The 72,089-nt window shown below is 40.4% G+C and overlaps 1 protein-coding gene and 1 pseudogene across 1 annotated transcript; both read right to left on the bottom strand.

The window, feature by feature from the left end:
• Positions 1-37,402: 37,402 nt before the first annotated feature.
• LOC107822322 (putative transcription elongation factor SPT5 homolog 1) lies at positions 37,403-41,804 on the bottom strand (annotated as a pseudogene).
• Positions 41,805-45,300: 3,496 nt separating this feature from the next.
• LOC107759904 (putative transcription elongation factor SPT5 homolog 1) lies at positions 45,301-59,119 on the bottom strand. The gene is made up of 22 exons (XM_075232976.1): positions 58,522-59,119; positions 52,311-52,549; positions 52,056-52,202; positions 51,776-51,934; positions 51,613-51,696; positions 51,258-51,328; positions 50,818-51,172; positions 50,548-50,703; positions 50,358-50,455; positions 50,217-50,265; positions 49,994-50,146; positions 49,758-49,901; positions 49,548-49,644; positions 49,201-49,359; positions 48,900-48,948; positions 48,732-48,826; positions 48,568-48,637; positions 48,044-48,098; positions 47,844-47,961; positions 47,600-47,743; positions 46,471-46,571; positions 45,301-45,661 (listed from the first exon to the last, which is right to left on the bottom strand). The coding sequence occupies exons 1-22, from the start codon at positions 58,841-58,843 to the stop codon at positions 45,416-45,418; spliced, it is 3,111 nt and encodes a 1,036-aa protein (XP_075089077.1). The 5' UTR covers positions 58,844-59,119; the 3' UTR covers positions 45,301-45,415.
• Positions 59,120-72,089: the final 12,970 nt, after the last annotated feature.

The following is a 72,089-nucleotide window of genomic DNA, read 5'->3' as shown; positions in this document are numbered from 1 at the left end:
AGAAACAATTAATTAAACTTCAATTTGTATCTAACTAACATTAAACTAACAACATTTACCTAAACAATAAAACAAACATGAAATAAACATGAAAAAAAAACTAATTAAATTTCCATTTAAAATCTGAAAATTAATTCAACAAAACACATGAACAAACTAAAAAATTATTTCAACGACGAACAAACAAAACAAGAATTGACATTTAACGATTTTGGATCCGGAAAATGTCAAACAAAAATATGGACAAAAATAAAACCCAAAATCTACTAACCGGATCGACACGAAATATATACGGACTGTTTCGACAAACCTCGACCAAACAACCATGTCATTCCGGATTTTGACGAAGCATTCATGTACAAAGAATGAAGCAACAACAGAAGCAGCACCTCGACCAAACAACTCATCATGTAAAGCTCGACGAAGGATCTCGATTCGACGATAAACCCTCAAACTTTGCCGAAACGAAGAGGAAAGGAGCAACAGCAGAAGCTACTGCCGCGACGAGCAGCAGCAGCAGTAGGGGAAGCCATGGACGACGCAACATCAAGGTGACGATGAAGCTCGTCCATGGCTGGACATAACAGAAGGAGCAGAAACGGGCAGTAGTGCGCACAACGGAGGTTTGACGAAGAAGATGAAGCAACAGAGAAACCATGGACGACGTCGACGGAGAAGATGAAGACGTGAAGATGGAGGGGAAGCCATGGTTGGGGTGTAAGGGGGCAGCCATGGCTGGAAGCTTGTGTTATCTTTGGGGAAGATGAAGAAAAGAAGAAGAAGAATGATAGGGGGGCGGATGGTTTAGGTATTTTTTTTAGGGTTTTCTTTTTTTTTGTTTTGTGTTGTTTGTAAGATAATAGGGGTGTTGGGTTATGGACTGGGTCATAGGGAAGGTTGGGCCATTTTTTGGGCCTGTGGCTTGAAATCGAAGAAGAGGCCCAATTCCGACTTTCTTTATATTTTCGCTCTCTTTTCTTCTTTTATTTCTCTAAAACTAAATTATAAAAATACTTAAACTATTATTAAGAACTAAATTAAGTTATAAAAGCGCAAATTAATTCCAAATAACAATTAACGCACAATTAAGTAATAATTAAGCATAAAATTGTATATTTGGACATTAAATGCTAAAAATGCAAACGATGCCTATTTTTGTAAATTTTTATTTTTTTGTAAAACAAATTTAATTACTAACAAATTGTAGAATTAAATCCTACATGCAAAATGTGACATATTTTTGTATTTTTTATTAATTTAGCAAATAAACATGCACAGACAAATACAAATAATTACACAAAAATACCACAAAATTGCACACAAAGAAAATCATTTTATTTTTTGAAATTTTTGGGAGTAATTCTCATATAGGGCAAAAATCACGTGCTTACAGCTGCCCCTCTTTGCCCGAAGACACGAAGGGTTTTCGTGCAAAGATAAAAGCGAGCGATTTTTGCCCATCCGAGTACTCCGTATGAAGCATTTTTTGAAAAAGATTTGACCGAACCTTTGCTTCAAAGGTTTCCTACATATCCTGGGCTAAACAGGAATCAGGTCAATGTAGTTCGGGAAGTTTTGGTAGCTGGGACTACCGTGGGACTGCAATGTTACTGTTGTTGCATGCTATTACTACTGCTTACCGATCTCCTTGTTACACCGTGCTTAAAAGAAAACAAGAAGCTAGGCTATACTGCAATTTTTCTTGTTGCCTTGATTTCTTGTCTGCTTGCATTTTTTCTGGTGTTTTTCTTCTTTTTGACACATGCACTTGAGTTTGTGCTGTGACCTCTTGTTGCAACCTTCTGCTTCCCAGTGCCGGGGAATTTTGTTGTTTCCTGCTGGGGATTCCTATTGTAACCCTCTGTTTTATTGTCCTCTGACTTGATCTTGAAATGTATGCCTCTGTTCTATGGGCGGGCTCCCAACTTCAATACTTGAAATTAAAGACTGAATGTATTCCTCTGTTATATGGGCGGGCTCCCAACTTCAACACTTGAAAATTAAAGACTGAAATGTATGCCTCTGTTATCTGGGCGGGCTCCCAACTTCAACGCTTGAAATATAAAGACTGAAATGTATGCCTCTGTTATCTGGGCGGGCTCCCAACTTTTTTTTTTTGAAATGAAAAGACTGACTGTATTCCTCTGTTATATGGGCGGGCTCCCAACTTCAACCAACAAATCACCATTCTGTTCTTCAGGGGGGCTCCTGACTTCAACCAATAATGTCAAAAATAAAACGCCATTCTGTTTTTTCAGGGGGGCTCCTGATTACTTAAAATTTGAATTGTATTCCCTTATTCTCTAGGTGGGCTCCTGATTGCTGATACTTCAACTGCTCTTCCTTGTTCTCCAGGTGGACGCCTGAATGATAATACTCCAACTGCTCTTCCTTGTTTTCCAGGTGGACGCCTGATTGCTGGGGATAATACTACAGGGGAAGCCTCCTTTATTCCCCTCCTTCAAATTCAATTTTTTTTTTCAACACAGCTGGGGATAAAAGTGTTATCTTCTCGGGATAACGTTGTTGAGGATAACGCTGCTGGGGAATTTTATCCTTTCAAATCGATACTTCATTCTTCTGGAAGTTGCTGGGGATGATAATGGCTCTTTGCTTTTCTAAGCACAAGTGTCATCCCTTTGTTCTGTCTTTTGGGGATAACTTCCTCCATTGAAACTTATTATGTTGGGGGCAACATTGGTTCTAAGACCATTTCCCTTGAGATTGGTGTTATCTTTATTCTTCCCCGAATGGGTACCTGACTTCCAGAAAATTTTCTAAATGAAAGGAAAATTTTCTGCCCCAGTTTGACAGTCTCCCTTATGGCATGCATTTCTGTCATCAATGCCATTTCCTTTACCTGTTTCAAATCAAACAAAATTTGTTAGTTTAAAACGTGGTGGTTGGTTGTGATACTCCTACTGGGGATGGCTTTTCCCCTTTTCCTTCCCTGCTCTGCGTTCCAAAACTTGTTGGGATGATATTATTTGCTGGGGATAATCCCTTTCTGTTGGGGATATCCCTCTTGACACTCGTCAATCCTTTTGTCAATTCCCTTTTGCTGGGGATATTTTTCTTGACACTGGCCTCGCGCTTGTTCCTTGCTGACTATACCACTTGGATGTACTAGTCAGATCTCCTCTTGCATGATTGGAGAGCTGATGGCCTATTTTGAAGTCATTTCCCACTGGTACTGACCAAACAGACTCTACTGGGGAATTTTCTATGAAAGGAGAAAGATAAAAAGGAACAGAATAAAAGACAAAGGAAAAGATGACTCTTTAACAAAAGAAATTATAAATAAAAACCTATCAAACGAAAACACCGACTCTAATGGTCATGACATGCACATGTGGCCTATCCTCTGCCGTCAATCGTCTTTCAAGACCTTCAATTGGCAATTCCCCATCTGATTCCCAATCTTATTCGACTTGTAGTGCCCGAAGGGTTTTCACTATCAAGCCTCTCTCATTTTGATTTTTCTCTCAGCTTTCATCGCCTTATGGTGTCCGTGAAGATTTTCACCTATAAGACTCTCTCATTTGTATCACTTTCCCGCTGGGGATTTGGAGTGTTGCCGGTATGACTCTCTCTGCTGGAGATTAGAGTCCTTTCTGTTGTGGAACAGAGTGTTATGTTCGCCAGTAAGACTCTCATTTGTCTGACTTGGCATCTTTTGCAGACTGATCAGAAGGTCTTTCTTTGGACCGTAATGTGGGTTTTTTGGATAGGCTTAGAAAGAAAGGGTATTAAAGGCTCAAAACAAAATAAATTGGAGGTTTAAAATTACAACATTCGGAACCAATTTTGCTTACCACAAGCGCAACCCTTGCCCCAGTTTCTTGTTTGGGGATTATTTATTTATAATTTTTTTTAATTTTTATTACAACATGCACACTGTAACCATTGCGGCCATTATGCACCCTATGACCGAGCCGTGAAGCGCCTACGTATCCTCTTTGAGGAATCAGGTCAAACGTAGTTCCCAATTCCTCTTTTTTCTTCTGACTTTCTTTTTTTTATCATTTTTCTTTCCTTTTCCTTTTTTTCGTTTTTTTTCTTTAATTTTTTTTTTTTTTTTTTTTGATTTTTTCTTTACCTTCCAGGCTCGTATTTCCTAGTCGTTGCTATTGATTCCGAACGAGGGGTATGAACGAAGGATAAAGTGTTTAGGTAGCAGAACAAAATGTCTTCGTCATTCCAGTCTTTAAAACATGCCAAGTGCAAACAACACGATTGAACATAGATTTATAGTCTCTTCCGATGGTGCTGGACTTGACAATTATGTTAAACACTTACTTTTTCATTTGTCATTTCTAAAGCACTGTTGGGCGACACTCTCACTCTCATGAACGACCCTCGTGCCAATTTGGCGAATCTTGCATTTAACGATTTTCTTTATGTTTTACTTGCCCCAGTTCCACATGACTCGGGCTTCAAATAATCTCAAACCGTTCTTATTTCCTTTAAATGCTTTGATCACCTTCCCAGGGTTTTATGATTAACTTTTAAGATTAGGCCCAAACTGGGTGCGCATGTCATGTCCCTAGAATCGGCATTGAACAAAAATGATAAAAGGACTAAACAAAAAGATGACTGGAAATAACAAAAGACCGGCTTTGTATTAGAATACCGGCGAGATGGTTTGAATAATAAAACAAACAAAACAACCAGAATAAAATCCTAACACAGCCTCGACAAAACTTAAACAAACTGATATGACAAAATTGGAAAGATAGGAAGGTTTGACACAAGAAAATATTCGGATTATAACCCTAAGAATAATCCGGACAACAAAAATGACAACAAAATAAGCCACCACCAGCTTCTCTTTTGCTAACCAAGGAACGGAGCGTCTTCCCATTTTATCAAACTTGGCATCGTAGCCACTGAGCTTCGCATCAGTATTGCCTAGACCATTACCAACTTCAATATCATCAACCTTAGTCAACAAGTCCCCAATAGGATTCAAGTGCTTCTGTTATCAGGCCTAATCCCAGCAGAGTGTGTATCATGAGGTGCAAGTAAAGGATTCTGGGTGTCATTGTCTGGCTTACCACAAACCAACCACCTTAACTTTATTTGGGAAACAAATAGGTTAGAATGGACTCCGTCGGTCCTCATTAACATCTTTTTTTCGTTTTTTTTTCTTCTTTTTTTCGATCTTTCATTTTTTTTATTTTTTTTTCTTTCTTTTTTCATTTTCCTTTTTTCAATTTTTTTTTCCTGTCTTTTTTTCATTTTTCTTTTTTTTCATTTTTTTTTGTTGTGGTCGAATCTTATGGAGATTGCCTACGTATCATGACCCCGCATGAATCAGACCTTGCGTAGTTCGGACCAATAAAAGATAAACAATACTAAACATTTTTTTTTCAATTTAAAACAAACTGGGTTTCAAAGGTTTGAAGATGACCTTCAAACTCGAAAATCAAACAACCCACCTATTCTAATTAAAAGATTTACAAACTCCAAAACAAATGGCAATCTTCCTTTCTCCGTTTGACAAATGCAACCAAGTGGTTATTTTTTGCAAATGTGGCCTTTTCCCAATTTTGAGGCCGGAGAGGATTATTTTATGACACTTTGCAAACTTGTCCATTCTTTTACGAAAATAGCCCTTTGACAACTGAAAGATACTCTGAGGCTATTTCGGCAAGAACGGTTTAAGACGTGGCCGAAGCTGGCTTGGCTTATTTTGACCAAAATATTCAAACGGTATTCACCTTACCGTTGACTCTTTGTTTTTTTTTGTTTTTTCAAATTACAATAAAAACCTGGTGTTGCAAACACGACCCTTTAGCGCCTCGGGGACGAAGATCTTTTAAGGCTGTGTGGGTCAATTGGACCAAAAATCCTAAACATGACCCAAAAGGTGGTTGTTTATGCAAAGTCAGCCTTCCAACGTTCCTTTCGGGAACATTCGGCTATGTCTTGTCAAAACAACGTCACCCGACCTCTTTATGACAAAATTAAAATTTGACATATATTTTTTTGGCTATTTTTAGCAAAAGGGAAGGCTGGACACCACCCGACTTATTTATGACAAAATTAAAATTTTGATACGTTTTTATTATTTATTGGTTTTTAGCTATTTCAGCAAAAAAGGGGGGTTGGACCCGATGAGGGTTGCCTACGTATCTCACATCCGGTGAGAATCAAACCATGCGTAGTTCGGGCAAATTAACCGAACTATTTTAAAACATGACTCTTTTCCATTTTTATTTTTTGGCATTTCATAAGCGAATACAAACTATTTTTAGCAACGAGACTCTTTTTTTCTTTTTCTTTTCAACAAATAAAACAGCCTATTTTTCCAAGATAAAAATAACAGACTCTTTTTTTTCTTTTTCATTTTCCACAGACAATAAAACAACCTGTTTTCCAAACTAAAAATAAAAGACTCTTTTTCCTTTCCTTTTTCAACAAATAATGAAACAACTTATGTTTTTCAAACTAAAATAAAAACTTTTTTTTATCCTTTTCTTTTTCAACAACCAACTTTCCAAAAATAAAAGACTTTTTTTTTCTATTTCTCTTTGCTTTTTTTTTTTTAGTAAAACAAAATAAAACATTTTTTTCTCAAAATTTCGGCAGAGTTTCGCCAGTAATTGGTCATTGATTTTTTCTAAAATAATTAATTAACTCCCTAACTGATATATTCTTTTTCCTTTTTTTTTCTCTTTTTTTTCCTTCAATTTTCCAACATTCCCGAGATTCAGAAACCGGTCAACATGCAAGTTCGAAACAAATATATGTACAGAGCAAGTAGGATGCATCAGAATGGTCTTTTCATTTCAGGTTGCTAGTCCTAGACGGACCCAACCCCTGTGTTGAGTCCCCTAAGTCAAATGCAACGTGATGCAAATAAGCGTTCCTACTAGGGATCCGACATGAGGTTTCGTTATACTAGGTTTATAACCTGGGTATATGTTCTAGACTGTGTACCCGAGCGGACAACTCGAGTCGAGGAGGGGGCAACTTACCGGGAACCAAAAGGCCATCCGGCTTCGTAACTTGTCCGACCTCTTTCTTATTTCAGGGTATAACACTAACAGAACAAGGAGTCTCAACCAGTAAGCACATCCCCGGAGGTGAAGAGAGAAGGGTTCGGCACAGTTTATATATACAGTCAAATAATATCAAAGCAGTAAAAGCAGCATTTAGCACATTAGGCTCAAACATGTAAAAATCAGATAAAGCCAAATATTACAATTTATCTAAGCTCGAATCTCTAACCCCGAACCAGTGGTTCTGGGTTACCAAAAATTCATCACCAGCAGAGTCGCCAGAGCTGTCACACCTCCTTTTTCCGCCCCTGCGAGGGGTGCAAGGGAGTTTTTTCCAAATAAAGGACAATCGAAACAGGATTTATTTATTTACTTCAGAGTCGCCACTTGGGAGATTTAGGGTGTCCCAAGTCACCAATTTTAATCCCGAATCGAGGAAAAGAATGACTCTGTATTACAGTCCGCGAACCAGAAATCCGGATAAGGAATTCTGTTAACCCGGGAGAAGGTATTAGGCATTCCCGAATTCCGTAGTTTTAGCACGGTCGCTCAATTGTCATATTTGGCTCATTATCTGATTTTATACAAATATGAACTTATGTGCAAATTTTATCTTTTTACCGTTTTTATCATTATATATTTTTTTTTAAAAAAAAATATGAATATCGTTTAAAAAAATATGTCTTTGGATTGCATCACATAAAATGCACCCGCGATCCGGAACGTATTTTTATTCAATGTTTTGGGATTTGGATTTGGGTCGCATAAATGCGCACCCGTGTTTAAGAAGGTAACATTATTAAATACGCGCCTAAAGCGACTAGCGTATCATTATTTTGGGTAGGGCCGTGAAATTTGCTAAAACGGCTCCTCCCGAATTCTAAGCAATTAAATGTACATTTATTGAGGGCCCCGCAATCTATACATTTTATTAAGCGAGGCTCATCTCATTTATTTTAAATGGACAAATCTGAAAGCGACTACATTTTTCTATAAAAATTAGTCTCTAAAATAAATAAAGAAAATCCTAATTAATTCCTAGCCTTTTTATTATTTTAAGAAAACATGACATGCTAATTGCTAGATTAATACAAATATTGATGAAAAAGGAATTTTTACTCAAAAATTCGAAATTATGAATAAAATAAAAATTCGACAACTAATATTCAAAAGAATCAAATACAACTCAGCATTGTTATAAAAAAAATTATTAAGATTAATTATTCACAACCATTTGAAACTAAATTTAACCATAATTACTAAAGCTTATTAGAAAGTTTATTAGACTTAATTGTTCTTCTAATTTTGTTTGAACTCAAATCATGCCTTAATGCCTAATTTACGAAATTTAATTTAAATTCATGTCTTAGCTAAATTTAGCTAGTTATTCATGATTAAACTACTGTTGATAATCTTGAAACCTTCATAACTAGTGAATTAACCTATTTTGCCGAACTGATTCATTAAAGACTAACTTATGTTATTTTTTCTTATTTCAATTATTATTCAGTAATACATGAAATAGTTTAAATACAATCGATAAAAGGAAATAAAAATGAAATTAAAACTTCAAAATTTCATTCTTCATATGTATTCATGCTTCCACATTATTAGCTTTGCAATAGCTAGTATTACAGTCGTGTACCTGGTATTGGAAAAAGAAGATGAAGATGAGAATCAGCAGCAGTAATAACAATACAGCAACAACAGTCCAGCAGCAGTAACAACCCAGGAACAGAGTTTGCAAACCAGTGGAGCAGTAATCCAAAAAAAATAAAAGCTTCAAGCTTTGATGAAACAACAATTAATTCTGATTTCAAACAATGAAAGAAAGCAGAAGATTTTTTTTTATTTTTTATTTTTTATTTGAAAGTTTAAATATTTTTTCGGAATTTTCTCTTTCTTAAATGTTCAGCCCTTTTTTCTCTCTCTTATTCTCTTTCTGTCAGATTTTTTTCTCTCTGTATTCTCTCCGTGTTCTTTGTGTTCAAGACTTCCTATATATAATCCCAACCCATAAATCTTTTAATCAATTAAAATCAACCCATTTTCTCTACCAAACCCATTATCTTCTCACTCATCCCCATTACATTAAACAAATATATCATACCACCCCATTATATTTTGTCCCCCATGCCTAACATAAACAAATACGAGATTCCCCCAAACTAAAATTTGTCTTGTCCCCCCTTTATATTAAATAACTATATCACAACCCACCCCATTTCATTTTGTCCCTCATGCTTCACATAAAAAATTACAAAATGTACAATTCCTAAACTACCCCTCCGACCTTACTGAAATTACCAAACTACCCCTGAACGTACTGCAAATTACCAAACTACCCTATCAGCTATAACAAATCAATTAATCACACTCAACCAAAATATAGCCAATGTGACCAATTTCTACACAAATTCAAACAACAAATCTCATGAACATGATTTATTCAACATTTTAACAACAAATCACATGAACATGATTGGACAACAAAGAACAACTAAAAATTTGCTTGAACAATATTTTTAGCAACAAACCTATTTTCAGATTCAACAACAACAAACAAGTATATTCAAATTTCTAAATTCAATAATATTGAACTTAAAATCAACTCTAACAACATTACAACAACAATTCCTATATTAAACTTAAACAAGATTATGAAACAAATACAAGAAATAATCATAAATGATAAACAAGAAATCAAACTATACAAATTTCGGATTCAAGATCAACCAAACATAATATGAAAATGAATTAAATCTAAAAATAAAAACGACGGATTCAAATGATTAAAACCAACATACTTCCCTATTACAACTAAATTCTTTTAGGCAAATAACAAAACAAAACCTAAGAAGAAACAATTATGAATTTAAACTTGAACTTAACAATATTAACAATTTCTAGAAAATACATAAAATACATGAAACAAATTGAAGAAACAATTAATTAAACTTCAATTTGTATCTAACTAACATTAAACTAACAACATTTACCTAAACAATAAAACAAACATGAAATAAACATGAAAAAAAACTAATTAAATTTCCATTTAAAATCTGAAAATTAATTCAACAAAACACATGAACAAACTAAAAAATTATTTCAACGACGAACAAACAAAACAAGAATTGACATTTAACGATTTTGGATCCGGAAAATATCAAACAAAAATATGGACAAAAATAAAACCCAAAATCTACTAACCGGATCGACACGAAATATATACGGACTGTTTCGACAAACCTCGACCAAACAACCATGTCATTCCGGATTTTGACGAAGCATTCATGTACAAAGAATGAAGCAACAACAGAAGCAGCACCTCGACCAAACAACTCATCATGTAAAGCTCGACGAAGGATCTCGATTCGACGATAAACCCTCAAACTTTGCCGAAACGAAGAGGAAAGGAGCAACAGCAGAAGCTACTGCCGCGACGAGCAGTAGCAGCAGTAGGGGAAGCCATGGACGATGCAGCATCAAGGTGACGATGAAGCTCGTCCATGGCTGGACATAACAGAAGGAGCAGAAACGAGCAGTAGTGCGCACAACGGAGGTTTGACGAAGAAGATGAAGCAACGGAGAAACCATGGACGACGTCGACGGAGAAGATGAAGACGTGAAGATGGAGGGGAAGCCATGGTTGGGGTGTAAGGGGGCAGCCATGGCTGGATGCTTGTGTTATCTTTGGGGAAGATGAAGAAAAGAAGAAAAGAAGAAGAATGATAGGGGGGGCGGATGGTTTAGGTATTTTTTTTAGGGTTTTTTTTTGTATTGTTTGTAAGATAATAGGGGTGTTGGGTTATGGACTGGGTCGACCCAGTTTGAAACGGACTGGGTCATAGGGAAGGTTGGGCCATTTTTTGGGCCTGTGGCTTGAAATCGAAGAAGAGGCCCAATTCCGACTTTCTTTATATTTTCGCTCTCTTTTCTTCTTTTATTTCTCTAAAACTAAATTATAAAAATACTTAAACTATTATTAAGAACTAAATTAAGTTATAAAAGCGCAAATTAATTCCAAATAACAATTAACGCACAATTAAGTAATAATTAAGCATAAAATTGTATATTTGGACATTAAATGCTAAAAATGCAAACGATGCCTATTTTGTAAATTTTTATTTTTTTGTAAAACAAATTTAATTACTAACAAATTGTAGAATTAAATCCTACATGCAAAATGCGACATATTTTTGTATTTTTTATTAATTTAGCAAATAAACATGCACAGACAAATACAAATAATTACACAAAAATACCACAAAATTGCACACCAAGAAAATCATTTTATTTTTTGAATTTTTTGGGAGTAATTCTCATATAGGGCAAAAATCACGTGCTTACAAACATATTAATTGATATAAGTCGAGACGTTTTGTTTTTAATATTCAATGATGCATCTGAGTAGGTTGTAAGTCGATGAATCAATTTACAAGTGTATAATTCCCTAAATAACCCGACCTTCGTGCTCTATCGTTCCTCCTCACCCAACAACAATCACAAACAAAGGGGCAAGGGAGTGAACAAATAATGATAGGAAATCCCGGCAAGGGAATGCAATTAAGCAGCTAAATCCCGGCAAGGGAGCACAATTAAACAATCAAAGCCCAGCAAGGGAACAATATCAATAATCTCAGCATCCCGGCAAGGGAGATAATCAACAAAAGGGCAAATATCTCACGTTCTTTCACTTTTGCCTCTTATCTCACTTTACCACCTGAGCCAACGCTCCAAAGGGGTTCAATCATTTCATATACTTTCACGCTTTATAATATACTCGAGCCAATGCTCCAAGAATGTACAAATCATAATTCTTCCTCAAACTCTTCACATCATATAAAATTTATCAATTTAACAAGGAAGAGATATCACAAAATCCGAATAAACACAAATAAGACTCACGGTCATGCTAGACTCCGGTGTATAGATACTCGTCACCATGCCTATACACCGTACTCAACAATTAACAAATAGAAAACAACACTCTAATCCAATTACCTCAAGCCAAAGTTAGAACAAACACTTACCTCGGTCCAAAGAATAGCAATCAACCCTCAAATACCGCCTTTCCTTTATAATTCGACTCCGGAACAACGATATCTAGGCATAATTAATTCAATAATATCAATGAAGACTCGATAACAAAATCCCATAGCTTAGGTATGAAGTTCCTAGCATTCTTCCAAAAATACCAAAATTCGACCCCGGGCCCACACAAGGCTCGAGGCTCGGACCAAAACCCGATTACCCATAACCCCACGAGTTCAAATATATAATTTATTTTAAGACCCGACCCCAAATTGAGGTTGAATCACTCAAAATTCCCAAAACCCTAATTTCTACTCTAAATTACATGATTTAAGCTTAGGAACTCAATAGTTAATGATGGAAAATGAAGAAAATAAGTGGGAATTTACTAACCCAAGAAGTATTGGTGAAAGAGAGCTTCAATGGACGCCTAAGGACCTTGGAGAAGAAAGAGCTCGTGTGTTTTTATGAAAATCCCGTAACTACACTGTTCTGAAATTAAAATTTATAACTGGGAAAAACTGCTCTATGCGATCGCGGAGAAGGGATTGCGATCACATATGGTCAGGTCTGGTGTGCACTGCGATCGCGGAAGCAAGGTTGCGATCGCATAGGAGGAAAATATAGGGCTTCTCAGGCTAACACTATGCGATCGCGGGAGGATCTATGCGATCGCATAGAACAAACTGGACCCCTGAGAATTTACACTATGCGATCGCGGACTCAGCTATGCGATCGCATAGAACAAAGAACTGGGCAACAGCAGACAGCAGATTCTGCAACATCTCTAAGGCTAAAACCACTCCGAAACACTTCTGAAACACTCCCGAGCCCTTGGGGCTCCTAACCAAACACACACACTAACTCAATAACATCCTACGAACTTACTTGAGCGATCAAATCGCCGAAATAACATCAAAATCAATGAATCAAGCATCAAAATCATCATTTTTCTTCAAACTTCATAAACTTTCAAATTTAGAGTTTTAAGTCCGAAACACGTCAAACGACGTCCGATTTCAACCAAATTTCACAGAAAGAGCTTAAACCACATATAAGACCTGTACCGGGCGATGGAACCAAAATACGAGCCCGATACCAATGCTTTCTAATCCATTTTAAATTTAAATTTCTAAATAAATTTCAGAAAAACAATTTCTTTTAAAAATTCATTTCTCGGGCTCGGGACCTCAGATTTTGATTCCGGGCATACGCCCGAGTCCCATATTTTTCTACGGACCCTCCGGGACTGTCAAATCACGGGACCGGATCCATTTACCCAAAATGTTGACCAAAGTCAACTTTAACCATTTTAAAGCCACAATTTATCAAATTTCACATAATTTAACACATAAGCTTTTCCGGCTACGCGCACGGACTGCGCATGTAAATCGAGGCAACTAAAGGTGAGGTTTTCAAGGCCTCAAAAGCACGGAAAAAGGGAGAAAACCGGTGATGACCCTCTGGGTCGTCACATTCTCCACCTCTAAAACAATCATTCGTCCCCGAACGGACGTACGAAGGAAGTACCTGAGTCGGGGAAAAGGTGAGGATAATGGTCCCGCATATCGGACTCGGACTCCCAGGTCGATGCCTCAGGAGGCTGACCTCTCCACTGAACACGAACCGAAGGAACACTCTTCGATCTCAACTGGTGAACCTGCCAGTCTAGAATAGCTACCGGCTCCTCCTTATAAAACAAGTCCTTGTCCAACTGGACAGTGCTGAAATCTAACACGTGGGATGGATCGCCGTGATATCTTCGAAGCATGGACACATGAAACACTGGATGTACGACTGATAAGCTCGTTGGCAATGCAAGTCTATAAGCCACCTCTCCCACTCGATCAAGAATCTCAAATGGACCAATGAACTTAGGGCTAAGCTTGCCCTTCTTCCCAAATCTCATCACGCCCTTCATAGGCGACACTCGGAGCAATACCCGCTCACCAACCATGAAAGCCACATCTCGAACCTTTTGATCTGCATAGCTCCTTTGCCTGGACTGAGCTGTACGAGGTCTATCCTGAATGATCCTGACCTTGTCCAAAGCCTCCTGGACCAAATCTGTACCCAACAACCGAGCCTGTCCCGGCTCAAACTATCCAACCGGAGATCGACATCGCCTACCATACAAAGCCTCATAAGGAGCCATCTAGATACTCGACTGGTAGCTGTTGTTGTTGGCAAACTCTGCTAAAGGCAAGAACTGATCCCACGAACCTCCAAAGTCAATGACACAAGCTCGGAGCATATCCTCCAATATCTGAATAGTCCGCTCAGACTGTCCGTCCGTCTGAGGATGAAATGTTGTGCTCAACTCAACCTGGGTGCCTAACTCTCGTTGGACTGCTTTCCATAAACGCGAGGTAAACTGCGTATCTTGGTCCGAGATAATAGATACCGGCACACCATGAAGGCAAACAATCTCCCGGATATAGATCTCAGCTAACCTCTTAGATGAATAGGAGACTGCCACAAGAATGAAATGCGCCGACTTGGTCAGCCTATCAATAATGACCCAAACTGCATCGAACTTCCTCCGAGTCTGCGGGATCCCAACAACGAAATTCATGGTGATCCGCTCCCACTTCCACTCGAGAAGCTCAATCCTCTGAAATAAACCACCAGGCCTCTGATGCTCATACTTAACCTGCTGACAATTCAAACACCGAGCCACGTAGGCAACGATATCCTTCTTCATTCTACGCCACCAATAATGCTGGTCTAGGATAGTTCTTGACTACCTCAATCTTCTTTGGATCAACCTGAATACCCTCTGCTGATACAACATGACCCAGAAATGCAACTAAGCTCAACCAGAACTCGCACTTCGAGAACTTAGCATATAACTGACTATCCCTCAAGGTCTGAAGAACCACTCTAAGATGATGCTCGTGCTCCTCCCGGCTGCGGGAATATATCAAAATATCATCAATGAAGACTATCACGAACGAGTCCAAATAAGGCCTGAACACTCGATTCATCAAATCCATAAAGGTTGTTGGGGCATTGGTCAACCCAAATGACATAACCAAGAACTCATAATGCCCATACCGAGTGCGGAATGTTGTCTTAGGGACATCGGATACCCTAATCCTCAACTAATGGTAGCCAGATCTCAAGTCAATCTTTGAAAATACCTTGGCACCCTGAAGCTGATCGAACAAATCGTCAATCCTCGGCAGTGGATACTTATTCTTAATTGTAACCTTTTTCAATTGTCAGTAATCAATGCATATTCTTATTGAGCCATCCTTTTTCTTTACAAACAGAACCGGCGTACCCCAAGGCGATACACTGGGTTTAATGAAACCCTTATCAAGCAAGTCTTGCAACTGCTCTTTCAACTCTGGCGGGGCCATGCGATATGGCGGAATTGAAATGGGCTGAGTGCCCGGAGCCAAATCGATGCAAAAATCAATATCCCTATCGGGTGGCATCCCTGGCAAGTCTGATGGGAAAACCTCAGGAAACTCATAAACTACGGGCACAGATTCAATAGAGCGAATCTCAGCACTGGAATCACGAACATAAGCCAAGTAGGCCAAACACCCCTTCTCGACCATACGCCGAGCCTTCACATACGAAATAACACTGCGGGTAGAACGACCAGGAGTCCCTCTCCACTCTAAACGGGGCAAATCCGGTAAGGCTAAAGTCACAGTCTTGGCATGACAATCCAAGATCGCATGATACGGGGACAACCAATCCATCCCTAATATAACGTCGAAATCCACCATATCTAAGAGCAACAAATCAACACGGGTCTCAAGTCCCCTAAACACCACAACACAGGAACGATGAACCCGATCAACCACTATAGAATCACCCACTGGTGTAGATACATACACAGGAATACTGAAGGCCTCACTAGGCATAACCAGGTAGGGTGAAAAATAGGACGACACATATGAATACGTAGATCCAAGGTCAAATTGCACCGAAGCATCTCTATCACAGACCAAAATAGTACCTATAATAACAGCATCGGATGACTCAGCCTCTGGCCTGGCTGGCAAAGCATAACATCGGGGTTGGGCCCCACCTCCCTGAATCACATCCCTGGGACGATCGGCTGTTGGCTGACCCCTACCTCTGGCGGTCTGAGCTCCACCTCTATGACTTCTACCTCCACATCTACGTCCTCCACCCCCGCCTCTAGCTGGATGGGCAGGATGTGGAGCAACTGGTGCCTGAACCATAGGATGAGGACCCTGCTGCTGAGAACTACCCGAAGCTCGAGGGCAAAATCTAACAATGTGACTCAGGTCACCACAACTATAACAAGCCCTCGGCTGCGGAGACTGCTGAACCTGTCGACCTGAATGTCCTCCCCTGAAGCTCTGAAGTGGTGGTGCATTGACGGACTGCTGCTCAGAATAATATGGCTGAGAACCACTACCACCTGGAGTACCTTGAGAGACCTGGAGAGCTGACTGAAAGGGCCTAGGAGGATAGCCTCTACCATACGAATCTCTACCTCCAGACGAGGTACCACTGAATCTGCCTGAATGATGGGGCCTCTTATCCGACCCATGACCACCTCCCTGTGACGGAACCATCTCAACACTGCGGGCCACATTGGCTGCCTCCTGAAATGTGATCTCGCTCCCGGTCTCCTTGGCCATCTGAAGACGAATCGGCCGAATCAGACCATCAATAAGCCTCTTCACCCTCTCCCTCTCAGTAGGAAGTATGACAAGAGCATGGCGAGCTAAGTCGATGAACCTGGTCTCATACTGGGTAACAGTTATGGAACCCTGCTGGAGGCGCTCAAACTGCCTCCGATAGGCCTCTCTCTAAGTAACGAGGAGAAACTTCTCTAGAAACAACACTGTAAACTGCTCCCAAGTCAAAGATGGCGATCCGACTGGTCTCGCTAAGCAATAATCCCTCCACCAAGTCTTGGCGAATCCAGACAAGCGAAATGTAGCAAAATCAACCCCATTGGTCTCAACATTACCCATGTTTCTGAGAACCTCGTGGCAGCTGTATAAGAAATCCTGGGGATCCTCTGAAGAAGCACCGCTGAATGTGGTAGTGAATAGCTTGGTGAATCGATCCAATCTCCACAGAGCATCGGCGGACATAGCCGCACCATCGCCGGTCTGAGCCGCTGTACCCGGCTGAACTGCTACTGCTGGCTGAACCACCGGAACCTGAACCTGGGGAGCTACCTACTTCGGAGTACATGTAGCAGGAGTCTGAACTCCTCCCCCAGCCTGAGAAGTGGCTGGTGCTACTGGAAGCAAACCCGATCGAGAGACGCTCTCTATGAAGACTACCAATCGGACCAAAGCGTCCTGAAGCACTGGAGTGGCTATGAAACTATCTGGGACCTGATCTGGGCCCACCGGAGCTGCTGGAGCTGGAACCTCATCATCATAATCAACATGAGGCTCCACCTCTGGAACTGCTGCTCGGGGCTGAGCTCTGCCCCGTCCTCGGCCTCGCCCTCTGCCCCTACTAGGAGCTGCTGCTGGGGGCTCGGGCTGCTGCGCGGTCGATGAGGAAGCGCGTGTCCTCGCCATCTGCGAAAGAACAGAGTAGAAAAACAATCAGTATTTGAGAAACAGAACCGCACGACAAGAAAGAACCAATGTGAAGTTTTCCTAACTCTGTAGCCTCTAGAAGAAAAATACAAACGTCTTTGTACCGATCCCTCAGACTCTACCGAGCTTGTCCATGAGTTGTGAGACCTAAGTAACCTAGTGCTCTGATACCAACTTGTCACGACCCGGATTTCCCACCATCGGGAGTCATGATGATGCCTACTATTGGAGCTAGACCAGCCAAGTATTAATACATTGCTGATAACATTCGCAACAATATAAATAAAACAAGACAATTAAATAAAAGCGGAAGTCTTTAAACTTAGATAACGAAAATCGAATGCGGAAGTCTAAATACATCTCTACCCAGAGCCTGGTGTCCCTAACTCGCGAACTACTAGAGAGTACTACAAACAAGGTTTGAATAAAATATACAATGCTTTGTCCCGATACAAAAAGGAAACAATCTAAGTAAAATAGGAAGGGACTCCGGCCTGCGGACGTCAGCTAGGCTACCTCGAAAGTCCCTGGACTGAAGTCAGCTCCCGATCAATAGTTAAGCTTAGGAACTCAATAGTTAATGATGGAAAATGAAGAAAATAAGTGGAAATTTACTAACCCAAGAAATATTCATGAAAGAGAGCTTCAATGGACGCCTAAGGACCTTCAAGAAGAAAGAGCTCGTGTGTTTTTATGAAAATCCCGTAACTCACTGTTCTGGAATTAAAATTTATAACTTGGAAAAACTGCTCTATGCGATCGCGGAGAAGGGATTGCGATCACATATGGTCAGGTCTGGTGTGCACTGCGATCGCGGAAGCAAGGTTGCGATCGCATAGGAGGAAAATATAGGGCTTCTCAGGCTAACACTATGCGATCGCGGGAGGATCTATGCGATCGCATAGAACAAACTGGACCCCTGAGAATTTACACAATGCGATCGCGGACTCAGGTATGCGATCGCATAGAACAAAGAACTGGGCAACAGCAGACAGCAGATTCTGCAACATCTCTAAGGCTAAAACCACTCCGAAATACTTTCGAAACACTCCCGAGCCCTCAGGGCTCCTAACCAAACACACATACTAACTCAATAACATCCTACGAACTTACTCGAGCGATCAAATCGCCGAAATAACATCAAAATCAATGAATCAAGCCTCAAAATCATCATTTTTCTTCAAATTCCATAAACTTTCAAATTTAGAATTTTAAGTCTGAAACACGTCAAACAACGTCCGATTTCAACCAAATTTCACAGAAAGCGATTAACCCACATATAAGACTTGTACCGGGCGCCGGAACCAAAATATGGGCCCGATACCAATGCTTTCTAATCCATTTTCATTTCAAATTTCCAAATAAATTTCAGAAAAACAATTTCTTTTAAAAATTCATTTCTCGGGCTCGGGACCTCAGATTTCGATTTCGGGCATACGCCCGAGTCCCATATTTTTCTACGGACCCTCCGGGACCGTCAAATCACGGGTCCGGGTCCGTTTACCCAAAATGTTGACCAAAGTCAACTTTAACCATTTTAAAGCCACAATTTATCAAATTTCACATAATTTAACACATAAGCTTTTCCGGCTACGCGCACGGATTGCGCACGCAAATCGAGGCAACTAAAGGTGAGGTTTTTAAGGCCTCGAAAGCACGGAAAAAGGGAGAAAACCGGTGATAACCCTCTAGGTCGTCACATTCTCCACCTCTAAAACAATCGTTCGTCCCTGAACGGACGTACGAAGGAAGTACCTGAGTCGGGGAAAAGTTGAGGATAACGGTCCAGCATATCGGACTCGGACTCCCAAGTCGATGCCTCAGGAGGCTGACCTCTCCACTGAACAAGAACCGAAGGAAAAGTCTTCGATCTTAACTGGTGAACCTGTCGGTCTAGAATAGCTATCGGCTCCTCCTTATAAAACAAGTCCTTGTCCAACTGGACAGTGCTGAAATCTAACACGTGGGATGGATCGCCGTGATATCTTCGAAGCATGGACACATGAAACACTGGATGTACGACTGATAAGCTCGTTGGCAATGCAAGTCTATAAGCCACCTCTCCCACTCGATCAAGAATCTCAAATGAACCAATGAACTTAGGGCTAAGCTTGCCCTTCTTCCCAAATCTCATCACACCCTTCATAGGCGACACTCGGATCAATACCCGCTCACCAACCATGAAAGCCACATCTCGAACCTTTTGATCTGCATAGCTCCTTTGCCTGGACTGAGCTGTACGAGGTCTATCCTGAATGATCCTGACCTTGTCCAAAGCCTCCTGGACCAAATCTATACCCAACAACCGAGCTTGTCCCGGCTCAAACCATCCAACCGGAGATCAGCATCGCCTACCATACAAATCCTCATAAGGAGCCATCTAGATACTCGACTGGTTGCTGTTGTTGTTGGCAAACTCTGCTAAAGGCAAGAACTGATCCTACGAACCTCCAAAGTCAATGACACAAGCTCGAAGCATATCCTCCAATATCTGAATAGTCCGCTCGGACTGCCCGTCCGTCTGAGGATGAAATGTTGTGCTCAACTCAACCTGGGTGCCTAACTCTCGTTGGACTGCTTTCCATAAACGCGAGGTAAACGGGGTACCTTGGTCCGAGATAATAGATACCAGCACACCATGAAGGCAAACAATCTCCCGAATATAGATCTCAGCTAACCTCTGAGATGAATAGGAGACTGCCACAGGAATGAAATGCGCCGACTTGGTCAGCCTATCAATAATGACCCAAACTGCGTCGAACTTCCTCCGAGTCTGCGGGATTCCAACAACGAAGTCCATGGTGATTCGCTCCCACTTCCACTCGAGAAGCTCAATCCTCTAAAATAAACCACCAGGCTTCTGATGCTCATACTTAACCTGCTGACAATTCAAACACCGAGCCACGTAGGCAACGATATCTTTCTTCATTCTACGCCACCAATAATGCTGGTCTAGGCCAGTTCTTGACTACCTCAATCTTCTTTGGATCAACCTGAATACCCTCTGCTGATACAACATGACCCAGAAATGCAACTGAGCTCAACCAGAACTCGCACTTCGAGAACTTAGCATATAACTGACTATCCCTCAAGGTCTGAAAAACCACTCTAAGATGATGCTCGTGCTCCTCCCGGCTGCGGGAATATATCAAAATATCATCAATGAAGACTATCACGAACGAGCCCAAATAAGGCCTGATCACTCGGTTCATCAAATCCATTAAGGTTGCTGGGGCATTGGTCAACCCAAATGACATAACCAAGAACTCATAATGCCCATACTGAATGCGGAATGTTGTCTTAGGGACATCGGATACCCTAATCTTCAACTGATGGTAGCCAAATCTCAAGTCAATCTTTGAAAATACCTTGGCACCCTGAAGCTGATCGAACAAATCGTTAATCCTCGACAGTGGATACTTATTCTTAATTGTAACCTTATTCAATTGTTAGTAATCAATGCATATTCTTATCGAGCCATCCTTTTTCTTTACAAACAGAACCGGCGTACCCCAAGGCGATACGCTGGGTTTAATGAAACCCTTATCAAGCAAGTCTTGCAACTGCTCTTTCAACTCTGGCGGGGCCATGCAATATGGCGGAATAGAAATGGGCTAAGTGCCCGGAGCCAAATCGATGCAAAAATCAATATCCCTATCTGGTGGCATTCCTGGCAAGTCTGATGGGAAAACCTCAGGAAACTCATGAACCACGGGCACATATTCAATAGAGGGAATCTCAGCACTGGAATCACGAACATAAGCCAAGTAGGCCAAACACCCCTTCTCGACCATACGCCGAGCCTTCACATACGAAATAACACTGCAGGTAGAACGACCAGGAGTCCCTCTCCACTCTAAACGGGGCAAATCTGGTAAGGCTAAAGTCACAGTCTTGGCATGACAATCCAAGATCGCATGATACGGGGACAACCAATCCATCCCTAATATAACGTCGAAATCCACCATATTTAAGAGCAACAAATCAACACGGGTCTCAAGTCCCCTAAACACCACAACACAGGAACGATGAACCCGATCAACCACTATAGAATCACCCACTGGTGTAGATACATACACAGGAATACTGAAGGCCTCACTTGGCGTAACCAGGTAGGGTGCAAAATAGGACGACACATATGAATACGTAGATCTAGGGTCAAATTGCACTGAAGCATCTCTATCCCAGACCAAAATAGTACCTATAATAACAGCATCGGATGACTCTCTGGCCTGGCTGGCAAAGCATAACATCGGAGCTGGGCCCCACCTCCCTGAATCACATCCCTGGGATGATCGGCTGCTGGCTGACCCCTACCTATGGCGGTCTGAGCTCCACCTCTATGACCTCTACCTCCACCTCTACGTCCTTCACCCCCGCCTCTAGCTGGATGGGCAGGCTGTGGAGCAACTGGTGCCTGAACCATAGGACGAGGACCCTGCTGCTGAGAACTACCTGAAGCTCGAGGGCAAAATCTAACAATGTGACTCAGGTCACCACAACTATAACAAGCCCTCGGTTGCGGAGACTGTTGAACCTGTCGACCTGAATGTCCTCCCCTGAAGCTCTGAAGTGGTGGTGCACTAACGGACTACTGCTCAGAATAATATGGCTGAGAACCACTACCAGCTGGAGTACCTTGAGAGACCTGGAGAGCTAACTGAAAGGGCCTAGGAGGATAGCCTCTACCATACGAATCTCTACCTCCAGACGAGGTACCACTGAATCTGCCTGAATGACGGGGCCTCTTATCCGACCCATGACCACCTCCCTGTGACGAAACCATCTCAACACTGCGGGCCACATTGGCTGCCTCCTGAAATGTGATCTCGCTCCCGGCCTCCTTGTCCATCTGAAGACGAATCGGCCGAATCAGACCATCAATAAGCCTCCTCACCCTCTCCCTCTCGGTAGGAAGTATGACAAGAGCATGGAGAGCTAAGTCGATGAACCTGGTCTCATACTGGGTAACAGTTATGGAACCCTGCTGGAGGCGCTCAAACTGCTTCTGATAGGCCTCTCTCTAAGTAACGGGGAGAAACTACTCTAGAAACAACACTGTAAACTGCTCCTAATTCAAAGATGGCGATCCGGCTGGTCTCACTAAGCAATAATCCCTCCACCAAGTCTTGGCGGATTCAGACAAGCAAAATGTAGCAAAATCAACCCCATTGGTCTCAACAATACCCATGTTTCTCAGAACCTCGTGGCAGCTGTATAAGAAATCTTGGGGATCCTCTGAAGAAGCACCGCTGAATGTGGTAGTGAATAGCTTGGTGAATCGATCCAATCTCCACAGAGCATCGGCGGACATAGCCGCACCATCGCCGGTATGAGTCGCTGTACCCGGCTGAACTGCCACTGCTGGCTGAACCACCGGAACCTGAACCTGGGGAGCTACCTACTTCGGAGTACGTGTAGCAGGAGTCTGAACTCCTCCCCCAGCCTGAGAAGTGGCTGGTGCTACTGGAAGCAAACCCGCTCGAGAGACGCTCTCTATGAAGCCTACCAATCGGACCAAAGCATCCTGAAGCACTGGAGTGGCTATGAAACTATCTGGGACCTGATCTGGGCCCACCGGAGCTGCTGGAGCTGGAACCTCATCATCATAATCAACATGAGGCTCCACCTCTGGAACTGCTGCTCGGGGCTGAGCTCTGCCCCGTCCTCAGCCTCGCCCTCTGCCCCTACTAGGAGCTGCTGCTGGGGGCTCGGGCTGTTGCGCGATCGATGAGGTAGCGCATGCCCTCGCCATCTGCGAAAGAACAGAATAGAAAAACAATCAGTATTTAAGAATCAGAATCGCACGACAAAAAAGAACCAATGTGAAGTTTTCCTAACTCTGTAGCATCTGGAGGATAAATACAGACGTCTCCGTACCGATACCTCAAACTCTACCGAGCTTGTCCATGAGTTGTGAGACCTAAGTAACCTAGTGCTCTGATACCAACTTGTCACGACCCGAATTTTCCATCATTGGGAGTCGTGATGATGCCTACTATTGGAGTTAGACCAGCCAAGTATTAATACATTATTGATAACATTCACAACAATATAAATAAAACAAGACAATTAAATAAAAGCGGAAGTCTTTAAACTTAGATAACGGAAATCGAATGCGGAAGTCTAAATACATCTCTACCCAGAGCCTGGTGTCACTAACTCACGAACTACAAGAGAGTACTAAAAACAAGGTTTGAATAAAAGATACAATGCTTTGTCCCGATACAAAAAGGAAACAATCTAAGTAAAATAGGAAGGGACTCCGGCCTGCGGACGTCAGCTAGGCTACCTCGAAAGTCCCTGGACTGAAGTCAGCTCCCGATCAAATCCTACTGCTGAGGTCCAAAAGCTGCTCCTGGATCTGTGCAAAAAGATGCACAGAGTGTAGCATCAGCACAACCGACCACGTGTGCTGGTAAGTGTCCGGCCTAACCCCGGCGAAGTAGTGACGAGGCTAGACGGAGCCTACCAAAAACAACCTATGCAGATATATGCAATAAAAAGGAATACATAGAATTTAAACAGCTAAGAGGGAGTAGGAAACATGCTATAGGGGTGTAGCAGTTCAGATATAAAGTCAACAGATAGAGAAGTGAAACTGTACAATAGCAATAGTTAAGGAGAACAGGTTAATCGACAGTTGCACGGCATCAACCTCCGTGCTTTTACTCTCGTTCTCACCAAAACAATCAGATAAGTTACACGGCATTAACCTTCGTGCTCTTCCTCACATAAACTCTCATATCAAGGCACGAAATGACCCTTTGTGCATAAATGTTCAAAACATGGCACGGAATGACCCTTCGTGCATAATATTCAAAACATGGAACGGAATGACACTTCGTGCATTATATTCAAAACATGGCACGGAATGACCCTTCGTGCATAATTATTCAAAACATGGCACGGAATGACCCTTCGTGCTTTTACACTCTTTCCTCACAATAACAAAAAATACACGGCATCACCCTTCATGCTCTATCGCTCTTCCTCACCCAACAACAATCACAAACAAAGGGGCAAAGGAGTGAAGAAATAATGATAGGAAATCCCGGCAAGAGAATGCAATTAAACAGCTAAATCCCGGCAAGGGAGCACAATTAAACAATCAAAGCCCGGCAAGGGAACAATATAATAATCTCAGCATCCCGGCAAGGGAGATAATCAACAAAAGGGCAAACATCCCGTCTAGGGAACAATTCAATAATTCTTTCTCTTTCTTTCACTTTTGCCTCTTATCTCACTTTACCACCTGAGCCAACGCTCCAAAGGGGTTCAATCATTTCATATACTTTCACGCTTTATAATATACTCGAGCCAATGCTCCAAGAATGTACAAATCATAATTCTTCCTCAAACTCTTCACATCATATAAAATTTATCAATTTAACAAGGAAGAGATATCACAAAATCCGAATAAACACAAATAAGACTCACGGTCATGCTAGACTCCGGTGTATAGATACTCGTCACCATGCTTATACACCGTACTCAACAATTAGCAAATAGCAAACAACACTCTAATCCTATTCCCTCAAGCCAAAGTTAGAACAAACACTTACCTCGGTCTAAAGAATAGCAATAAACCCTCAAATACCGCCTTTCCTTTATAATTCGACTCCGGAACAACGATATCTAGGCATAATTAATTCAATAATATCAATGAATACTCGATAACAAAATCTCATAGCTTAGGTATGAAGTTCCTAACATTCTTCCAAAAATACCAAAATTCGACCTCGGGCCCACACGATCCAAACATGAGGCTCGGACCAAAACCCGATTACCCATAACCCCACGAGTTCAAATATATAATTTATTTTAAGACCCGACCCCAAATTGAGGTTGAATCACTCAAAATTCCCAAAAACCTAACTCCATCCAAAACCCCTAATTTCTACTCTAAATTACAGGAATTTAAGCTTAGGAACTCAATAGTTAATGATGGAAAATGAAGAAAATAAGTGGAAATTTACTAACCCAAGAAGTATTGGTAAAAGAGAGCTTCAATGGACGCCTAAGGACCTTGGAGAAGAAAGAGCTCGTGTGTTTTTATGAAAATCCCGTAACTACACTGTTCTGAAATTAAAATTTATAACTGGGCAAAATTGCTCTATGCGATCGCAGAGAAGGGATTGCGATCGCATATGGTCAGGTCTGGTGTGCACTGCGATCGCGGAAGCAAGGTTGCGATCGCATAGGAGGAAAATATAGGGCTTCTCAGGCTAACACTATGCGATCGCAGGAGGATCTATGTGATCGCATAGAACAAACTGGACCCCTGAGAATTTACACTATGCGATCGCGGACTCAGCTATGCGATCGCATAGAACAAAGAACTGGGCAACAGCAGACAACAGATTCTGCAACATCTCTAAGGCTAAAACCACTCCGAAACACTTCCGAAACACTCCCGAGCACTCGGGGCTCCTAACCAAACACACACACTAACTCAATAACATCCTACGAACTTACTCGAGCGATCAAATAGCCGAAATAACATCAAAATCAATGAATCAAGCCTCAAAATCATCATTTTTCTTCAAACTTCATAAATTTTCAAATTTAGAATTTTAAGTCCGAAACACGTCAAACGACGTCCGATTTCAACCAAATTTCACAGAAAGCGATTAAACCACATATAAGACCTGTACCGGAACCAAAATACGGGCCCGATACCAATGCTTTCTAATCCATTTTCATTTCAAATTTCCAAATAAATTTCAGAAAAATAATTTCTTTTAAAAATTCATTTCTCGGGCTCGGGACCTCAGATTTCGATTTCGGGCATATGCCCGAGTCCCATATTTTTCTACGGACCCTCCGAGACCGTCAAATCACGGGTCCGGGTCCGTTTACCCAAAATGTTGACCAAAGTCAACTTTAACCATTTTAAAGCCACAATTTATCAAATTTCACATAATTTAACACATAAGCTTTTCCGGCTACGCGCACGGACTGCGCACGCAAATCGAGGCAACTAAAGGTGAGGTTTTCAAGGCCTCGGAAGCACGGAAAAAGGGAGAAAATCGGTGATGACCCTCTAGGTCGTCACATTCTCCACCTCTAAAACAATCATTCGTCCTCGAACGGACGTACGAAGGAAGTACCTGAGTCGGGGAAAAGGTGAGGATAACGGTCCTACATATCGTACTCGGACTCCCAGGTCGATGCCTCAGGAGGCTAACCTCTCCACTAAACACAAACCGAAGGAAAACTCTTCGATCTCAACTGGCGAACCTGCCTGTCTAGAATAGCTACTGGCTCCTCCTCATAAAATAAGTCCTTGTCCAACTGGACAGTGCTGAAATCTAACACGTGGGATGGATCGCTGTGATATCTCCGAAGCATGGACACGTGAAACACTGGATGTACGGCTGAAAAGCTCGGTGGCAATGCAAGTCTATAAGCCACCTCTCCCACTCGATCAAGAATCTCAAATTGACCAATGAACTTAGGGCTAAGCTTACCCTTCTTCCCAAATCTCATCACGCCCTTCATAGGCGACACTCGGAGCAATATCCGCTCACCAACCATGAAAGCCACATCTCGAACCTTTCGATCTGCATAGCTCCTTTGCCTGGACTGAGCTGTACGAAGTCTATCCTGAATGATCCTGACCTTGTCCAAAGCCTCCTGGACTAAATCTGTACCCAACAACTGAGCCTCTCTCGGCTCAAACCATCCAACCGGAGATCGACATCGCCTACCATACAAAGCCTCATAAGGAGCCATCTGGATACTCGACTGGTAGTTGTTGTTGTAGGCAAACTCTGCTAAAGGCAAGAACTGATCCCACGAAACTCCAAAGTCAATGACACAAGCTCGGAGCATATCCTCTAATATCTGAATAGTCCGCTCGGACTGCCCCTCCGTCTGAGAATGAAATGTTGTGCTCAACTCAACCTGGGTGCATAACTCTCGCTGGACTGCTTTCCAGAAATGCGAGGTAAATTGTGTACCTCGGTCTGAGCAAATAGATATCGGCACACCATGAAGGCGAACAATCTCCCGGATATAGATCTCAGCTAACCTCTCGGATGAATAGGAGACTGCCACAGGAATGAAATGTGTCGACTTGGTCAGCCTATCAACAATGACCCAAACTGCGTCGAACTTCCTACGAGTCTGCGGGAGCCCAACAACGAAGTCCATGGTGATCCGTTCCCACTTCCACTCGAGAAGCTCAACCCTCTGAAATAAACCACCAGGCCTCTGATGCTCATACTTAACCTGCTGACAATTCAAACACCGAGCCACGAAGGCAACGATATCCTTCTTCATTCTACACCACCAATAATGTTGTCGCGAGTCCTGATACATCTTCGCGGCGCCTGGGTGAATAGAATACCGGGAACTATGGGCCTCCGCTAAGATCAACTCTCGAATCCCATCAACATTGGGCACACAAACTCGCCCCTGCAATCTCAAAACACCATCATCATCATCTAATGGGGATCATCAAACTGCCAATCACGGATACGCTCCCATAACGAAGAACGAGCGACCGTGCTAGTTAATACTCTATTAGGCTCAGAAATATCCAACCTCACCAACTGATTGGCCAAAGCCTGAACGTCCAAAGCAAGCGGCCTCTCACCGACCGGAATATAAGCAAGACTGCCCATACTGGCTGACTTCCTACTCAAGGCATCGGCCACCACATTGGTCTTTCCCGAGTGATATATGATAGTGATGTCATAATCTTTCAACAACTCTAACCACCTCCTCTTCCTCAAATTCAACTCCTTTTGCTTAAACAAATACTGAAGACTCTTGTGATCCGTGAACACCTCACACGCCACGCCGTACAGATAGTGCCTCCAAATCTTCAATGCGTGAACAATGGCTACCAACTCCAAATCATGCACTGGATAGTTCTTCTCATGCACCTTCAACTGCCTCGAAGCATAGGCAATGACCTTGCCATCCTGCATCAACACTGCACCAAATCCAATACGAGATGCATCACAATATACTGTATAAGGCCATGAACCTATAGGCAAAACCAATACCGGTGCCGTAGTCAAAGCTGTTTTGATCTTCTAAAAGCTCGCCTCATACTCGTCCGACCATCTGAACTGGCTCTCTTCTGGGTCAACCTGGTCATCGGGGCTACAATGGATGAAAACCCCTCCACGAACCGACGATAGTAACCTGCTAACCCCAAAAAACTCCGAATCTCTGTGGCTGATGCTGGTCTAGGCCAGTTCTTGACTACCTCAATCTTCTTTGGATCAACCTGAATACCCTCTGCTGATACAACATGACCCAGAAATGCAACTGAGCTCAACCAGAACTCGCACTTCGAGAACTTAGCATATAACTGACTATCCCTTAAGGTCTGAAGAACCACTCTAAGATGTTGCTCGTGCTCCTCCCGGCTGCGGGAATATATCAAAATATCATCAATGAAGACTATCACGAACGAGTCCAAATAAGGCCTGAACACTCGGTTCATCGAATCCATAAAGGTTGTTGGGGCATTGGTCAACCCAAATGACATAACCAAGAACTCATAATGCTCGTACCGAGTGCGGAATGTTGTCTTAAGGACATCGGATGCCCTAATCCTCAACTGATGGTAGCCAGATCTCAAGTCAATCTTTGAAAATACCTTGGCACCCTGAAGCTGATCGAACAAATCGACAATCCTCGGCAATGGATACTTATTCTTAATTGTAACCCTGTTCAATTGTCGGTAATCAATACACATTCTCATCGAGCCATCCTTTTTCTTTACAAACCCCAAGGCGAAACGCTGGGTCTAATAAAACCCTTCTCAAGCAAATCCTGCAACTGTTCCTTTAGCTCTTTCAACTCTGGCGGGGCCATACGATATGGCGGAATAGAAATGGGCTGAGTGCCCGGAGCCAGATCAATGCAGAAATCAATGTCCCGGTCGGGTGGCATCCTTGGCAAGTCTGATGGGAAAACCTCAGGAAACTCACGAACCACGGGCACAGATTCAATAGAGGGAATATCAGCACTGGAATCACGAACATAAGCCAAGTAGGCCAAACACCCCTTCTCGACCATATGCTGAGCCTTCACATACGAAATAACACTGCGGGTAGAACGGCCAGGAGTCCCTCTCCACTCTAAACGGGGCAAATCCGGTAAGGCTAAAGTCACAGTCTTGGCATGACAATCCAAGATCGCATGATACGGGGACAACCAATCCATCCCTAATATAACATCAAAATCCACCATATCTAAGAGCAACAAATCAACACGGGTCTCAAGTCCCCTAAACACCACAACACAGGAACGATGAACCCGATCAACCACTATAGAATCACCCACTGGTGTAGATACATACACAGGAATACTGAAGGCCTCACTAGGCGTAACCAGGTAGGGTGCAAAATAGGACGACACATATGAATACGTAGATCCAGGGTCAAATAGCACTGAAGCATCTCTATCACAGACCAAAATAGTACCTGTAATAACAGCATCGGATGACTCAGCCGCTGGCCTGGCTGGCAAAGCATAACATCGGGGCTAGGCCCCACCTCCCTGAATCATATCCCTGGGACGATCGGCTGTTGGCTGACCTCTACCTCTGGCGGTCTGAGCTCCACCTCTACGTCCTCCACCCCCACCTCTAGCTGGATGGGCAGGTTGTGGAGCAACTGGTGCCTGAACCATAGGACGAGGACCCTGCTGCTGAGAACTACCCGAAGCTCGAGGGCAAAATCTAACAATGTGACTCGGGTCACCACAACTATAACAAGCCCTCGGCTGCGGAGACTGCTGAACCTGTCGACCTGAATGTCCTCCCCTGAAGCTCTGAAGTGGTGGTGCACTGACGGACTGCTGCTCAGAATAATATGGCTGAGAACCACTACCACCTGGAGTACCTTGAGAGACCTAGAGAGCTGACTGAAAGGGCCTAGGAGGATAGCCTCTACCATACGAATCTCTACCTCCAGACGAGGTACCACTGAATCTGCCTGAATGACGGGGCCTCTTATCCGACCCATGACCACCTCCCTATGACGGAACCATCTCAACTCTGCGGGCCACATTGGCTGCCTCCTGAAATGTGATCTTGCTCCCGGCCTCCTTGGCCATCTGAAGACGAATCGGCCGAATCAGACCATTAATAAGCCTCCTCACCCTCTCCCTCTCGGTAGGAAGTATGACAAGAGCATGGCAAGCTAAGTCGATAAACCTAGTCTCATACTGGATAACAGTTATGGAACCCTGCTGGAGGCGCTCAAACTGCCTCCGATAGGCCTCTCGCTAAGCAATAATCCCTCCACCAAGTCTTGGCGGATCCAGACAAGCGAAATGTAGCAAAATCAACCTCATTGGTCTCAACAATACCCATGTTTCTGAGAACCTCGTGGCAGCTGTATAAGAAATCCTAGGGATCCTCTGAAGAAGCACCGCTGAATGTGGTAGTGAATAGCTTGGTGAATCGATCCAATCTCCACAGAGCATCGGCGGACATAGCCGCACCATCGCCGGTCTGAGCCGTTGTACCCGGCTGAACTGTCACTGCTGGCTGAACCACCGGAACCTGAACCTGGGGAGCTACCTACTCCGGAGTACGTGTAGCAGGAGTCTGAACTCCTCCCCCAGCCTGAGAAGTGGCTGGTGCTACTGGAAGCAAACCCGCTCGAGAGACGCTCTCTATGAAGCCTACCAATTGGACCAAAGCGTTCTGAAGCACTGGAGTGGCTATGAAACCCTCTGGGACCTGAGCTGGGCCCACCGGAGCTGCTGGAGCTGGAACCTCATCATCATAATCAACATGAGGCTCCACCTCTGGAACTGCTGCTCGGGGCTGAGCTCTGCCCCGGCCTCGGCCTCTGCCACGGCCTCGACCTCGCCCTCTGTCCCTACTACGAGCTGTTGTTGGAGGCTCGGGCTGCTGCGCGTTCGATAAGGAAGCGTGTGTCCTCGCTATCTGCGAAAGAACAGAGTAGAAAGACAATCAGTATTTGAGAAATAGAACCGCACGACAAGAAACTGGTGTCACTAACTCACGAACTACTAGAGAGTACTACAAACAAGGTTTGAATAAAAGATACAATGTTTTGTTCTGATACAAAAAGGAAACAATCTAAGTAAAATAGGAAGGGACTCCGGCTTGCGGACGTCAGCTAGGCTACCTCGAAAGTCCCTGGACTGAAGTCAACTCCCGATCAAATCCTACTGCTGAGGTCCAAAAGCTGCTCCTGGATCTGTGCAAAAAGATGCACAGAGTGTAGCATCAGCACAACCGACCCCATGTGCTGGTAAGTGTCCGGCCTAACCCCGGCGAAGTAGTGACGAGGCTAGACGGAGCCTACCAAAAACAACCTATGCAGATATATGCAATAAAAAGGAATACACAGAATTTAAACAGCTAAGAGGGGGAGGGAACATGTTATAGGGGTGTAACAGTTCAGATATAAAGTCAACAGATAGAGAAGTGAAACTGTACAATAGCAACAGTTAAGGAGAACAGGTTAATCGACAGTTGCACGGCATCAACCTTCGTGCTTTTACTCTCGTTCTCATCAAAACAATCATATAAGGTACACGGCATTAACCTTCGTGCTCTTCCTCACATAAACTCTCATATCAAGGCACGAAATGACCCTTCGTGCATAAATGTTCAAAACATAGCGGAATGACCCTTCGTGCATAATATTCAAAATATGGCACGGAATGACCCTTCGTGCATAATATTCAAAACATGGCAGAAATGACCCTTCGTGCATAATCATTCAAAACATGGCACGGAATGACCCTTCATGCATAATTATTCAAAACATGGCACGGAATGACCCTTCGTGCTTTTACACTCTTTCCTCACAATAACAAACAATGCACGGCATCACCCTTCGTGCTCTATCGCTCTTCCTCACCCAACAACAATCACAAACAAAGGGGCAAGGGAGTGAACAAATAATGATAGGAAATCCCGGCAAGGGAATGCAATTAAACAGCTAAATCCCGGCAAGGGAGCACAATTAAACAATCAAAGCCCGGCAAGGGAACAATATCAATAATCTCAGCATCCCGACAAGGGAGATAATCAACAAAAGGGCAAACATCCCGGCTAGGGAACAATTCGATAATTCTTTCTCTTTCTTTCACTTTTGCCTCTTATCTCACTTTACCACCTGAGCCAACGCTCCAAAGGGGTTCAATCATTTCATATACTTTCACGCTTTATAATATACTCGAGCCAATGCTCCAAGAATGTGCAAATCATAATTCTTCCTCAAACTCTTCACATCGTATGAAATTTATCAATTTAACAAGGAAGAGATATCACAAAATCCGAATAAACACAAATAAGACTCACGGTCATGCTAGACTCCGGTGTATAGATACTCGTCACCATGTCTATATACCGTACTCAACAATTAGCAAACAACACTCTAATCCTATTCCCTCAAGCCAAAGTTAGAACAAACACTTACCTCGGTCCAAAGAATAGCAATCAACCCTCAAATATCGCCTTTCCTTTATAATCTGACTCCGGAACAACGATATCTAGGCATAATTAATTCAATAATATCAATGAAGACTCGATAACAAAATCCCATAGCTTAGGTATAAAGTTCCTAGCATTCTTCCAAAAATACCAAAATTCGACCCCGGGCCCACACGATCCAAACACGAGGCTCGGACCAAAACCCGATTACCCATAACCCCACGAGTTCAAATATATAATTTATTTTAAGACCCGACCCCAAATTGAGGTTGAATCACGCAAAATTCCCAAAATCCCTAATTTCTACTCTAAATTACATGATTTAAGCTTAGGAACTCAATAGTTAATGATGGAAAATGAAGAAAATAAGTGGGAATTTACTAACCCAAGAAGTATTGGTGAAAGAGAGCTTCAATGGACACCTAAGGACCTTGGAGAAGAAAGAGCTCGTGTGTTTTTATGAAAATCCCGTAACTACACTGTTCTGGAATAAAAATTTATAACTAGGCAAAATTGCTCTATGCGATCGCGGAGAAGGGATTGCGATCGCATATGGTCAGGTCTGGTATGCACTACGATCGCGGAAGCAAGGTTGCGATCGCATAGGAGGAAAATATAGGGCTTCTCAGGCTAACACTATGCGATCGCGGGAGGATCTATGCGATCGCATAGAACAAACTGGACCCCTGAGAATTTACATTATGCGATCGTGGACTCAGCTATGCGATCACATAGAACAAAGAATTGGGCAACAGCAGACAGCAGATTCTGCAACATCTCTAAGGCTAAAACCACTCTGAAACACTCCCGAGCCCTCGGGGCTCCTAACCAAACACACACTAACTCAATAACATCTTACGAACTTACTCGAGCGATCAAATCGCCGAAATAACATCAAAATCAATGAATCAAGCCTCAAAATCATCATTTTTCTTCAAACTTCATAAACTTTCAAATTTAGAGTTTTAAGTCCGAAACACATCAAACGACGTCCTATTTCAACCAAATTTCACAGAAAGCGCTTAAACCACATATAAGACCTGTACCGGGCGCCGGAACCAAAATACGGGTCCGATACCAATGCTTTCTAATCCATTTTCATTTCAAATTTCCAAATAAATTTCAGAAAAATAATTTCTTTTAAAAATTCATTTCTCGGGCTCGGGACCTCGGATTTCGATTCCGGGCATACGCCCGAGTCCCGTATTTTTTTACGGACCCTCCGGGACCGTCAAATCACGGGTTCGGGTCCGTTTACCCAAAATGTTGACTAAAGTCTACTTTAACCATTTTAAAGCCACAATTTATCAAATTTCACATAATTTAACACATAAGCTTTTCTAGCTACGCGCCCGGACTGCACACACAAATCAAGGCAACTAAAGGTGAGGTTTTCAAGGCCTCGAAAGAACGAAAAAAGGGAGAAAACCGGTGATGACCCTCTGGGTCGTCACAAATAGTGAAACATGACGTGTCACTGGCCCCACTCACGAATATATGTGTGAGTTATGAGATTCAAGAAACTTTCGGATAAATTCGTACAACACGGAAAAAATCCGTAGAAGGAAGTATACTCTCTTCTGCTAATCAAGTAGCTCACCAAATATCTAAAATCGCAAGTCCGATAATTTACGCAACTCTAGTCTCAGGCAAATATATATTAAAGCAATTAAATAGGCAAGAATAACTCAAATATTACAATTAAAGCATGGTGTGAGTCTAAGTCTACTTGGACCTAATTAGGAATTCTAGCATATGCACTGACACTCGTCATCTCATACATGCGTAGCTCCCACAACATGTAGCATATAACAATTATAGTACCTACCAGGTATATTTTCCCTCACATGGTTAGACAGGAGACACACCTCGCTTCAAAATTCGATAACAGGCTCCAATGCCTCTCTAACTCCTCAAACCAATGCCAAACGATCCGAAACTAATCAAACAGCGTGCCAATCAATCAAAATATACCCAAAGACTCGTAATTTAACAATTAATAATAGTTCTCAATTCCATCCGAAAAGTCAATAAAGTCAACCCTTGAGCTCACGCGCCCAGATTTTGAAAATTTTCGAAGATAGTTATTACCCATAGCACCACGAACTCAAATACATAATTTATTCTCAATTCCATGTCCAATTTTGTGGTCAAAACTCAAAAATACTATTTCTAGGATTTTTTTTAAACCCTCATAATTTCTACCAAATTCCATTTTAAAATCCATGTATTTAACTTGCAACAAGTGGGAATAACTTACCTCATGATAGATGATGAAAATGGCTCCTCAAAATTGCCTAAAAATCGCCAAAGCAAGAGAGAAATGAGTTGAAATGAGAAAAATCCTGACTTGGCTAACATATAATCTGCCAGGCGTCCTTCTCTACGAACGCGACATGTGCCTCACGTTCGCGAAGCACAAACTCAACTCCAGCTCCAAATCCTTCTTTGTGATTGCGAGATCAGGCTCGCAAACACGATTCCTTACCAGGCCCGATCATCGCGGACGCGACCTTACCTTCACAAACGCAAAGGCCATTCTCTAGACCCAGCCTCACCTATGTGAACGCAACGCGCTTGTCACGAACGCGATGCACCTATGCCCCCCACACCTTCACGAACGCGAGTCCTCCATCACGAACACTGAGCACAAATTCCCAGCAGCCAAAAATGCTTCTTCTAACCAACACCAGCAGCACCAAATTATCAAAACTTGGTCCGAAACCACCTCGAAACACACCCGAGATCCTCGAGACCCCGTCCAACCATATAAGACAGTCCAAATACCTTATCCAAACTTGTCCAAAGGCTCAAAACACCATGAATAACATCAAAACCACGAATCGACAATCAAAACCTTCTCTTAACTGCCAAACATTCAAACTTTACCGAAATGCATCCAAATCACACTTAGACATTTCGGATCACAACCAAACTTCACGCAGAAGTTCCAATCAATAAAATAAACCAATTCAAGGTCCCGGAATACCGCCCGGAGTTTTATAACACCTAAATTCACTCCAAGTCAAACTTAGCAAGTTTCAAAACCTTCAAAATACAAACTTCCATTATTAAGCGCTGAAACGCTCCCATACCATCCAATACTCAACCCGAACATACGCCCAAGTCTGAAACCATCTTACGAACCTATATTCAAATCTCGATTCTCAGGTCGTTTACTTAAAAGTCAAACCTTGGTCAACTCTTCCAACTTAGAACTCCCGAATTGAGAATTATCCTTCCAAATCAATGCCGAACTTTCCGAAAATCAAAACCAACTACACGTGCAAGTCATAATACATGAAGTGAAGCTGCTCAAAGTCTCAAACCGTCGAACAACATGCTCGAGCTCAAAACGACCGATCAGGTCATTACACTTACCCAAATAATTTCAATCTTCAATCTCAATTCAAAAAATTTATAGCAATTATACGAACAACATATATTTTAAATATACTTGTAGAAGATTTAAACTCTAGAGCATAGATTTTAAAGCTACTAGAACATTAAATTCTTTTAAGATTGATGGAAAAACTCTGTAATTATAACTTGTTTCGTAGATTTCAGTCTCTTTCTAGCGATATAACGCTTGAATTAGTGAAGATATCCAAACTTTCAACAAAAGGATATCTAATAGTTTTCCCTTGAAGGTAATCTAAGAGGTTAACAGTTGAATCTTCTATCTCAATCCAAGTAGCAGTATGTTGAGGTCAAATCTTTAAACTTATTATTGGCGATCTTATTATGAATTCTACATGGATGTTATAGAGGGGTAATTTTATAAAGAACGTACTACTATAAAGATGGATGTTGCTTTTATAGGTAAAAGGTTATTATAGAAAAGTGAAATATAACATAAAAAATTGGTTCCGAGAAAAACTTAGCTTTATAGTGAATGACTGTTATATGAAGACGTTTTAAAGAGGTAGGACTGTACAATATTATTCTCCTTCCTTTCCGAGTTTAAGTCTTGAAATTTTAACTAAACCAACTCTAATCTTTAGTAACTCACTCAACTGTAAATAAGAACGAATTTCAATTCGGATCTTGAAAGTTCAACTGAGTTACAATGGAAATAAGGAATTGACCCACTCCATCACTCTGTTAACATAAAACTGTCCTTTGGAAAATACTTCAATTTCCTTTCCGTACTGCATTTAACTCGATGTCATAATCCTCAAATTCTAATAGCGTATTAAGTTTCAATGGTGGAATTAGTGTATTCAATTTTGGGTGAAGAGGTTTGAATTTGGGGAAGAAAAAAGAAAAACAGAAAATAGAGAAAATTGGAGCCCAATTTGTTACTTTAAACAGTATACAATTGATAATTATATATGAGATATGCAATTAAACAGAACCTCTATAAAAGAATAAACATGTTTATAATTAAGCAAATCTGCGTAAAAATTCCTAAAACTAAAGGCTGTTTTATTTTACACGTTATTATATATTTCTATTAAGAGGGAAGATTTCCCGACTTACTACCCCTTTTTTTCAAAAAATATTTCTTTTTCACACAACTCCGTAAAAGTTTTGGTTGCCACCGCACAAAAATTCCTAAAATTAGAGGGTTTTCTTTTTTACTTTTGTGGCACCCCTAAAAACAACTTACTTTTTTTCTTTTGTGCCACCCATCAATTTTTTTCCAATCCCCAGGCAAAATTGTATGCAACAAAGATTTTTAAGCTCACGGGCAAAACTTAAAAACTCTAAACAATTAAAAAGTAGCACAACATTCAAAAATTAAACTAATTTGGTTATTTCATCCAACACTATTTTGAAGCTGTCTTCATCATAGATGGGTGGGGAGTAGAGTCCTTGAAAGAAGTGATGGTATTTCACGTCCCAAGCCATATCTAAATGGTTCCCTAAAATAAACAGAACAATAGCTAGACAGTGAACACTAAAACACTCAACAACTCAAGGTTTGCAGCGATATACTTACCGGAATTGTGTTGAAATGATTGCGTTCAACTGCAGGAAACATCGCAGTCAGCAAAGAATGAAAGCAATCAAAAGATGGAAACAACAGAAAGTTGAAAAAGGAAATCTCTGCCTAAATTTGGATGACTGTCCAAAAATTAGAAAGAGGGCCCTTTGTGTTTAAGGAATCACCTTTGGTAACCCCCCCCCCCCCCACACACACACACACACACACACACACAACTCAGAAAATAGTATGAGGGACACTTGCCTGTAACAACTTTCATCGGTGCTTCCAGTTCAAATCGGACAGAAGTTCCTCTGATATCAACAACACGCCCCTTACAACCTTTAAATGGTCCATGGTAAATCTTCACACTAGCTCCAACTAAAGCATCATGTACCCTTCCACCTCTCTGTCTTCCTCCATCTAGAGCACACCAAGCATGAAAGTTGAGAGATTACTGACTAAACAGAGAACAGCAAAATAAAGATCACAAATGTGACAAATAGCATTTAACTTAAAAGTCAGATGATCAGATGGACTCCACACGTAAAAAAAATTACTTAAAACATCAAGATAACACCATTATCAGAAACTTACAACTCATAGGTGGGCCACCTCTAAATGATCTTGTTGGAGATTGAGGAGCATGTGGTGGAGTTCTGAGATTCGCAAATCTTGATGAGAAGGGATGACCCTAGAGGAGTTCCATCGTATGCACAATATTCAGCCCGCAAGACAATAATTAAGATAGAATTGAAAAATCAAAAGCGAGCTCAAACTCCAAGAAGAAAATACAGACATACATTTCTATCACCAATTGCCCATGAGCCACCAATCAACACACATGATTGTGTTTTGGCACAAATAAAACCAGCATGCTCAAGGTGATGGCAATCATAAATAAAAACAACTCCTCTGAAGATGTGTTCCACAGGACCATGTTTTCCCTATAAGTAACAAAAATGGTTATGATGAAAACAAACACCATGTATGAACAATGTTAGTAACAAGAAAATCTTTTGAAACGCCAATTACTCACTTTGCAAGGACCCTCAAGAACTTTTACCACGTCTTTCACCGCTAACTAGTTCTTAAACCGATCTTGGGCATTCCCTTTCTTCTCAATTTTCCCTTTGATCTCTCCAAGTCTAACAAGTGCTACCTCAGGTCTATCATGGACACCTTTAAGGACCTATATTATCGCTCAAATGTGAACAACACAGTTAACAGAATAATTCAAACCTCAAAATTATAGTATTCACCTGGAAAGCTTCACTGTCTACACGTATAATCACGCCAAAACTCTTGCTGCTGCAAAAACGTAATCACTTTAGAAAATTAGCTATTAGTTCGAAAAGGACTAAACTGTTTAATGTTACTCTAATAACAAGAAAGTGCTTACTCTAGTATTACAAGGTCATGGAGCTCATACTCCCCAATACGAGTGAGACCAGATGTTACTTCAGAGCTCTCAACAACATTATCAGCAAATACACGGAGCTGCAGATATTAAAAAAAATATATGGTATATATCAGCATTATTCTGAAGGACTTCAGATTAGAGACTCAAATTACCAGACTTCCTCAACTTACAAGCTCCTTGGTTGTATCTGATACCAAGTTTACCACATGCTCCTCAACAGAAACAACCATACCGGTTGCACCTTCAGATGAACCAGATATTACTTTCACGTGATTTCCGGGCTCAAAGTACTTGCAGAGCTCTCTGTCACTAACAGCCAGAGTATCCTGCCAAAGTCAGGGAAACATGATGAAAAATATAGTACTCGTTCCTTCTGAGACACTTGATGAATGAATGACATATTTAACACGTATTTAAAGAAGGGGGAATACTATCCACCTGAAGATCTTTCACACTTGGTCTGATATGAACAGTATTTTCCTCAACTTTCTCAACACATCCTTTCAAGTTCTTGAGATCCCCCTTTACCACAATAACGCGGTCACCCTTCATAAAGTGACCTTTCTTTCTGTTGGCAAACAAAGTAGATAGACTAGCCATATCACCATCCCCACCCTCACCAGGTTGGCGAAACTTCTCAAGTTCATCAAAACTTGGCTGTACGTTCATGGTGCTGATTGATTTCATTGCTACTGTCTTATATAAGAAACCATCTTTGAACAGCATACCTCCAATATTCTCAAAATAGTCACCTGACTGGTGTCGCTTACGCTCTACACGTATATTCATCTCTCTACAACAATGAGAAACAAATTCAACAGTTCTATATAGACCATGGGTTGTGCTCTTGCTGAAACAAGACACCAAGGAACAATTACCTAGCTTCATCAATATTCATAAAGCGTGGCGGAGGAATAAATGCCTTTTTCTTTTGAACTTCCCTTCCTTCCTACAAAAACAGTATCAACAAAAGCAAGGCGGCATATCAACTGGCTCTTAGGACATCAATATTTCTTTTGAACAGGTAAGCAAAAATTTTAGTAATGCTCTACAAAAGGTGTATAAGTCGGCCAGGTACTAACGATCCTGATAATGAGATTAGGAAGTAAAAAGGTTCTTACAACATTGACATTTAACAATCATGTATCTCAAGAATACTGAACCTATCAGTCTCTCCAGCCAAATAAAGACCTAGTAAATGTCAAAATACAAGAATCCATCAAGTAAACATACCAACTTGTTAGAGAGAGCCTGTAAGTCAATCCGTGGAATTAATTTTACAGTGACCCTCTGTGTGTCATAATATACATCCACAACCTACAAAGCAGAATCGTTGAATGTCAGATGAGACGTCAAATTTACTCATTGAAACACATAATGTAGAGTACTGGACAACCTTCGCAAGGTCTCCCTTGTAAGTTCCCGTCTTCATTCTGACCCAAGTATCCCTCGTAAGATCAACCGCTTTGCTTTCAACGGAAAGGACATCAGTCATCTCTTTGATAGGAACTAGTGTTACTTTTTGGGCATATATACTGCGCATACCCTTGCAAGCCTGTAGCAGCCAGCGTACATATAATCGGTTATTGTTACTCAACAGACGCATTATGTTGTATGGAACATTAATGCTGTAATTTGAGTCATAACAATGCATAATGTATCCTCTTATAATGTACCTCCCTCACGTGGGCTTCTTTGTCTGCTTCTATGTATATATAGCCCTGAAGATGATCAAGGGCTACAACTGATCGAATTTGCAATTCTGATCCTCTATCAATCGCCTTTTGCATTAGGCAAACAGCGACCTCCCTCTCATGACCAATCTACAAAATACGATGTAGAAATAAATTAGAAGATTAAATGTTTAAGGTTAAAAACAAAAAACAAAAAGATAAGATGCTGAACGCTAAGGTAGCCTGCCAATATCATACCCCACATTTCACTATCCACAGCTTAGGATCCCTGACAGATGGCAAGAGAGCTTGCTGCTCAACTTCTGTTGCTTCCTCATCATACTCCACATGAGCTGACCTCGCATATCTTTGCTGAATGCTTCTCGTAAGCTCCTCAAGGTCTTCTTCTTGGTCATCATGTGGCAACATCCGGTGACGATATTCACGTCTGGCACCATCCTCATCAGGTATCTCCGCTCCACCATCTACTATGAAATCTGCAAACCGAAAAATCTAACAATCAACACCAACCAAAAGAAGCTATGCACGGAGAGATATAGAAGAATAGAAAACGCTCAAACCTATTAACATTAATTAACAACAAAGTGTCTGATAGGTTCATTCTAGACAGACAAAAATTCACGCCCCACTAGCTTGGAACTCAAAAACTGGAAAACAAAATTCAGCAACCACAAAGTGGACTGCACATAAACTATATGGAGTATTTCCTACTGAAGATTTCCCTGAGCTGACGCCACTGTCTACAAAAGTTAAACAAGAGAGGATGTGTCTCAAATAATTTCCTTTTCAGCCAATGGTGTTAAATCTAACCAAACCATTTGGCTGCTGCCCAATGCTTACGCTGTTGTGGCAAATAATACCCCTTAAGCTGATGGCACCGTGTTGTCAGTGAAGGCAGAGAGGATCTGTGTCAAATAATTTCCTTTCAGCCAATGGTAAATATAACCAAACCATCTGATCCCAGACTCAGTTTCGTGAGGAACATTTCAGCAAAAACTTCTCTTTAACCACGACCTAGACATGTTTTAACGGCCAAGCAATCCGGGACAACTGTCTCAAACTATTAGCAAAAGTTTGGGGGTATATCAAACATCATTTTCCAGATTTTGTGCTCAACAGGTTCAACATCGGCGTTGAGGACAAGGTCATTCTCAAATAAGGTTGTATTGTGGTCCGGGCCCGAGCCTAAACGGGCCAAACGGTCCCGGACCTAACGGGCCAAATGAGTGGAACTGCCCAATGCGTTCCTAAGCCCACATGGTCTCGGGCTAAATGGGTCGGGCCCGCAGGCCTAAACGGGCTTTTTCGTTCCGGACTATTTTTTTTATCTAAGGTAATTTCTTGTAAACTATATATGTATATACTAATATAAATTGTTTATATATAACTATATATATATATATAAGGCAATATATATTTTCAATACATTTTAAACTCTCTCTCTCTATATATATATATAAGCTATAGATATAGTTTAAATTAAAGTTTACATTTAATACTTCAAATTAAAGTTCAATACCTTCAACATAATACTTCAAATTAATCTAACAAACTAGAACATTAAGCATAATACGTCTAATAATTTTAAAATAACACAAATTATCTCAAATCAACTTAAAATCTTAAATACGAATGTCTGGGGAACGCGCAAGACAACTTTTTATATGCCTCCTTAAAGAGCCTTTCCCTTTCTTTCGACGACGAGTGTAGACTCGACCACAGTTCTTGCACTTTATTATGTAAACTTCTTCATTTTCTTCTACCACATTAAAATGTTCCAAAACAAATGGGTGCAATCTAGAATCACCGGGCATGATTTAACTTGAATTAAGAATTGGAGTTTGAGAAATGAGAGATGAGTGAAGACTTGAATACTTCAATTTGAGTTTGAGAAATGAGAGAGATTGATGAATTTGTGAATAAAATGAAAGAATGAGGGGGTATTTATAGTTGAGAATAGGGAAAAGGTGTAATTATAAAAAGTTTGGGGTTAAAAAAAAGTTTGGGAGCCAAATGGCTGTTTTTGAAAGTGTCAAACGGCTAAAAATGCAGTCCAACGGCTACATTTTAAATATCTGACCGTTGTCCCTTTTTAATTTTTTTTTTTTTAAAATTAGCCGTTGGGCCCGGTTGAACCGGTTGACCGTTGTCCCGGGCTCACGGTTTTTTGGTAAGGACCGGCTCGCTATGGGCTTTTGCACAACTAGAGACCGGCCCGTTTGAGACTGACCCGTTTGGCACGCGGTCCCGGGCTTGGCCCGGCCCACAATACACTCTTATTCTCGAAGGGATAGGGAATGTTATGAATTGGGAAAGTAGGTAGATAAGGTTGGTTGTGTAATAAATGGGCTGGGCCACTTTAGCAGACGGGCAGACCAAGGAATTGGGCCAAGTATGAAGCCCAATAGCGCCGACTCTCTCATTCAGCCCAAATGGAAGTGAATAAATACGGTTAGTTAGGTAGTGGAAGGGAGTTAGTCGATATTTTCAGTTACACTCTCCACTAGTTCTCTATCTAATTCCTTCTTCTAGATTCTTCTTCTCCTCTTCTTTCTTAAACCCAATTCTTCATTTCTGACAGTTGCATGTAATAACGAAGGCTATTATCCATTGAAATTGAATAAAGAGTTCCAATTGTTCTTTTCAATTTCTGAATTACTACTAAAAGCTAAATTGAATCGAGGCATAACAGTGCATAACTTAAAAAGAAACATAGTTGAATAACTGAACATAATTGAACAATGTTTCTTTCTCTAACCTTATTTTGGTTTGTTGCAAGAATTTATTTGTAGAATAAATATACATAGTATAATACTGACATAATGAAGGTATCTTTGCATTTCTGTTGAATTGTTAAGGAAGTTATATCCGCGAGTATTATACATCTCTTTTTCTTGTTGATGATGTTTGTAAATATGGAAGAAAATAATAGTAGATGGTTGGTGATTACCGATCTGTCACGACTTGACAAGGTACAATAAACAAATTGATTAGTGAACTATTCGAATATAACCAACATCCTAATTAATCAGTCAATAGATTCATATAAATTTCGCACTATTTCTCAAAGTTATGGTTTGCTTTTATCATATATAGCTCAACATGGTAATTTGGTTGGGCCGAATCCAAGTGCAAAGTCATCAGATGTAATACAATCAGAAAATGAAAATTTTGATAACTAGATGTCATTTGTTTAGGCCGAGTCCCTGTCAACGATGGTTCGTGTTTCCTAATCTTCTTTGCGATGAAGTTCTGATGTTAATTGGCCCTATTTTTATTTCCGTGTTCTCATTATAAATTGAACTCATGTTAGTCTTAAACTTATGGTGCACTAAATGAATTGTTTATTCCAATTAATCCTTGTCGCTTTATCTGTCACAGGGCATGCAAATTATCTTACGCCAAGCAAGAAGATTTGGTCTCTTTTTTTTTTACTAGTACCTGCCAATTGAAAATCAAAACCTTGCCGCACGGTTGTTGTCCATAGCCTTGAATTGGGAGAAAAACAAACACACCATAAAACATAAACTAGCTAATATTATATTTTTGTCATAGTCCGCAATTTATAGAAGTTGATCCGCGAAAATAAATGAAATTCCCTGTGTAATAAATTCCGCTGGTTTCACGTGCTTGTACTTTTACACAGTTTAGGCAAAAGAACAAAAGTAATTCCAAATAATGAGATGGCACAACATTATACTAACTCAGACGGTGCATCCCTAATCCCCACATTCAAGTACAAGACCCTATAAAGTCGTAAGCAAGTAGCAGCAGGAGCAAAGCACTATGTGAAGATAACCTTGTGCTAGTGAGAGTGCTCTCAGCGATCGGGAAATACAAAATACAAAAGTCTAAAAATAGCCAAGAATAAAGAGGCCTGCCCCATACAGAAATTCGCAGTAAAGGTGAAATAAGATTTCAGCGATCGTCTTCTGTTGTTTTTTAAAATACAACCATACAGCTGCCAGAGAATAGCAATAACTAAAACGAATTCTACAGAAGATCACTAGTGCCTTCAATTAAAACCCAAATAAAGAACACACCAGATATTATGTGAATGATGGCCTTCCGTGTCTTACGCTCAACTATGAGAGAAATGTGAGCTGCACTTATAGTGTCCTTTTAAACATTGTTTCTTTTGAAATGCATTTATACCGTCCTTCCATACGTAACAGACCATTGAACAAAAGGACAGTAACTCTGAAGGAAAGATTTACACATAAAGATTGAGCCTTGAACTCATGATTAGCATAACATGAAAAATATGATACAAATGCAAACTATTGCTATTGACCACAACGTGCTCGCTAACTAGAATTGATAGTCCCTATGCATGCGCTAACTTCGCCAAAAGTACCATGTCTAAAATTTTAACATCAAGAGTATCATCAACCTTTACAATCCCGTCAGTGCCATCAACACCAATAAGCTTACCAGTGGCACCACGTTGGGGACCACCCATGATCTTGATCTTATCCGACTTTTTTGGTACAACTATCTCAATTTCAGTTGGGTGTACAATGATAGTGTCACCATTGCCGCTCGATCCAAGACCAACGCTACAAGAACCATCCTGTTCCGGCGGCAAGTTAAAGAATGTAGGATTAATTTCCGCGGAAAAAGACAAATTATTCTCCTTCAAAAGGAGGTTTTAACTAGGGTACCAAGAAGCAGAAGAAAAAACCTCTTGAAGTCTGATCAATGCAATCAGTCAATCATCTTCACAGGATATGCATAACAAGTGCACATGTTGGTATGATATGACATGTGTAGCCATTAACATACTTTTATATAAGCTAAAAAAAAGTCTGCTTAACTTTGTTGGCTTGTATATATATATTACTGATGGCGGAAGAAAATATAAAAAGAAATGGCTTTAAAAAAAACATCTCATGATCTCATCAAAGTTGAAGCTTGAACAGTTTAATGAATTTAAATGCTTGAAAGTTTTGAATATTTTATGGTAATAGAATGATATCAATCATTTTGATACGACTCGAGAGTAAGAAAATTGGAGCAGATGTTATATTACAAAGTTCAAGATCTAATCCAGCAAAATCAGAGATGATTAACATTCATTCTTCTAACATGAACATCGAACCAGCAATTAAAAGGTATGAATTCAACTACAAATATAAATTATAAGTTCGCCATTTTCACTACCATTGCCTAGGATACCTTGAATAAATATTTAATAATCACTTCCCAAATTAATATTTACACGTTGAATGCATCTGCTTGGGAAGTGGTTAAGAGGTTTCTATGCCCTTCCCAAAGATAACACCCTCTACATGTTAATATTTATCACATGCACACCCATGTCATAGTTTATGAAGCAAATGCCTTCTAAAGGGAAGCCAAATCATCATAGGATATACATACCGCTAGCACGTCATGGACAACTCCAGTGACAGTATCATCATTGGACTTCCGTACATTGACCAAGATATCAGGCAAGAGCCAAGGACCTTCAGTATCCCCACCTGCAATTACAAAGTTACCAACCATTGCTGAAAGTTGAAAACAGCATTATCTAACACTCTACTAGACGAGAAGAGTGAAGTTGCACGGGAGTATCAATCAAGGATAAGACAGGTTCTCCAACTAACCATCAAACAAATCCAGTTACAATGATGTTATGATTTACATTTGGGGGCTCACATTTGACTATGGAAATGCATCATCATTAATATCAGACATTTTCATGCAACTCTCTTCCTACCGTATAACAGGTAAAACACAAGCCAATAAAGTAAAAGTTTGTATAGAACTATCCAAGAGAATCCAGATTTATATATATTTTCTATAACCATGGTATCCGGGCCAGCTACGGCGCAACTCAACTAATTCCACGGGATACCTGCCACCTCCCACCAGCAACAACCAAGAGAATCCACATATATTGAATTTACCCAACTATACACCCAAAGCTTAAATAATAAGATGCATCTGCAATAATGAACAGCATTACACGTCATTCTCCTCTATGCCTAAAGCTTCAAGCTGTAAATACACAACTGTCAGGACTTCTTTGTATTAGCCACAGTGATTTTGATTAATATTAGAGCAATTTTCACATTAATAATCAACAAATATCACTGTGAATATGCAAAAATTTAGCACATTAAGCTAAAAGACAAATTTTCAATCTAATACTGCAACGGTCTACTACTGAAACACACACTATAAATACCATCAAAAACATGGAAGACAGCTACACGCTAAAACATTGAAGTAAAATGCATGAACATGAATTACAACGCCCACTAGTTCATCCTTCGGAAAGTGGAAACGCTGATCTCAATAAAATGTTTTATTTTCCTAGAATGTAAGAGATTATGGGTAAAAATAACTAATTCTGCAGCGATCACAAGTTCACCAGCTCAATAGAATAAAATGTTTTTCATTTGATCTTTCATATTATAGTAAATTCTTTTTTGAATGAAGATATATTATAGTAATTTGTAATTCCAAAAGATACACAAACTATGGTGTTGAGCAGGGGACTCACCTCCTACAGGTGACATCATATCCAGCCCACCACTTCCAGGAGTCATTGGCTGCCCGCCTGGAGTACCAGGTATATATGCTGAGCTCGGTGTCATTGGTGGTTGTCCACCAGGAGTTGACGGCAAGTAAGGACTTGGAGCATTAGCTATATGGAATAAAGGAAAATGGCATTATTTTCTCCAACAAGGACCTGAAAAAGACGATGTAATAGGTTTTCACTCCTGTAAACGGAAACTGTTCATTACCATATGCAGAACCATTGTCTCTTGGGGTCCCAGCATCACTGTAATTACCGCTGGGAGTGTTGGTCCAACCAGAACCAGGAGTAGGTGCTTCATAAGCCCTTGAACGAGGGCTAGATGGCTGAAACATGAAGGAAGCGTCATAATCACATTAAAAGAGAAAACTTCATTTTATATGGAAATAAAGTGGAAAGAGTGAAAACCTGATATTGCGGACTTGACCCCCAGGAAGCAGGGTTTCCTTCTTCCCAATCATCCCTGGTATTTTGCCATGCAACCATTTAATATCAAGAGAATGGAATTGCAACTCACTAAATCTATGACAGTAAAAGCAACAAACTGAAATAGCAAGACTAATCTAAAGGGAGAGCATGTCACTTAAAAGTGTAATCATGAACACAAATGAAGACCAAAAATCAGCACTCACTATCTAGCTAACACACACAGGCTTTCAAGTTCAAGACCAAATCCGATCCTCACCCCTTTATATACAAAGAAAAGAATTTCAGCCATACAAAGAGGAGAAAGTCACACATCAAAGTACATGGACAGATCCCTGTTTCCATAATGTCATACTTCAAGTAAAGAAAAAGCTCTTTTTCATTTCTTCAAACCTGAGATCAATTAGTTCATGTCACGTAAGAACTAGACAGATACATGGCCTTCACTACTTCAATTTTCAAAAGCTTAAGCCATTTGGATTGTTTTCGCCAGTGATACAACATACCTAGGCGGACTCATTGGATTCCATGCTCTGTCACGCATTGGCGTCCTCATACCATCATGGATAGGTGTTGCTGTAGAGGAAATTGATGAAAAGAGATAAAGTCAAACAAGTGGGAAAAAAAGAAATGAAAAACACCATTGAAACATGGCAGCAGAAAAATGGACCTCCAGGATCTCTCATAGGTGTCATAAATGGGTGGAGTGGAGTCCTTGAAGGATGTGATGGTGTTTCACTTCCCAAACCATATCTAGATGGTTCCCTATAATAAACAGAACAACAGTAAGATGGTGAACACTCAATAACTCAAAGTTTGCAATCGGAAATATACTTACCGGAATGGTGTTGTCACGTTAACATTATCCGCAATATGATTGCGATCAACTGCAGGAAACATTGCAGTCAGCAAAGAATGTAAGCATTCAAAACTTGGGGGAAAAAAAGGAAATTTCTGCCTAAATTTGGATGATTCTGTCCAAAACGCAGATTCAGCAAAGTCTCCCTCCACAAAAATTACAAAAAGGGTTCTTTGTTTATAATGAATCACTTTTGGTCCCCCAACCCCCAACCCCCACCCCAAAACCAAAAAAGGAAAAAATAAATGAGGGCAATTACTGACATTGAAGAAACACTTGCCTGTAACAACTTTCATCTGGGCTTCCAGTTCAACACGGACTGAAGTTCCTTTGATATCTTTAACACGCCCCTTACAACCTTTAAATGGCCCAAGACGAATTTTCACATCTGCACCAACTAAAGCATCATGCCCTCTTCCACCTCTATGCCCTCTTCCATCTAGAGCACACAAAACATAAAAGTTCAAAGACTAATGATTAAACGGAAAACAGCAAAATAAAGATCACAAATGTAACAAATAGCATTTAATATAATAGCCAGATGATCAGATGGACTCCGCAGGGGGGAATAAAATTTAAAAAGAAATAACCTAAAACATCAAGATAGCACCATTATCATAAACTTACAGCTCATAGGTGGGCCACCTCTAAAAGATCTTGTTGGAGATTGAGGAGCACGTGGTGGAGTTCTGAGATTCGCAAATCTTGATGAGAAGGGGTTACCCTAGAGGAGTTCCATTGCAAGCACAAAATTCAGCCCGCAAGACAATAGTTAAGATAGAATTGAAAAATCAAAAGCGAGCTCAAACTTCCAGAAGCAAGAAAATACAGACATACATTTCGATCACCATTTGCCCGCGAGCCACCAATCAACACACAAGATTGAGTTTTGGCACAAATATAACCAGCATGCTCAAGGTGATGGCGATCATAAATAAAAACAATTCCTCTGAAGATGTGTTCTACAGGACCTTGTTTTCCCTACAAGTAACAGGAATGGTTATGATGAAAACAAACACCATGTATGAACAATGTTAGTAACAAGAAAATCTTTTGAAACGCCAATTACTCACTTTGCAAGGACCCTCGAGAACTTTTACCACGTCTTTCACCGCTAACTGGTTCTTAAACCGATCTTGGGCATTCCCTTTCTTCTCAATTTTCCCTTTGATCTCTCTAAGTCTAACAAGTGCTACCTCAGGTCTATCAGGTACACCCTTAAGGACCTATAATATCACTCAAATGTGAGCAACACAATTAACAAAATAATTCCCACCTCAAAATTATAGTATTCACCTGGAAGGCTTCACTGTCTACACGTATAATCACGCCAAAACTCTTATTGCTGCACAAAAAGTAATCAATTCAGAAAATTAGCTATTGGTTCGAAAAGGACTAAACTGTTTAATGTTACTCTTATAACAAGAAAGTGCTTACTCTAGTATTACAAGGTCATGGAGCTCATATTCCCCAATACGAGTGAGACCAGATGTTACTTCAGAGCTCTCAACAACATTATCAGCAAATACACGGAGCTGCAGATATAAAAAAAACATATGGTATATATCAGCATTATTCTGAAGGACTTCAGATTAGAGACTCAAATTACCAGACTTCCTCAACTTACAAGCTCCTTGGTTGTATCTGATACCAAGTTTACCACATGCCCCTCAACAGAAACAACCATACCGGTTGCACCTTCAGATGAACCAGATATTACTTTCACGTGATTTCCGGGCTCAAAGTACTTGCAGAGCTCTCTGTCACTAACAGCCAGAGTATCCTGCCAAAGTCAGGGAAACATGATGAAAAATATAGTACTCGTTCCTTCTGAGACACTTGATGAATGAATGACACATATTTAACACGTATTTAAAGAAGGGGGAATACTATCCACCTGAAGATCTTTCACACTTGGTCTGATATGAACAGTATTTTCCTCAACTTTCTCAACACATCCTTTCAAGTTCTTGAGATCCCCCTTTACCACAATAACGCGGTCACCCTTCATAAAGTGACCTTTCTTTCTGTTGGCAAACAAAGTAGATAGACTAGCCATATCACCATCCCCACCCTCACCAGGTTGGCGAAACTTCTCAAGTTCATCAAAACTTGGCTGTACGTTCATGGTGCTGATTGATTTCATTGCTACTGTCTTATATAAGAAACCATCTTTGAACAGCATACCTCCAATATTCTCAAAATAGTCACCTGACTGGTGTCGCTTACGCTCTACACGTATATTCATCTCTCTACAACAATGAGAAACAAATTCAACAGTTCTATATAGACCATGGGTTGTGCTCTTGCTGAAACAAGACACCAAGGAACAATTACCTAGCTTCATCAATATTCATAAAGCGTGGCGGAGGAATAAATGCCTTTTTCTTTTGAACTTCCCTTCCTTCCTACAAAAACAGTATCAACAAAAGCAAGGCGGCATATCAACTGGCTCTTAGGACATCAATATTTCTTTTGAACAGGTAAGCAAAAATTTTAGTAATGCTCTACAAAAGGTGTATAAGTCGGCCAGGTACTAACGATCCTGATAATGAGATTAGGAAGTAAAAAGGTTCTTACAACATTGACATTTAACAATCATGTATCTCAAGAATACTGAACCTATCAGTCTCTCCAGCCAAATAAAGACCTAGTAAATGTCAAAATACAAGAATCCATCAAGTAAACATACCAACTTGTTAGAGAGAGCCTGTAAGTCAATCCGTGGAATTAATTTTACAGTGACCCTCTGTGTGTCATAATATACATCCACAACCTACAAAGCAGAATCGTTGAATGTCAGATGAGACGTCAAATTTACTCATTGAAACACATAATGTAGAGTACTGGACAACCTTCGCAAGGTCTCCCTTGTAAGTTCCCGTCTTCATTCTGACCCAAGTATCCCTCGTAAGATCAACCGCTTTGCTTTCAACGGAAAGGACATCAGTCATCTCTTTGATAGGAACTAGTGTTACTTTTTGGGCATATATACTGCGCATACCCTTGCAAGCCTGTAGCAGCCAGCGTACATATAATCGGTTATTGTTACTCAACAGACGCATTATGTTGTATGGAACATTAATGCTGTAATTTGAGTCATAACAATGCATAATGTATCCTCTTATAATGTACCTCCCTCACGTGGGCTTCTTTGTCTGCTTCTATGTATATATAGCCCTGAAGATGATCAAGGGCTACAACTGATCGAATTTGCAATTCTGATCCTCTATCAATCGCCTTTTGCATTAGGCAAACAGCGACCTCCCTCTCATGACCAATCTACAAAATACGATGTAGAAATAAATTAGAAGATTAAATGTTTAAGGTTAAAAACAAAAAACAAAAAGATAAGATGCTGAACTCTAAGGTAGCCTGCCAATATCATACCCCACATTTCACTATCCACAGCTTAGGATCCCTGACAGATGGCAAGAGAGCTTGCTGCTCAACTTCTGTTGCTTCCTCATCATACTCCACATGAGCTGACCTCGCATATCTTTGCTGAATGCTTCTCGTAAGCTCCTCAAGGTCTTCTTCTTGGTCATCATGTGGCAACATCCGGTGACGATATTCACGTCTGGCACCATCCTCATCAGGTATCTCCGCTCCACCATCTACTATGAAATCTGCAAACCGAAAAATCTAACAATCAACACCAACCAAAAGAAGCTATGCACGGAGAGATATAGAAGAATAGAAAACGCTCAAACCTATTAACATTAATTAACAACAAAGTGTCTGATAGGTTCATTCTAGACAGACAAATTCACGCCCCACTAGCTTGGAACTCAAAAACTGGAAAACAAAATTCAGCAACCACAAAGTGGACTGCACATAAACTATATGGAGTATTTCCTACTGAAGATTTCCCTGAGCTGACGCCACTGTCTACAAAAGTTAAACAAGAGAGGATGTGTCTCAAATAATTTCCTTTTCAGCCAATGGTGTTAAATCTAACCAAACCATTTGGCTGCTGCAGAGAGGATCTGTGTCAAATAATTTCCTTTCAGCCAATGGTAAATATAACCAAACCATCTGATCCCAGACTCAGTTTCGTGAGGAACATTTCAGCAAAAAATTCTCTTTAACCACGACCTAGACATGTTTTAACGGCCAAGCAATCCGGGACAACTGTCTCAAACTATTAGCAAAAGTAAGTCACCACGCTCATTGCGCAACCCTTTTTAGAGTTTCTCCTATATCAAGGTTGAGGTTCCCAAAGTTTCGTACGTTCACCTCAAGAAAGCAACTATCCAACCTCTACAAGAAATCACCTCATCAAAATCCAGTTCAGACACTATATATAAACCAATTTTCAATGTTTACCATTCCCAACATACGCTTTTCCTTTCTTTTCCAATGGTTATGACAATATCTAGCTTATGCCAATAATAATATTAAAAGAAATAGCTAAAACTATCGCACCACCATTCAATAGGTTCTAGAAGATAATAATCTGACGGTTGTGCATGAATTCTAGGAAAAAGTGCATTAGATGAACATTTGTTTATAATGTCGAATTAGAAAAGGCAATCCGGTGCACTACGCTCCCTTTATGTCCGGGTCTAGGGGAGGACCGGACCACATCGGGTTTTATTGTACGCGGTCTCACCTTGCTTTCTGCATGAGGTTGTTCCCACAGCTTGAACCCAGTGACCTCCGAGTCACACGACGACAAATTTTACCATTGTGCCAACGCACTACTATATTACATCTTTAGGAGATATGATCTATTTGAAACTCTCATATTGGTAGTGTGAAAAGCTTATCTTTAATAAAATGAGATTTTGCACATTAAACATGTTACATTTATGTGCAAGAAACCAATGAGTTAGGAAAGAAAGCAATATGGTTTGTTTGTGAGTTGATTATATTTCTGGAAGCAGATGTCCACATTCATATTTTCATGTTTAATTTCCATATCTGATAGATTCCAAGAGAAATTCTTTTGAAAATTTTAGGGGTACTCAAATATTTATAAGTTATCAAGAATACACTCAACTCTATTCTTGGTAAAGTGTCCAAAGGTTTCTCTCTTTTTCTTTTTCCTTTTTTTTTTTTGACATAATGGTAGATATTTCTCTGTCTGTCTCCCTTTTAATCCCTGTCTATCTGTATCATTACACATTCAAATGCTTGGACTCATTGGTCTATTGTATCTTGCTCTTCCAGAGGTACAGTATGGAAATGTGCTTTGTAGCTTTTAACCATGTGGTGGTGGTTAATGTTAGTTTTCAACTGCCAAAGACGAAACTGATTAGCTGCAAATTTATCACATGTAAGCAAATTAGGCATTCTTCCCTCTTCTTTCTAGATTGTACATAATATGTCAAAATATTGAGACGATAATGTTTTAAACTCATTGTGACCTTTGTGAGAGTGCATTTAGCCATTTAGCCAAACTCATAATTATGTAAATTGAGTCACCAATACTACAGCTTCGACGATCACCCACAATTTCGTGCGACCTAATCTATTGCCACGATCTGCTATTTCGTATCACTTTGGGGCGCTAATGTTGCCCATTCAGTCAGATCACAGGATTGCTCTATATCCTGATTTAGCAATCATTTTATCTCATAAAATGCAAACAAAAAGTTGTCTTATTAACTTCCTCTGTGACCAGAGAGAGGATGGTATCAGGGATCTCACCTTCAAGCAGTGAACTACCTTTTCTAGGGACAAGTTTATTTTCCAGTTACTCAATATCGAATGGTGTGAAGCAACTTCACCATCCAATTGATTCCCTAAAATCTGATTACAGAAGGCAAACTAGGACAGGTTGATTGATCCAGGCAACCATACATGAATTCTGCCACCAGAGGTTAGCTCAATTGGCAAATCAACTTTGGTATGTAAGTGGAGAAGGGTAGAGGGGCAAGTCCATCATCCTCGAGTTTCGGAGGCTTCAGTTGGCCCAAAGGGTCGGCTCTAGATGAATTTCTCGGTCATCAAAGAACAAAATGTTACATGGATTCTAAGAGAAAGACATATCTGCAATTTCAGCTAATTATGCACTGCTAATTGAAATATTATCGACACACTCTTTCTTGATAGGTAAATTATAATATTGGTCTATGGTCTAAGGGGATGATACATGTATATACCCATGTAATATAGACACCGCAAAATGGTGTTCAAGTAAACCCAAATAAACACCCACATAAAACCCTCTTGCATCTGCTTGATGCCTTCTACTGAATCACTTACTTTATCAAAAAAACACCAACATAAAATCTGTACACAAACACCTAAGTGGTATTTGAACAAACCAAAAGACCAAACAAAAACAAAAGACAGTCCTTCGTACCCCCTTACAGAACTTAATTAGCCTTTTCACAATCAGTTGCAATGTTCTCTTTCTCCTTACCACATTAATTTGGACTGGTCTCACTTCATATGGCGCTTATTAAAATGTGTTTTCAATTCTCGAACCAGTGTCCTTTACTTTATGTCCCTGATATTTTAGTAACATTCTTTTCCGGGACCCCGGTAATTATGGCTTTGCCCTTTTGCTGACAATTATGCATGCATTTTGTTTTCTCTTGGACCTACTAAGCTTCAGATAAATCTACTCAGGGTACCCAATCTCAAAGCTCCATGGTCTTATCTTAAACTCAGTTTTCCCAAATAACCATAATCATAAATTCATAATAATAAGAGGCTAAGAGTAACGGTTTGATCTTCAATGTTGTCTTGTGAATTTTTGCAGATTCTTAGGTGCTTTATATAGCTTTACCTTAGCGGTCAGTCTTGGAAATGTCAAATATAAAATCCAGGGCTGCTTTTTTCTTTACTGTTTCCTCTTCTTTCAGTTTATTCTGCTCAAATTGGGACCTAATTTATCTCCAACACTTTATTCCTCTTTGTGAAACATGTGTTACTTCTTTTGCACTCTTATTCAACCTTTACCTTGTCTTGAGGGTTATTTAGTTTTTGCTACCAAATTTATAGGCAAAAAACCTCAATGATAAATCTAATGTAGTTTTTTCCTAATTTATCTAGAGTTGTTTCCTCTTTGCGAAACACGTGTTACTTCTTGCATACTCTTATTCAACCTTTGTACCTTGTCTTGAGGGGTCTATTTACTTCTTGCTACCAAATTTATAGGGAAGACACCTCAATGATAAATCTAATGTAATTTTTTTCCTAATTTATCTAAAGTAGTTTCCTCTTTGTGAAACATGTGCTACTTCTTGCCGACTCTTACGATCCGTTTGTCCATAAGAAATTTTTCCTTTTTTCCCGAACTCATCTTCAAATTATTGTTTGGTTATAAATTGGACAGAATTTTTGAAGATGAGCTTCAAGTTTGAAGAAGTGGTAAAGTAAACAATGTAGTTCCTCACAAACGTACAATATTTTTCCAAGTCAAATACATGTCCAAACACAATCTCAAATTTCAAATACATTTTCTCAACTCAACTTCAAAAATGACTTTTTTCAAATTTTACATTTTTCTATGTCCAAACGCCTGCTTATTCAACCTAAGTACCTTGTCTTTAACAGTTATTTATTTTTTGCTAACAAATTTATAAGTAAAACACCTCAATGATAAATCTATGTATCCTTCTCTATTTCCTGTTTTCTGTCCTTCAGCGTCCATCCTTGTTCTACAGTCAATAGACAAGAACTGTCTGCAACAAAATCCTTGTACTAACTACAGAAAAGCTGAATTTTCTTTCTCAGGTTATAGTTGCAGTCACATAATAGTTATGGATTACTGCCTTCTCCTTAATTCCTTTCCACACGCTTACACCATATTCCACTAGTCCCAATCCTCCTATACATCAGTAATAACAACTACGCCTCAGTCCAAGCAAGTTGGGGTCGGCGATATGAATCCTCATTCCTTCATTTAGCTCAACTCATCATCATTACCAAAATAAATAAAAATACAAGTAACCAATATATATAATGGTAATGGTAATGGTAATGATATTAATAACAATCACAATAACAATAGAAGTTTTCTATCCAGTCTAAAACATATTCCCAACTAGTAGGTATCACCTATACGGATTTTTCTCTTCCATTATGCCCTATCTTTAGCTAAGTCTATATCGATTCCAAGGATTTCTTTCGAGATAACTTCCTTCCATGTGATTTTAGGTATACCCCGTCCCTTTTCACGCACTCTCCCACCATGGTTTCACACCTACATACCGGTGCATCTATAGGTCGACGCCGGACATGACCAAACCATCTCAGGTGGCCTTCTCTCATTTTATTCTCAATGTGTGCTACTTGCACCTTCTAGTGAAAGTGGTCATTTTTTATCTTATCTTGTGTGACCGCACATCTATCTTAGCATTCGCATTTCTGCAACACTCATCTTGTGAATATGTTGAACTTTAGCAGCCCAACATTCACTACCATATAACATAATCGGTCTTATAGTTGTTCTATAGAACTTAACTTTCACCTTGATAGGCATCCCTCTATCATATAACACCCTGGTAGCACTTCTTCATTTCAACCATCCGGTTTTAATCCTATAGTAACATCTTCATCAATCATTCCATTTTATTGAAATAACGAGTCTAGATATCTACATTGTTTGCATTTTGGCACTGCAATTCCATCTAGTCTCACCTTAGCTTCGCTTTTCTCATGCTGACTAAACTTACAGTACATGAAATCAGTCTTACCTTTACTTATCTTAAAACCTTACTCTCTAAGGTGCTTCTCGATAACTCAAGCTTTCGATTGACACCCTCACTGGTTTCGTCAATTAGCACAATATTATCAACACATATCATACACCATGAGACCTCATCTTGTATTTTGTTGGTTAGCCCATTATATACATCAATGCTTGAACAAAACTACAAGCCCAAAATTTTATATTACAGCACCAGTCCTGGGCAAGTGAAACCTCTTCAACTTGCCATACACCAACTCTTGCCACATCTAACTTCCCTTGAAAAAACATCAGCAACTCTCTCTATTGCCACATCAACTATAGGTTATACTACATACTTTTTCTCACGCCTATGATTATTCATCACATATACTCGCCTATGGTATATACAAGCGCTCCACGTTTTCATATCACCAAAACAATATATAATCTCATTAAGGTGGTGGCTTTTGTATGCGGTTATCCCCTTTTTTCATTCAATAAAATTATTTACCTTATCAAAAAAAAAGGAGGTGGCGTTTTGTAGTCTCTATTGAAGAGGCTGAAGCTTTGTGAAATCAAGAATGAATTTGAACTTTGAACTTTGAGAAATTTTATTTTTTCAACTTGAAGTTGTGTCATAAGTTTCTCAAATCATCTTCTTCCACCGAAAAAACTATAACAATCCAAACACAACTTTAACTTCCACAAACTTTTTTCGGTTTCAATTTCAAATGATATTTTCCAACTTAAACTTCAAATAAATGTTCAAAGGAGCCCTAAATATCAAAGCAGAGCTCTCTCTACCTATCCTCCCAATCCTACTTCATCTGCTCATCCACAAATTTCAACAAAACACTATTTTCAATACATATTTATGAGAACTCTTCATTCTTCGATGCAGGCAAATTAGTAAATGAACAGAATAAAACAAATTAACGACCAAAATAAAACTGAATAGGTAGTAAGTCTAACCGTCTTCGCCTTCTTCCTCCTCCTCGTCCTCATCACTATCTACAGCAGCTTCGAGATCAAAAAATTCTGAACCAGTCCTCCTTTTAGGGCGTCGTCTACCGCCGCCGCCGCCGCCGCCATAATCCTCATCATCATCGTCTTCTTCTTCATCATCATCTTCCTCCGCTACGTCATCAATAAAATCCGATCTACGCCGTTTGCGTCCAGACTTTCCTCTATGATCATCTTCTTCTTCCTCCTCTTCGTCCTCCTCTTCGTACACGTCTTCCTCTTCCTCCTCCGGTTCCACGTCGTCATCGTCGTAGTCCCGTTGCCGCGGCATAGTGTGAATTCCGCCGAATTTGGAGAGTTTTGTGGAGTTATAGGGAGGTTTCGATAATCTGTGTAGGTGTAGATGTAGAGTATGGAGGGGTTCTCTGGGTGTATAGAGTAATGGAACCCTAGGTGAGAGGAGAAGATTTGAGAGTGAAAAGGGAAAATGGTGAGTGGCTGTGAGAGAGACAGTGCGTTTGGGCCTCTGAGTCTATTGGGCTCTATGTTTCTTTTCTCACAATTGGGCTCAATGTCGATAGCTAGCGACTCTTTTGGGGAAGTGCACAAATAGGAGAAATTGATATTGGGTGACGACATATAATAAGGAATTGGCAAATATTTGGACTTAGATTACGTTTGGCAAAGATAGCTCAAAAAAATTACCATTTTATAACCAATTCCCAAAAAACTTACTTCCCTATTTATTCCTCTCTCATTGTGTAGATATATTCCATTACACATATGGTCAGACCACAAATTCTTCTTCTTTCATCAATTTAGGTTTGTACTCGTTAAATTATATGAGTCTTTGTTTAGTCCATTCAAGAAATCACGTTCCATTTTCTTTATCTTTTTCAAAATTTTCCCAATTACTGAAGGTTTCTAATGGGTTATTCACAAGCCCTCGTGTTGTGAGAAAACCAAAAAACTGAAAACAATTGAGATTGAAAAGACCACTTTTGCTGATTTGATTTACAGATCTCTTTGTTAAACCTAACTTTTGGGCTATCGAGTGCAACTGTATTGTATTTCGTTTGATATCTTTTTTTAATTAAAAAATAGTTTTGATTTTAATCTTGTATATCTATGTATCTCTAGCATATATATTTGTATATATCCACAAGAAATATGTATCATACATTGAGATATACAAAGAAGAAAAATAAAATTTTGATATATATTGAGATATACAAAGAAAAAAATAAAATTCTGATATATATTTTGATATACAAAGAAGAAAAATTTAATATACACAACGAAGAAAAATAAACTTATGATATATATTTTGGTATACACATTATTTGATATGTTATATAACTCGATATACATATAATGTAATTATTTTTATTGTGACATACATTGATATAGCGACAATAATGAATTTTAAACAACTATATTTATAATTTTATATTTTAGATATAAAAGAAGGAAAATAAAATTTTAATATAACAAAGAAGAAAATTAAAATTGTGATATATATTTTGATATACACATTATTGGTATGATGTATATATTGGCTATGTGGCAAATATTTATAAATAGGGCTTTTTTCTGCTAATTATATAGGTACGTACCATGCCAAAGTCCCCACAAATAGCCATTCTTAGGACCTCACTTAGGCTCTAAAGGATCGCTTGGTAAGTAGGGTGGGAATTGGTATAGACAAGAATATCCCGATGGATTATTTGGCTTTATATTTCTTTGTTAGAAAGATGGAGAAATATCAATTTTCAGTTCACTAATCAACATTTAGCTATAATTTTAAGATTGTTTAGCTTTAGCCTCTTTTAAATAAGAATTTGGACAAAAAAATATCTCTTGATAAAGAAAGGCCAGCATAATATCTTGCAGTTCAAAACTTTTATATGATACTTGAAGTTTGAAATGTGAAATTCAAACTTGAACAAATTCATGAAGTTTGAACCTTTATCAATTTAACTCCATAAAAAATCATGGAGCGTGGTCCTTTATCAATTCGAGAATAAGATAGTTCAAGCTTTTACTTGAATAAGTTTCTAACTCCAAGACATTATCTTGGAGTTTCACTTTTTATAAGTTTCATAATGAATGATTTTATGGGTGGACTTTGAGAAAATAATTGAGTAATTTCATAGGTGGTACCTAAAGAAAATAACGGGCAATTTCATTTCGTAATGTACAAGAGAATATAAAACTAAAAAAATAGACACACTCAAGATGAAGGTGAACAACTGATAAGTGTGGATTTTAACCACTTATTAGTACCTTCTTGCTTTAGTTTTAGTCCGAAAGTATTGATTTTTATTCCCAAAACCAATAAATTTGTGCAAATTGTAAGAATATTGGAGAATTGGACCTTAATGAAGAAATCTAACTCAAAAAGGAGTGTTATGGCTCATAAGGCAAGAAGGAGTGCAGCAGATGATCGGGTCCAAGCCTGCACTACTATTGAGTAGCGAGGATGGTCGATGCAGTTTTACCCAACAAGGTCGGGATCGAATCCACAGGGAGTTAATTTATTTGGAGTTAGGTTTATCTAAGTAGAGATACGGGTTTTTATCTTAATTGCACTTCCACAAATGGTTGGTTTGTTTTCTACTTCTACTTTTATTCTATAGCATGCAGTATTTGAAACTAAGTACACTGTCAGCGGAATTCCAATCGCGGTTGCGCCAGTAATTTAGCGGCCGCGCATTTTTGACCCATAACCTAAGTAAAAGAGAGCAAATAATATGCTAAAATCCCTACTTATCAACTCCTCAAACTTAAGCGTTTGCTTGTCCTCAAGCAAACAAGGTAATTCCTACATCCACAAGAAAAAGAGGGGAAAATTTCAGTTGTCCGAAGGTGTCTTCATCAAGCATCAATTGAGACTAACAATTACCCTCAACACAAATGAATTATCAACAACACAAAATCTTTTGAGTACCATAGTTCTAATGCAACACTAGAGCATCAAGAGTTGACTGAATTCGCCAAGGAAACTCGCTCTATTACGTAGGTCGCTGTGGAACTCAAACTCTTTCTCCTCTACTTTTCATAAGCAAATCTCACTTAAGAATTGGTGCACTCAAGACAAGGATTGTGAAGAAGTACACTCATCTCTCACAAGGGAATGTCACAAGTCCGGTTCTAAGTACCATAAGCTTGCCCCTTATGTGAATTACCACTAATGTAAGCTCACTCAAGTCGAAATCATATAGGGCTTTTGCAGGAATGTAATAAAGGCTTTTGGATCAAGGTAGGATTTATCGGTCTATGAAGGTTTCATCTTTCGTTAAGCACTTCATTTTCTCATTTCGACTCACACTTTCTTGACTCTTTGAGTCATTTTCTTCTTCATTAGGGGAACTAGAGAGACACAATGTCACTCTTTCTTGTTCATGATGATCATTTTTCTTATTTTCTAATCATTCCATGCCTTTCATTGAATCCCTTCACTTTTCTATCTTATTCACTTTCTTTTTGGCTTTTCTTTCTTTTCTTTTGCCTGCTCTTTTCTTCATGTTGTACCTTTTATCACTTTCACATTCCTCGTCTCTCCCCTAAATTTATGCTTTTTCCAATATTCTAAGGAAAGATTGGGTGCCAAGAGAGGGTCATTATAGAACGGATAAAGGCTTGTATCATGATTATTGAAAGAAAAAGGGCTTCGGCTCAACGGGGTTGACTAGGGGTATCAAGTGGGCTATGGATGCTTTCAAGTTTCAAATTGGATCAAGGAGAGCCTATAATCATTTCTCAAGTCGAGCTACACTTAGAATTTCGCCTAGACAAACATTCAGGGCAAATTCTAGACTTATTGGCACGTGACTTGGACTTGCAATTCAATACCTCACCTCAAAAGCTGTTGGATTGCTAAAGAGAACAGAGTCGGGGGCCCTCTAGCTAAGATTGAGCATCACAAATGGCTCCAAGAAGCCACTCGATGATTGTTTAGTCAACACAACAGTCTAAAGGTCGCAACTAGAACTATTCTTTGCAAATCAACTTGCTTCTAACCATAAGGTCGAAGGTAAATGTACTAGGCCAAAGTGAAGCTTGTCTGAGACACTTCTATTCATTACTACTACATATTAAAGCAAAAATAAAAACGCACTCAATCCCTTAAGATGGTTGTCACGCCATCCATCGTCGGGAAGAGCCACCCGGTTCACACAACATCCACCTTTGGAAAGAACCGTGGCATTAAGAAAACCAAAGACTTATTGTTCACAAAAATGTAAAAAGAAGCTAACAACTTAAAAAGAAACTACTAAAGGAAATAAGAAGCTATGAAGTAAAATTACGAAAGAAGTTATGAAGTAAACTACGGAAATCAAACTGAATATATACAAAAGTGAAGTAAAGCGAATATTTACATAAATGAAAGCGAATATATACATCAAATGGTAAAAATATATACAAACCAAATATGAAAGTAACGAATATATACATACTAAAAGTAAAATAACGAGAAGTAAAGATAAAAGAAAAAAATAGTCTCATAGTTATTACATATTAATGTTATCCAATTATCACCAAATCAAAATAGACCCCCCCTCCCCCCCCCAAAAAAATAAAAGATAGTATTGTCCTCAATGCTAATATCAAAACAAAATCAGGGAAAGGGTTAGAGAGTAAAGAAAACTCCCTATGTGGTCTGCATCGGGTCCGGCACATGAGTAGGGTCCTCGGACTGTATAGATCAGCAGCTCCCTCCGGTCCTCTAACTGGATCTCCAAATCTGACTAGGGGACCACGGGGTTGCGGAGCATCAGGATCATCTCCGCAGTAGTATGTGTAGTGGCAGTTGGCTCCTCAGACTAGCCAGCTACTGGTGCTTCATGCTCTGCTGCCTGTGCTGATGTGACTTGCTCCTCGGAGCAAGTCCAATGGGATGTCTCTAGCAGAAGTGAACCTCTCTACATCCTTCTTCAGCTGCTCCACTGACTCCTTTGAGGCCTGAGTCTTCTTCATCTTCTTGACTTGCTTGCCCAGATCCTTTATAGCCCTTCCATGAATATCCAAAGTGTCCATGATCTTTTTCTAATTGTCCAGAAGCTTCTTTTGGTTGTCTAGAAGCTTCTTCAACGACTCGTCCACTGATGAAGGTACCTGGGACTGTACTGGGGCTGACTGTACTGCTACTGTGCTGGATAAGACAAACAACTTTGATGTAGCTATTTGCATCCATTGGATAAAGTTTGAGAAACCCGTAGTGCAATCTGAGGGTAAGTGGAAGAATAGGGAACATATAATGGCATAGTGATGGATGGCCCAGATGAAAGAGGAGGTATGGCAGCTGAAGATCTCCCTACTGTGGAAGGCTCTAATCCGGTAGCCACTACCCTTGGCTCTTCAGACTTGCCAGTGGAGATAACGACTTTACCCTTTGCTTTAGGGTTGTCTGGTCCTTTGGTTCTATACCAGGAGAAGGGCTTCTTTGGTTTTGTCTTAGTGTCATAGATCTTCTTCTCAACTCTTTGGTCCTCGAAATACATGGTGAGGAAATTAGGGTAGGATTTTTCTTCCTTTCCAACTGCCTTTGTGATGTGATAGTGCATGAGGTTCCCCATGTTGATAGGTTACCCCGCCATGATGGAGGCTATCAAGACACACCGGGTGAATGGGAGGACATTTTCATACTGACACGGATCCAGCCGGCTGCACACAAAAGTGGACCACCCCTTGGCTTCAAAGCTGGGGGTGTTTCTGTATATTGGGACTCCAACTATAAGCCATGCCGGTGTCGTCCCTAGGGATAATATCTCTGCCAACTATGGACGGGCTGCTTCATCAAGTGCCAACTTCTTCAAGTATTGCACTTCTTCCACATCCTCAAAACTAGCATATTCATTCAACGTGTGGCCATCAAATCGGATCTTTAAGTTCCGGACCTTTGTCACAGTGGTGCCCTTTATGATGTGGGCAACGTTTGCATAGAATTCTTTGACAAGATATTCATTGGCATCCGAAACTTTGCTGGTAAAGAACTTCCACCCTATTCTACCCTTAAACTGCCTCTTGACATTTGGATTGTGGGGAAGGAAGTCTCTTTTTATAAATTGTCTCTCATGGGTGAATGACCTTTAGGGCCACCATTCTCGAAACTTTTGATAACCTAATTCGCTCACAAATCTATCAGCCCATACCTCGGCTTTTTTTGGATCTGGCCAAACCCCCAACATTAGTATCACCCCCTCTCCCATCATCTGGGACGTCGGCATCATCAACATCAATAGGGGCAGCTGGTGAGGCCAAAGTTGTAGTAGGTGGGGAAGATGATGTCGAAGCCTCACCACCTTCCTCTGAGCCATCAGACGACTCAGAAGAGGGTGTAGGTTCATCTCGTAACTAAAATTTCCCCTGGAACTGTATGGGGATATGAGTGGGCACAAAGTCTCCTTCCGAAGCTTCTTGGGAAGGGACATACTCACTAGTGTATGAGTGGTCCGCGGCTCTATCCGCAGCCTTGAGGGCAGCTCTCATCTTGCCAATTGATTTTTGGATTGGTAGGGGTATCTTGGTATTTCCTTTATCCTTGCCTCGGGAGGGTTTTGCCCTCCCTTTAGATGTATCGCCTCTACCTCTGGAGCAGACCATTGTCTGCAGCAAAAAAGCAATGGAATACAGTCGGAATAAAGCTTCAAGCTTATGTTAAACCAGTGCAGTTGAAATGTAGAAACTGCTTCTCAGAACCAGGCACCGCGGACCGCAAAAAAGTGAACGTGGCCGTGAAGTGCACATTGCAGACTGCAAAAAAGTAATCGTGGCTGCAAAGAGGTTAGGTTCAGAATACTAACTCTCTGATCTTTGCTGAACGCAAACCGCGAAAAAGAAGACGCGGTCGGGAATGATCAACCGCGGACCGCGAAAAAGTGGACGCGGCCGCAAAAGCTGTTATCAGACTTCTCTGAAGTTCAAGAGGCGGTCCACGAAATCATGGACGCGGCTGCAAAGAATCAACCGCGGACCACGAACTTATACCAAAACTCAAACTGAAAAGGTAGGGTATCGCGGACCGCGAAAAAGGAATGCGGCCGCATACCCTACCGCGGACCGCAAAAAATTAACTGCGTCCACGAAGTTCTAACGCTACTGGCACTGATGAACAAATAAACCTAGGTTTTTCACTAAGTACATACAATCCGTTCAATTAGTAATCAAGGTTACTAACCCTATCCCCCATTAGGCATGTAAACATTAGCCACATATGATTAATTAATAATTTTAGATTAAGGGCTGTATTTCACTCTAACTAAAAATTGAAAAGAAAAATTAAAACAAAAAGAAAAGAAAACAGGAAGATAAAATTAATTTATGGATTTGAACATACCAGTTGTGAATTTTTATCAAGACAACAACGCTTGATTCGAAAGAGATGGGATTGAAAACCAGATAAGATGAACAGTGCTATTTGTTCGGTGAAATTTTAGGGTTCGAAAAATGTAAAAGGTTTAGGGACCCCCTATTTATACTTAACAGATATGGACCCCAACGAATTACCTGAATGCAGTCACAAAATTATACCGCGGTCCGTGTTTTGTTACCTGATGAAGAACAACTTCAAGCATCTGATCGCGGTCCGCAAAATATTGAGCGCGACGGCGAAATTCACCTTGGACCGCCAAACAATGGACGCGGCCGCAAAAGCTGAAGAGTATTTGACAGTCCAACTTCAGAGAGTTGGTTTTTGCTCTTTTCAACTATGCATCCGCGGCCAAAAAGATGCGGTCGCGAAATGCTCACGCGGACCGCGAAATTGTGGGCGCGGTCCGCGAACTTCCAACACTTAGCCAAATTTTTCCTTTGTCAATATGATGCACCGCACAACCAATTCCTATATATACTTCACAACCAGTTAGTCCATAACAATGCCTAATCTAAGAAGAAAATCAAAAAAACAAAAAACACATGGGCTGCCTCCCAAGAAGCGCATGATTTAACGTCGCGGCACGACGTATGTTACCATCATTCACTTGAAATGGATCAATGCCACAATGTGGCCATCATCAACCTTACTAAGGTAGTGCTTCACTCGGTGCCTATTGACTCTAAAGATCTCATCATTCTTGTTTTTCAAATCTAGAGCACCAAAATGAGTCATATGCACCACTTCAAAGGGACCGCTCCATTTTGACTTGAGCTTTCCCGGAAACATCATTAACCGAGAGTTGAATAAGAGAACAAGGTCACCTTCTTTGAATTTTTTGTTCCGGATATACATATCATGTAGGTACTTCATCTTGTCCTTATACAAGGACGAACTGGAGTAAGCATGGAACCAGAACTCATCAAGTTCATTCAATTGCTCCAATCGAAGATTTGCAGCTACATCCCACTCTAAGTTCAACTTCTTCAACACCCACATGGCCTTATACTCTAATTCCACCTGGAGGTGACATACTTTCCCGAATACCAACCGATATGGGGATATACCAATTGGAGCCTTGTAAGCTGTTCTATAGGCCCATAGAGCATCGTCAAGTTTCCTTGACCAATCAGTCTGATTTGCATTGATAGTCTTGGAAAGAATACTCTTGATCTCCCTGTTGGAGACCTCAACCTGTCCACTTTCCTGGGGGTGATAGGGGGTTGACACCTTGTGAGTGACACCATACTTGGAGAGTAAAGTGTCAAAGGCTTTGTTGCAAAAATGAGAACCCATATCACTGATGATCGCCCTTGGAGTGCCGAACCTTATGAATATGTTTTTCTTTAAGAAAGCCACCACACTCCGTGCTTCATTGTTGGGCAAAGCCACAGCTTTAACCCATTTTAAGACGTAATCCACAACAACAAGAATATAAGTGTTCCCACATGAACTCACAAATGGACCCATAAAGTCGATGCTCCATACATCAAAAATATCAATCTAAAGGATGGTGGTGAGGGCATCTCATTCTTCTTGGAAATCCCACCGGCTCTTTGGCACTCATCATACCGCTTAACAAACTCGCTAGCATGTTTGTACAAAGTAGTCCATTAGAATCCATTGTAGCAGTTCTAGCCCCTCCATGGTGACCACCATAAGGTGAGGAATGACAAGCCTCAAGAATACCCAATTGCTCTTCTTCTGGAACACATCTCCAGATAACACTATTGGTGCAAATTTTGAAAAGATATGGCTCGTCCCAATAGTAATCCAAGCAGTCCCGTTTGAGCTTCTTCCTTTGGTTTGAAGAGAACTCATTCGGTACAATTCCACTCACAAGATAGTTAGCCACATCGGCAAACCAAGGCATCCCGGTTAAAGAGTTGGAAAGGAGTTGTTCATCCGGAAATGAATCATTGATCTCAAGGACATCATGGGGCCTTCCCTCCTCTTCCAAACGGGACAAGTGGTCCGCCATTTGATTCTCACTCCCTTTTCAGTCTATGATTTCAAGATCAAACTCTTGTAGAAGAATTACCCACCTCATCAATCTAGCCTTTGAGTCCTTCTTACTCATCAAATAGCGAAGCGCTGCGTGATCGGTATGAATAATCACTTTGGCACCCATGAGGTACGGGTGGAACTTTTCCATAGCAAAGATAATGTCTAAGAGTTCTTTCTCGGTCACCGTATAGTTGACTTGGGCGTCATTCATGGTCTTACTAGCATAGTAGACCAGATGGAATATCTTGTTGATTCTTTAACCTAATACCGCTCCTACCACTACATCGCTAGCATCACACATGAGCTCAAATGGTAAGCTCCAATTTGGTGCGGTAATGATGGGAGTGGTAGTCAACCTTTACTTGAGTAGCTTAAAAACTTTCATGCAATCATCATTGAATACAAATTTTGCATCTTTTTCCAACAACTTGCACAAGGGGTTCACCACCTTTGAGAAATCCTTGATGAACCGATGGTAAAACCCCTCACGCCCTAAAAAGCTCCTCACTCTTTTGACGGAAGTAGGAGGGATTTTTGATATCACTTAAATTTTTGCTTTATCCACTCCAATACTATTCTTGGAGATCTTATGGCCAAGGACAATTCCCTCTTCAACCATAAAGTGTCACTTCTCCCAATTAAGCACCAAGTTAGTCTCTTCACAACGTGCCAAAACTTTATTAAGATTGCCCAAACACTCATCAAAAGAATATCCCACAACAGAAAAATCATCCATGAACACTTTGAGGAAGTCCTCCACTATATCCGTAAATATTGCCATCATACACCGCTGAAAGGTGGTTGGTGCATTACACAAACCAAATAGCATCCTTGAGAATACAAATGTGTCATACAGACATGTGAATGTGGTTTTGTCTTGGTCTTCCAGTGCAATCGGAATCTGGTTGTATCCTGAGTACCCATCTAAAAAGCTATAGTAGGCACGCCCAACAAGTCTATCCAACATTTGATCAAGAAAGGGCAATGGAAAATGGTCTTTTCGGGTCACTTTGTTTAGCTTTTGGTGATCCATACATACCCTCCATCTGGTGACAATCCTAGTGGGGATCACCTCATTTTTCTCATTTTTGACCACAGTCATAACCCCTTCTTCACCACGTATTGTACCGGCAAAGTCCATAAACTATCCGAAATGGGGTACACAACCCCTACATCTAGCCACTTGATAACTTCCTTCTTGACGACCTCTTAGATAGCCTCTTTCAACCTCTTTTGATGTTTCACGGAGGGTTTGGCATCATCCTCTAGTATACTTTTGTGCATGCAAAAGGCAAGGCTTATACCTTGAATGTCAGCCAAAGTCCATCCAATTGCCTTCTTCCTTCTTTGGAGCATTGCAAAGGTGGCATCTACCTGCACGTTAGTTAAGCATGAAGAAAGAATAACATGTAAAGTGGAACAAGGGCCTAAGAACTCATACCCGAGGTATGAAGGCAAAGGATTCAACTCTAATGTGGCAGGCTCCTCGATTGAGGGCTTTGTTAGTGGAGTCTTCCGGTTCTCAAGGTTCAAGGAAAGTTTCCGGGGCTCATATGTATATGAATCCATTCCTTGTAAAGCATTGACATATTCAACCAAGCCTTCCTTCTCATCCACATCATAATTCAACAACACAGCTTCCAATGGGTCTTCTACATTAATCACAACACTTCTGTCTTCAACAATCATTTCGGGTCACAAGATCCACAAATGAACATACTTCGTTGCTATTGGGCTGCCTCATTGACTTGCAAACATGGAACACGACTTTTTCATCACCCACCGGAAGGTGAGCTCCCCTGCTTCCACATCAACTAAGGCCTTCCCTATAGCTAGGAAAGGTCTCCCCAATATGATCAGCACCTCATAGTCAACCTCATAGTCAAGTATCACAAAATTTGCGAAAAGTATGAACTTGTGGGAGGCCAATTGGGCATCGGAGTCGGCGTTTTTCTTTATTATTTGCTCAAACATTGTCTCTATTCGCCCCATCTCATTATTGGAAGAGCTAGGACCTTGTGATGGATATGGAGGAGGGTTGTTTGGTTGTTGATACATCGAAGGTCTTTGAAAGTCCGACCCCCGATTCCCTTGATTATTGTTGTTCCAACCCCCTTGGTTGTTATTACCTTCCCAATTGGTATTATTGTTGCCACCCCAATTGCCTTGGTTTCCTTGGTTGCCCTAATTTTGGTTGTTGTTCCCATAGTTGTTTTAGTCTTTGTTGTTGCCACTATTCCAATTTCCTTGTTGATTTTGATTTCTCCAATTTCCTTGGGATATCCACTGTTGTTGATTCAGAGCATTTTACCGTTGACCTTGGTAGTTGTTTACATATTGAACCTCTTCACTTTGATCATCATACACATCATCTTGATTGTAACCACTACCACTTTGCTCAAATTGATCCGGATTTCGTTGAACTTGTTTACTTCATTGCCTCCTCTTGTTGACCATCATATTTAACCCCTTCCATGGCATTCACTTGTTTTGGCCCTTGAACTTGTTGCAACTGAGCTTTGGCCAATTGGTTCATTGTAGTAGTTAACTAGGCTATTGCTTGGTCGTGGTTGTGGAGCTCCTTGTGTAGGTGAATGACATTGGGATCACCTTGTGGCATATTAGCTCGACCTTGCCACGCCAAAGAAGTATCTGCAATCTCATCAAGTATTTCACATGCCTCAGCATAAGGCATGTTCATGAAGTTTCCCCCAGCGAGTTGGTTAACTACACATTGGTTGGTAATGTTGATGCTACGGTAAAATGTTTGTTGGATCATGGCTACGGTCATATTATTTTTCAAACATTCTTTAACCATCGTCTGATACCTTTCCCAAATCTCATGAAGCGGTTCATTTGGCTCTTATTTAAAAGCGAGTATCTCATCTCTTAGCGTCGCCATATGCCCCGAAGAGAAGAACTTTGCTATGAATTTCTCGGCCAACTCATCCAAGTGGTGATGGAATGATTGGGTAACCTTTCAATCCAATCCAAAGCTTTCCCCTTAGAGAAAATGGGAAAAGCCTTAACCTCAACGCGCCCTCAGAAACGTTAGTTTGCTTGCTCCCCCAGCATGTATCAACAAAACATTTGAGATGCTTGTAGGAGTTTTGGTGTGGAAGTCCGACGAAGAAACCCCTCTGTTCCAAGAGTGTAAGCATGATATTGGTTATTTGAAAGTTGCCCGCCCAAATCCGAGGCGGGACTATTGCACTTGCATAACTTTCATTGGGCAACACCTGGTGTGTTGCCCTTGCTGGACGTGGGGGAGGGTTTAGAATATTATCATGAGGCAGTCGACCTCTCCTTTGTACTTGAGGTTCGGGTTGAATCTCATCTACATTATCATCATCTACCTCCTCCCCCAATGGAAAATTTTTGAGGGCATCATTGTTAAGAGCCATTTGGTACCTAAAAGAAATTCACAAACAAATTAGAAAAACAGAAGGAAAGAAAAACAAAACACACAAATACTCGGAGATATAGCTAAAACCGTTTAACTTCCCGGCAACGGTTCCAAAAATTGATCTGGTCCAAGCCTGCACTACTATTGAGTAGCAAGGATGGTAGATGTAGTTTTACCCAACAAGGTCGGGATCGAATCCACATGGAGTTAATTTGTTTTGAGTTAGGTTTGTATCCAAGTAGAGATGCGGGTTTGGCTCTTAATTGCACTTCCACAAATGGTTGGTCTGTTTTCTACTTCTACTTCCATTCTATAGCATGCAGTATTTGAAACTAAGTACAATATTTTTGTTAGTTGTTTTCAAAGATTTAAAAGGACTACGGTAGTGACTTCCGCCTAGGTGGATATCTAACGGGTAGAAAGAATATAGGGCAATCATATGATCAATCGGGGTGGTAATATAGCTATCACACTCGGGTACTCACTCTATACCTCTTGGTAGTTTGAGTGATTTTTCCAAATTTGGCTTTCTCAAGTCCAAATGGGTATTCATGCAATTCAAGTGATTTTAGCTCAAGCTGGGTATTACTATCTCTAGGTTTAACCCTTTAATTGGGGCTATCAATTTCTTGAGTTTTCCCCAATTCCTTGTTAGCCTAGTTTTTCTAGACTTAGTCCCTCTTTCTCAAGTAGAGACTAAGTCATAAGGTCATAAATCAGTATTTGTTACAACTAATTCAATAGTTCTAGCAAGAACTAGGCTAAAAATCACTAACCCATACACATTCA

This window comes from Nicotiana tabacum, chromosome 16 (genome assembly GCF_000715075.1).
Source record: "Nicotiana tabacum cultivar K326 chromosome 16, ASM71507v2, whole genome shotgun sequence".
NCBI lineage: Eukaryota > Viridiplantae > Streptophyta > Magnoliopsida > Solanales > Solanaceae > Nicotiana > Nicotiana tabacum.
The sequence above is the reverse complement of the archived record's forward strand: the minus strand, read 5'-3'. Positions and strand labels throughout refer to the sequence as shown.

Excerpts from the sequence above, each read along its gene's own strand:
- LOC107759904 (XM_075232976.1), bottom strand. The coding sequence starts at position 58,843 with ATGCCGCGGCAACGGGACTACGACGATGACGACGTGGAACCGGAGGAG. Across the intron at positions 51,329-51,612 it reads AGGCTCTCTCTAACAAGTTG|GAAGGAAGGGAAGTTCAAAA; the intron begins GTATGTTTACTT and ends CTGTTTTTGTAG. Across the intron at positions 48,949-49,200 it reads CCAGATGAAAGTTGTTACAG|TTGATCGCAATCATATTGCG; the intron begins GCAAGTGTTTCT and ends TGTTTCCTGCAG.